General features: G+C 37.4%; 1 protein-coding gene across 1 annotated transcript; it reads right to left on the bottom strand.

The window, feature by feature from the left end:
- Window positions 1–33,213: 33,213 nt before the first annotated feature.
- On the bottom strand, window positions 33,214–50,454 carry ANXA1 (annexin A1). Its single transcript, XM_084755454.1, has 13 exons — window positions 50,316–50,454; window positions 44,984–45,063; window positions 44,785–44,893; window positions 44,044–44,138; window positions 43,153–43,266; window positions 42,310–42,400; window positions 40,428–40,507; window positions 39,763–39,819; window positions 38,460–38,553; window positions 37,438–37,533; window positions 36,374–36,432; window positions 34,441–34,563; window positions 33,214–33,561 (listed from the first exon to the last, which is right to left on the bottom strand). The coding sequence occupies exons 2-13, from the start codon at window positions 45,047–45,049 to the stop codon at window positions 33,505–33,507; spliced, it is 1,041 nt and encodes a 346-aa protein (XP_084611580.1). The 5' UTR covers window positions 45,050–45,063; window positions 50,316–50,454; the 3' UTR covers window positions 33,214–33,504.
- Between the last annotated feature and the right edge of the window lie 21,635 nt (window positions 50,455–72,089).

Genomic DNA, 72,089 nt, shown 5'->3' with positions numbered 1-72,089 from the left:
GAAAAGGGAGAAGAATCCTCAACAAAAAGAAAACCTAAATGAGGAAATGTGGGGACAAAAGGGAATGAATGGTAAGCCAAGGAGACTGTTCAGGAGAAAGACAGTGAAAATATGAGCCAGATAATTTGCTTACTAATAAGAAACATCACTGTAAGGATATTGTATCTTGTAAACAGTCTTTGAAGTGGCTGTTTCATAGTCAATTTGGGAGTAATCTTATAAACTATATATATATATATATATATATATATATATATATATATATATATATATATATATATAAAATCTAAAGTGTTAAGTGGATGATTATATAAACTGAAGAGTATATATGTCAAAAGGTGCACAGGAGTTTAGGATGATTTGTTTTGCTGAAATATTAAAACCTCACCACATTTTCTTTACTTTTTAATATTTTTCTTGGATATTCTTACTACCTTCCACGCTGTAATGGTTTTAATTTTCATTGACCGGATTAATGAATGCGTAGGCATTTGTGAGGCACATCTTCTTGTTTGTTCCCAAAGGCATTTACAGAGAAGAGAAACTGAATGCAGGTGGCACCGTCCCACAGGCTAGGGCCAAGTATTAAAAAGGCAGGGGTGCAGGAAAGAAATTTGCTCATCAAAAATTTCCATTCTCTGTTTCCTGATATACTCAAAGGTGAACAAGCAACCTGATACACCTGCCACCATGCCCTCTCTGCCTTGATGGACTACACCTTCAACCATGAGCATAACAACTTTGCCTTCATGAAATTGCTTCTTGTCAGGTATTGCTTGGAGCAATTAGAAAAGTAACCATGTACACACAGTTTTACAACAGTTCGTTAAAAGTTTTACATTAGGAAGTATAGCAAGAGGGCACAGAAGGCAGAGCCTGATGACTAGTTCAATCCCTGGAATTGTCCTCTGACCTCCACACATAGGCCATGGCAAAGAGCACCCCACCTCACACATATCATACACACATGAGGCAATATTATCACACATAAGGCATATCATAAAATTTGTTAGCTAATATTTCTTGATTTGATTTTCACTCATTTTTATATTTTCCTATAAGTAGCTTAGCATCTTAGGACCACATTTTTAAATAAAGTGTGTGTGTGTGTGTGTGTGTGTGTGTGTGTGTGTGTATGTGTTCATTCAATGGAAAATCAAAACAATCTTTATTTTAGGGATCAAATGAAAGAAGAACAAATAATCAGTCATTATTCTTAAGCAATATTGCTTTTGGTGATTAATGACAATAATAACAATACTTAAAGTATATATAAAGATATATCTTTTGAAGACTCACCATAAGAGCTTAATTACTCGGGTAAAGAGACAGACATCAGAATAAAACTACTGCTGCAAACCATTTAGAATTTGTTGTTTTATTTCTAGGGCTGTTTTCCCTGTGTACATTCTGAGATGACTAAACCTTCCTAACCACACAGACAAAACCATTACTGCTTGTAGTGTCACACTGTCCTAATATTTTATTGCTGCCACCCATTAGGCATTTGTGCTGTACAAAATCATCAGTGTTAACGCCATTACCTACCTAAAGTATTGACAAAAGTCATAAATATTATGCTGTATCAAAAACTGTAGGTGTTTGCTGGCTGCAGTGGCGCATGCCTATAATCCCGTCACTTAGGCAAGCAGAGGCAGATGGTTCTCTGTGAGTTCAGAGTCAGCCTAGTGTACAAAGCAAGCCCAGAAAAGGCAAGGTTACACAGAGAAACCATGTCTCAGAAACAAACAAATGAAAAAAAAACACAAAACACCCCAAAAAAAAACCAAAGGTCTCCTATTCTTTACTGTTGTTACATATATGTGGGCATAGTGTAGTTATGTTATCTCAGAAAATTAAGAAGAAGACATTTAAAATAATAAATAAAATTTAAATTAACAATTGAAGAAAATCTGGGGTAGCCTGATTATACCTCGTACTCTTTGGTAATTATTATCCTGTCTCTCAGGTGGGCAGTTTCACACCAATGGTGAGTGCACTTTCATTGGCTGCTATCAAAATTTCCAATGATAAGTTTCTAAAGCTAGGTAAGCTTGTTCAATCAAAGGTAGTGCTAATCACAGAGTGTGATTTCTGATTAACAAAGGAAACCTTTCAGCCTCTCAAAATAGAGACTTCAAAATATATACACAGATTTTGAAGTGCTAAATAGAGTCAGTGTTCAGAGTTCCTTGTATTTTAAAAACTTTCCAAATTTCTGAGGATCGTGTAAAATTATTGGCATACTTCACCTAGGTAGGCCTAAAAAAAAAAAGCAAAACCAAAACAGTATAAATATAAAAAGTTATATCCTCATATGTCACATAATGTCCCAGGCTTCCTGCTCACTGGAACAAACCACACAGTTAGGGGAAGAGGACAGCGTGAGTATTTGGGAAATACTTCTGAACCGTTGTGTCTGATTCATTGTAAACCTCACAAGCCTTTATTCTGGCTTTCATTAAACGGATCATTTTGTTAGAAACATGGACCAAAAAATATTTTTTAGTCCTTGTATCTTCAGTGTAATGTGTTTACTAAATACACTGTAGAGTAACTGCTGGTTTTTTAAACCAGGTATTCTGTGTGTGTGTGTGTGTGTGTGTGTGTGTGTGTGTGTGTGTGTGTGGTTTTTTTTTTTTTTCAAATTATGAGTTTTAAGGTCCTAGCATTCATGAGTTCCCGCATCTCAGGAGCCGATAAAGACGCAGACCAGAACTCCTACCTGCTTTCTCTGAAGTGTCCCTACATTTATGATTTATTTCCTCCCCTATTCCTGGGTGATTTTGTTGTGAACTGCTTAGAGACAAGAGAGGATGGCATCGTTTGCAGCGTTTAGAGAAGAGAGGACAGACTATCAGTACCAAGCACAGAAGAAAAAAAAAAATGACACAACAGTCTAAATGTTCCATACTCGAGGAACTTTCCTGGACCGGAATAAAAATGTGGGGCTACTTTGACAAAAGGTCTGTATTGACCCACTAAAAAACTGCCATGACAGCCCATAAAATAATTAACCCTAAATGCCTAGAAATATGTCTGCCAGGAATACTTACCACTGCTTCATTTTAAATTCCAAATTTGCAGTCGCTGTCAACCCAAGTGTCTTTCTCTCCAGTCAGTACTACTTAGCACACATGCCAAGTGTTAAGCTACTTTCTGTTTATATACTGTGACTGTGTCACGAGCATCTTGGTACAGTTAAGAACAAATCTGACCTTCATCTATTTCAAGTGAAATCCACATTATCTCGTAATTACTAACCCTCGCATCATTAATAATGCTAAATGTTACCCGTAAGATTGTAATGTAGAATGTAGGCACCAATCTCCGAAGAAACCCTTTGAAATCTCTATCTTTCTCTGCCCCTGCTAATGGATTTAAGATGATTAAATTGCAAAAGGCAGGACTGCAAGGTGATGTTTTGACAAAATGAGCTTGGTTGTTTGGAAGCAGCCCCGAAGCAGTCACTCTGAATCGGGGCCTTGTGCGGTTTCTCTGTAAAGCAGATAGAACTTCATGATATATTTAAATCCTTTTCCGCAAACATTTCCCTGATTTGTTGCCAAGCCATCACTGAATTTAGTAATCCAGACAGATTACCAGAGGGGGCCTATTTTTAGGGTCCGTCTGTTGCTGTGGCAGTTGCAGCTGATCGGATTATGGCTCCATCCTACCCATGTAGAATGCATTGATGCTTCAAGAGGAACCTCACTCCGCTCCTGTAATTACAATGTCAGGCTCTGAGCTGGATATTTCTCTCTGAATTTATTTTGTAGCTCTGTTGTGGCCAATCCATTATTAACTCCTGAGACGGTGTTTTTGCCACTCAAAGGAGCTCATATTCTCTCTCTCTCTCTCTCTCTCTCTCTCTCTCTCTCTCTCTCTCTCTCTCTCTCTCTCTCTCTCTCTCTCTCTCTCTCTTTCTCTCTCTCTCTCTCTCATATGTGTGTTGGAGGAGGGTATGTATAGTAAATGCATGCTGTGGGTCACAGAGGACATATATAATTTTTTTCTTATTCAAAGAGCAGAAAAATGAGATACCCAGCCCCGCAGCCACGGCTGCCTTCTATAAATGACAATACCTCCATCTAGTGGTCACATGGTGACATTCTACTTTTCCATCAGATGAACAAAGTGGTAAGTTAGTACATTTGCCTCAGGAGACACTTTGTGTTTTATCTTTACAATAAAATGTATTCCTAAGAAGAATGACACTTCAACAAGTGACACTGGATACTGTCCATATTTTTGTATCTAAAAAGAAAAAGGAAAAAGGAAACTCGACATTAGTATTAGAGGAAAGTTTATTCTTCCTGAGGCTATGCGCACAAAATTTATCTTTTAAAATAATCTTATAAGCCTTACAAGGCAAGCAGTTAGAAAATACCGTAAAATAACAAACAGAATTAAGGTACAAGTTTTGTATTTGGTTGAGAAGAAAATTACCCCACAAATCTCATATCTTCTATTAAATGATCTGTCATCAACTTCCAAGTTATTATATCCAAATAAAATAATATATATTTTACACATATAAACAAATAATCTACATTTTACTAGAAGAAACAAGGACTAAAGCAGATTGCTGGGAAATCTTTAATAATTTATTACAACCATAGTCTCCAAGCTATTGTGGTATGGTGACAGCAATTTAAAACTCTCTTACAAATATTCTTGATTACATTATTACTATGTGTTAATGTAAATTCAAGATTGTTTTATTTATTGTTCCAATTAAACAGCTTGTAGTAGCAAGTGTATTTACATGAATAGAGCAAATGTCATCAGGTAACAAGTAAGCGACCTAGTGCACATCTTAACACCAGGGGACAGTATTGTAATGCTTCAGCACATTCCATTCAGATCCCTTTTCTGTGTGTGTGCGCGTGAGCTTTGAGCACAGGAATACAGCTTTGTTAGTTCCTTCGGAGGAATGCTGATTGGTCAGTGCAAAATGAAATATGTATAAAGTCTTCTCTGAGACTAATATAGAATGTTTACACACACACACACACACACACACACACACACACACACACACACACACACCACCTTGTAGAGTACCTAAGAATTATAATGTATTTGATAAACGTTTTGTCTTTCTAATGGCAAAGTTCAATGACTTTTCATTTCTCTCCACTTTCTTCCCTTTTTATTTCCTGTTTGGTTCCTTTTGTAACTGGCCTGACCGAAATGACTTCATTCAAGAGAGACACATTTGCTATCAGACATACAGAACAATGAACCCCAGACACAGCAATTTCCCCAATAACCTCTACTCAGAACAAAAACTTCTAGACCAGCCAGGGCAAAACCCTTTTCTGTCCAAAGCAGGAAAGAGACTTGTAACTTATCCAAGTCTACTTAGATATAAATATCACTGCCTTGCTATTTAAATTTTGCTTCAGAACCCCAAAGATCAACTATAGGATGTCATCGGATCTTTGTCCCTCTTTTCAATGTGGACACATTAACAAACTCTCTCTCTCTCTCTCTCTCTCTCTCTCTCTCTCTCTCTCTCTCTCTCTCTCTGTCTCTCTCTCACCCTCTCCCTCTCCTTCTCCCTCTCTCTCCTTTTAATCATTATTTTGGCTCTTCTTTTAGTATTATCAAGGGCAAATACTTTAATATGGCTTTTGGGGATGCAACTGTCACCCTAATTTCTATAATACTTTTTCTCTTCATTTTTCCCTGTTTGACAGCTTTTCTTCTTTTCTCTGTTTTTTTTTTCCTTTGTTACATCTTTTTTTCCAATGCTTCCTTTGGCTTTATCTTTGGCTTCCTTTCTTGAAAAGCAAGGTGGCAAACAAGCCACTGGGAAAATGTCCTAGTTTCTACCACAGACAGAATTCTGCCAGAAAAAGGGCAAGCTTGGATACAGGCAGAGTAGATGGCCAAACTCTGCCAAGATAGAGTAAGCAAGTCTTCAATAGTTCCTGCCTCACAAATATGTCTGATATATTAGGCCAGAAGGCTGAAGAAGATGCTCCAACATAATAGAGAGTTTTGAGTGACTACTCAGGTAGAAAACTGGCTCTTTCATCTTCTCATTTAGAAAGCTACTAACCTGCATTCCTGGCATACTCAGGTAATTGATTTTATTCCTTCTCAAGTCTCTGATGGGACTGAAGACCACATAGTTTCGTTTTACACTTAAGCTTAGATGTTTAGGGGTTAAGATGTTTTTGGGTCTAGACAGATGTTTTAATTTGATAATGATGAGATAGAATAGATATTGATTTACAATCAGAATTTTAGACACACCAAGATAAGAACAATATTTTCTTCAAAGCTGCCAAATACAAATAGCCAAAACACTAAGAATGTAACTTTTATATAATTCCTGATTGTATCATGGTTCTTCTTGCTGTAGATAGTTTATTGTATATATGAGGAACAATATAAATGTATACATAAAAATAAAAAAATATTTAAAAAACAAAAAGTAACACTAGTAATATTAAAACCAACAGCAACAAACAACAAAAATGAATGGCAATTATAAGACTTGGATTTGCTGTCCACTCAAAAACAAAAGATCTCATCTTAAAAGGAACAAGAGATCATTTATTTTGGGACCATTTTGAATAACAATAGCCTAGGAACACAGATTTAGGTCACCCCAAATTCCACCTTCCAGAATGAAAGCAATCCCATGAAGTTTGATACCTTTATGGAAGAAAGAAAGTCATAAATCAGAGCAAGTTGAATACATGTAAGTGAATGCATCAGAGAGGCGGTTACAAATAGGGGAGCAGTTTGTGTAGGTTTAAGATGCCATCTGCCAACATTCTTAGCATTTATGTTGGCAGAAGCCAGGCTGGTAAGCTAATAAAGCCCAAGGTTTTTGTTTGTCTGTCTGTCTGTTTGTTTGTTTGTTTGTTAATCTATTAGGCCCAATATGTTAGTTCTGGCACAGCACAGTGCTGATTCTAGAAGTTCAAGCTAGCCAAAGATAAGGTAATTAGTATCTTAACATTCCAGTCTCACCACAGTACTGCAATTCTAATCAGCCAACCAAGTCTCTGCAGCCATGGCTTCTTTTCAGGGGTTTTCACTCCCAGCTTATACTGAGATTATCTTTTACTTGTTTTCATCTTTCTCTCATCTTTCTCACATCAACATTAATATGTTCAGGTGAACTTTTCAATGTGTTAGCTTACAGTGAATTTTGAACACATATATGTAAAGGATGAGACTGAAATAAGATCATAAATATAATCTCATACATTTACATTCTAGAATAAAAGACAGGATGTGAACAGTTCATCTTGGTTTATGATCTCAAGAGCTTCAGTCTATCATGGAATGGAATGAATAGCAACAGGCAGCTATGTGGTGGCAGAAACATGTGTCTGATACCCATCATCCTCTCAAAGGTAAATAGATCATGCAGCAGAGACAAAACTAGAGGTATATACAGCACACTCTATCAATCCAAGACCTACACAAGTGACCCACTTCCTCCATCAAGACAATGCTTCCTTCATGGTCCACAATGGCAAAGCAGCACCACCGGCTGGAAACCAAGTGAACAAAAAAATTAAATAAATAAAAATAAACAGCTTATGGAGTAATATTGCACATTCAAGCTACAACAGGATGCATTTTTTAAAAAAGCTGACCTGGTATATAAGTTGCATATGCTGATTGATATGTGACTATGTGGTACTTAAGTGTGTATATACACATCTACAGAATACAGAAACTGCATTCTGGCATCTTCTGTAAGGTGTAAAGAAATCAATTTCAAACTGACTTGGGTAATTCCAGCCTGCTGGCTAGTTTTCATAATGCTGTAAGGTACTGTGCAGGCTGATGGATAGAACAGATATTGATGAGCCTATATAGCCCTGGACCATGCCTGATACAATACTAGCCTGCTAGGCAAGATGTGTCCACTCCTATGATAGTGGCAAATACTGTTATGGAATAGCTAACTCCTTTTTGATTAGATTTAGGCCTGGTCCTCAGGACAGAATTTCATGTCTGGTACTGTAATTCTGATCAAAAGATCAGGGCTAGGAAGGTCATATTTCCTAGTATACAATTTGCTATTGTTGTTTTACCAAACAATCATGCTTTCAAAATACCTTCTAAATGCATAAGTTTATATGCATAGATTTGAACTGCTCCCAACCTTGGTCAGAGAAGATTCTTTTTGCAATGGTCAAACAATACAGTCATCAAAGAAGGTGCTAATAAGTGAGTAGTCAGGGATACATTTGACATCTTTAACAAACCTCACGGCTCCCATCCGTCCCCCCCCCCTTGTAAAAGCTCAATGAATATTGCCAAAGAGGAAGTGAAAAGAATGTAAGAGAAGGAATATGGATAGAAATGCTATAAAATGTTGTCTCCTGGACTCAACATGCTATTGAAGTTATGAATTCAGAGCAACTGTGGCTATGTCAGAAGACCTACACAAGATCAAAATTCTACATAGCCTAAACTTAAGATAGATGAGGATGCACTCCAAGCCCAGCATCTTACTATAGAACTATTGGCAATTCATAGCAGCAGTTAGAGGAAGGAGAATTGTCCCCTTTGAGGAAATGGACACTGGTAGGTTCCCATGCTTCAGCACATGCCCACACACACGCATATATGGAAAGCACTTATTTGATTTAGTGGACTATTTAAAAAATTAAGAAGACATAAAGTTGTAAAGGGAGTATGTTAAAAGGATAGAGTAGGAATTGGAGAAGGGAAATGGAGGTAGATATGGGCATATTCATTTGTATACATGTGTAAAATTATGAAAGAGTAAAATAATTTATAAAAAATAAAAACTCGAGAATGTGTTCCTAAGCTAAATAAGTACATATACAAAAAAGAATCCAGTGTCTTGCTGATCTGAGGTGTTGTTGAATTCGATTTGCATTGCACTTCTATTATATTGTAGTTTTTCTTACTCATTGTGGTCTTTCTATTTATACTTCCCTTAGTTTATTTCATAAATTATAAAGATATTAGACTTTAGCCATCTTAATAATATACATTAGAGGGAGATCCAAGCTGGCAGTGTCAGTCACACAATGTGTATGTTCAACAGGATAGCAGTGACTGCACAGCAACCAATGGACCAAATTTTGGCCACCAAAACACCAGTGCTGGTGTTTCCCAAGTGATAGCAGATGGCACAGGTGGGTTCAGCCTTGGGTCACCCTGCTAATCCTCCTGCCATATATAATGAAAACACTAAATGTACAGAACAAAGACAAAATATTAAAAGTGCCAAGGAAGAAAGGCTAAGTACCATACAATGCCAAACCTATCAGAATCATACCCAATGTCTCATCAGAGACCATAAAAGCCAGAAGGGCCTGGGCAGAGTTCTTGCAAATCCTAAAAGATCATAGATCCCAGTACAGACTACTATACCTAGCAAAACTTTCAATAACCATAGATGAAGAAAACAAGTAACTCCATAACAAAAACAAATTTAGACAGTACCTATCCATAAATCCGGCCCTACAGAAGGTACTGAAAGAAAAACTCCATCCCAATGAGACTAACTATATCCAGGAAAACACGGAAGCTAGATAACTTTACTTCAGCAATAAAAAATTAGAGACGCACACAAACACACTACCCCAACCAACACCAAAATAAAAGGATATAACAGTTACTTGTCATTAATCTCTCTCAACATCAATGGATTCAACTCTCCAACAAAAAGATTAAGACTAACAGAATGAATCCAACATTCTACTGCATACAAGAAAAACACCTCAGCCATAAATATAGACATTACTTGGGAGTGAAAATGACTTCCAAGCAATGGACACAAGAAGCAAGCTGGTATAGCCATTGTAATATCTAATAAAGTAGAACTTCAACCAAAATTAATCAAAAGAGATGAGGAAGGACACTTTATACTCATCAAAGAAAACTCAACCAGGATAACAACATAATTCTGAACATCTATGCATCAAATACAAGGGTACCCACACTTGTAAAGGAAACATTAATAAAGCTTAAATGTCACACTAATCCCTACACATTAAAAGGGGGAGATTTCAGCACACCACTCTCACCAAAGGATAGGTCAATGAAACAGAAATTAAACTGAGAAATAATGACACTAACAGGTGTCATGAACCAAATAGACATAACAGATATCTACAGAGCTTTTCACCCAAACATAAAAGATTATATCTTCTCAGCTCCTTGTGAAACCTTCTCCCAAACTGACCATATAGTAGGTCACTAATCAAACCTCAACAGATACAAAAAGATTGAAATAATACCTTGTATCCTACCAGACCACCATGGGTTAAAACTAGACCTCAACAACAACAGAAATTTTAAAAAGCCTACACACACACACATGGAAACTGAAGAACTCTTTACTCAATGACAACTGGGTCAGGGAAGAAATAAAGAAAGAATTAAAAACTTCCTAAAACTCAATGAAAATGAAGGTACAACATACCCAAACTTATGGGACACAATGAAAGTAGTGCTAAGAGAAAAGTTCTACCACTAAACGTCATCATAAAGAGGCTAGAAACATCTGATAAGAACAAATGTCACACCTGAAATACCAAGAAAGAAATAAGCAGACACACCCAAGAGGAGTAGGTGGCTGGAAATAATCAAACTCAGAGCTGAAATAAATAAATTAGCAGGCTACCAAGAAGGGATTTGATACCCTATGAGCATATAAAGGGGGAGGAAGTCCCCCTCAGTCACAGTCATAGGGGAGGGGAGTAAGGGAAAAATGGGAGAAATGGAGGAATGGGAAGATACAAGGGATGGGATAACCATTGAGATGTAATATGAATAAATTAATAAAATAAAATTTTAAAAAATAAAAATAAATAAATAAAAATAAGAAAGAAAGAGAACAATTCAAAGAATCAACAAAACCAAGAGCTCATTCTTTGAGAAAATCACAAGATAGACAAACCCTTAGCCAAACTAACTGAAAGGCAGAGAGACAGACACTATCTATATCCACAAAATCAGAAATGAAAAAGGAGACATAACAACAAACACTGAGGAAATCCAAAGAATCATCAGGTCTTACTTCAAAAGTCTGTATGATACAAAAATTGAAAATCTAAATGAAGTGGACAATTTTCTTAATAGAGTCCATTCCACTTACCAAAGTTGACTCTTGATCAGGAAAACAAATTAAATAGTCCTATATCCTCTAAGGGACTAGAAGCAGTCATCAAAAGTCTCTCAACCAAAAAATGTTCAGGTCCAGATGATTTCAGCACAGAATTCTACCATACCTTCAAGGATGAACTAATACCAGTACTTTTTAAACTAGTGTACAAAATAGAAATGGAAAGAATATTACCAAACTCATTCTATGAGACCACAGTCACCTTGATACCTAAACCACACAAAGACCCAACAAAGAAAGATATTCAGACCAAATTTCTCTTATGAACAATAATGAAAAATGCTAAATAAAAGATTTGAAAACTGAATCCAAGAACACCTCAAAAATATCATTCACTATGACCAGGCATGCAGATGTGGTTCAGTATGTAGAAATTCATCAATGTAATCCCCCATATAAACAAACAGAAAGGAAAAAAACACATGATCATCTCATTAAATGCTGAAAAAGCATTTGACAAAATCCAACACCTGTTCTTGTTTAAAGTCTTAAAGAGATCATGGATACAAGGCACATATCTCAACAAAATAAAGGCTATGTTCAGCAAGCTAGTAGACAACATCAAATTAAATGGAGAGAAACTCAAGGAAATACCACTAAAATCAGGGGCTAGACAAGGCTGCCCACTCTCTCCATATTGCTTCAACATAGTACTTAAAGTTCTAGCTAAAGCAATAAGACAAAGAAAGGAGATCAAGGGGATCCACATCAGAAAGGAAGAAGTAAAATTATCCCTATTCACATATGATACGATAGTGTACATATCTGGAACCCTAAATTCTACCAGAGAACTCCTGCATCTGATAAACACCTTCAGCAAAGTGGCTGAATTCAAGATTAATTTTAAAAAATCAGTAGACCTCCTGTATACAAATGACAAACGCGATGAGAAGGAACTTAGGGAAAATATACCCTTCATAATAAGCGCAAATAATATAAAGTATCTTTGTGTAACTCTAATCAAAGAAATGAAAGACTTGTATGAAAAAAAAACCATCAAATCTCTAAAGAAAGAAATTGAAGAAGATATTAAAAGAAAGCTACAAGAAGAACATCATGACAGGCAGAACTGGATCTAGGCAGGTGTCTGCTCAAAATACTGCACCAATAAAGGACAATGCATGCAGTAAACATCAAACCTTTACTCAGACCTAGCCAATGGACAGGAGATTATCCACAGCTGTGTCGAGAGCAGGGACTGACTCTAACATGAACTCTGGTGCCCCATATTTAACCACCTCCCCCTTGGTGGGGAGGCCTGGTGGCACTCAGAGAAACAATAGGCAGGCTAACAAGATGAGACTTGATAGGCTGTCATCATATGGTAGGGAGGAGGTCCTCTTCTGTCACAGACCTAGGCAAGGGGTATAAGGTGAAAGAGGGAGGGAGGGAGGAAAGGGAGTATACAAGTAAGAGGATAACAATTGAGATGTAATAAAATTAATAAAATGTTCTTATTAAGATAGAAAAAGAGATCAGGAACCCCAAGAAGGAACCTTATTTCTATAGCATTATATATAATAACTCTGGATGGATTTCCTCATATTTTGGATAGCAGTATTCATTACTATTAAATTGAGAATGGAAGGGCAGGAGATAGCCTTTGGTCATTTAAAACTGGTTGGCAAAAATAGATAAAAAGGTTGAGTTGGAAAATTATTAGGCTCTGTGGAGTTGAAAGATTATGGAAATTATTAGAAGTTAGAGTTCAGTAGTAAAAAGAAAGGGAATGGGAACTAGAGAAAGGGAGGAGATGGAAAAATAAACAATAGGGTGGCTTGTACATGAGAAGAAGAGTATATTGGGCTGGAGAGATGGTTCAGAGGTTAAGAGCCCTGGCTGCTCTTCCAAAGGTCCTGAGTTCAATTCCCAGCAACCACATGGTGGCTCATAACCATCTATAATTGAGATCTGGTGCCCTCTTCTGTTACGCAAGCATTTATGCAGGCAGAACACTATATACATATCAAAATCTTTTTAAAAAAGAAGAAAAAGAGTATAGCAAAATTGTACAGAAATATTCAGAATAGTCATAAGACACAATCATCTAACATAAAAACTAAAGACCATTAAGATATATCATACAGGAGTCATGATAGCTGAAAATAAAATCAGAAGTAAAGAGAAAGTGAAATGAAAATACTACAGCTTATCATACCAGTCAGTATTTCTTTTAGTGGAAGGAGTTTGAATTTCGTCCTGACACATGATGATTCCTGTAATGAACTATATTCATAGGGCAGGTGCAGGTTGCAAGCCTAGTTCGGACTTGTAAGAACAGACACATGGGTTTATAGCATTCCAGTGAGGGTAGAGCAGATCACTCTTGGCCTAACATTTGGGACAGATGTTTTTAGAATAACCGTGCACTTTGCCATTATACATCGTGACCTCCCTTACTGAGGCAAGGACGGGAAACTCCAAGATGTCCTGAAGACTCATTTTTAGTATCATAGCCATATGTAAATTTCTCACTCACGGTCTAAGCTGATTCTATATCTCTCTGGCTATGTGTATCTATCCCTCGGCCATATCTTTGTCAAACCAAATATATTTGCTTACAAAATCATAGCAAACATGATTAACATTTGGAAAGTAATATTGACAAAGTGTACTATTGTATCTACAAACCCACTGCAATGGGAATCTTGAAGTGCCTAATTCAAAACCAATGAGAATTAATATGAGAGTGCCGTTTTGCTTGGTATACATTAATTTTTCAGTTTGAGATTTCCTCCTTCCTTTTATATATCAGAGGTAACTACAACACATTCTAAAAGTTGGATGCTCACCATATCTTGGCTTAATTTTACAACATTTTAAAAAATATTTTAGGCCATTGCAAACCTATTAGAATGTTATTACTCTAGACCAATGGCTGCCATCAGTAGCTTGTTTCATTAGTATATTCTCTTCTCTCCCGGCACTTCTTATAGTTTATGATAATTCAAATTAAATTGTTAATTTGTTTAACTAATTAACTAATGTATCTTCTCAGTTCATATCCCAGAACTATTTCTTAAGACTGAACCAAAAGAATAAAACATAACTGCTAGAAGATCATTAATTATTGTGGAAAAATATATTGAGTTTGGATATTTCTTGTTTTGGAACAATCATGGATTTATCCACCTAAGAAATTTGTTTCCATTTACTAATATACTGAAGAAATGTTTATTTAATAATTTTATACACTATATACTGTATTCTTGGTATAAGAAATTTTGGGTATGTCTTCCTCCCTATTTTAAAATTAATATAGTAGTTCCAGTTTTTCAAAACCTTACAAGACTTCCCAGTTACTAGAGGTGAAAAGTCTGAAAGCCAGAGTTGAAACATCTCTGAGTGGCTTCATGCAGCCCTCTTAGCAGTGAGGAAGCTCAGGTAACCTCTCCCTTGTTCTTCAGGAACTTTTTCTATCTTTCTTTTTAAAAATTGTTTATTTAAATAATTTATTCAGATTACATCCTGATTGTTTTTAATAGTGTTGTTGAATCTTTAAGAGCATCTTCAAAGTTGTAACTGTGATGTGAAAAAAAAGTTTTGATTTCTATCAGTGGCTTAAAGGCTATTATTTTCAACCTGTATTCAATCTACCTTTTTTCTTTTACTACTATGTCAAATACCTCATTCATAATGTTTAGTATTTCTTATTCACCATAGCAATAGCATAGATTGTAGGCACAAGGAGTTAAATAGCAACTAATAAATAATATCCCAATTATTTAAAATGAATAACATTGTTATATTTGAGTTGTATGTTCTCTGAAACATCTTAAAAATATAGGTCTACTCTCACAATTTCTCTTTTAACATATGAGGTGCTAATTCTCTTGAGTATTATGTAGTCAAGTAAGTAAAAGTATGCCTCCACAATTGAAAATTAAGACCAAAATGTGTGCAGAATGGATACAAGTAGCCATCTGTACAATAGGACGTTTGTGAATACATGCCTGAAGAACTGTGGATTTTTATCTAGTCACAGCTTGCAGCTCTCAGGAGAGCTCAGGTCCAGACTCTGGGGCCTGGGCTTCCATCCTCCATGGGACACTGGATGACCAGAGGCCAGACCCGCCCATGGTACAAGCTGTGCAGACTGCTCTCACCCAGTGTTCCCCAGCTCCCATGGTCTGTGACTCCCAGTAGCATCCATAGTCTCCTCCCTGAAGATCAGACACCACACATCTTCAGTGCCATTATCTTGGAATGAATCCAATCCATGATCTCTTGAGAATGGACTCCAATGAAAACTTTCTGATTATTAGTGTCTAATACAAACAAACAAAAAACCCCACAGATCATACAAGTTGTAAATCTAGGCAGCTGCTCAAAAGAGGAGATGGGAGAAGACTAGGAAAAACATATACCAATTGAGTTAATCTGGAAGAAAGTTCAGAAATGTGATAGACAAACAGTTACAGGGCAGCAAGGGAGTGTTAGAGAAAAAGTAAGCAAGGCCAAAAGTACCAGAAGTACCAGAAGCAGCATTTTTTAGGCTTTGAACAGGAAGATAAACAAACAAACACAGAGAAGGAAGAGAAGAAAAGAAGAGGAAGAGTGTAGAGGAATTTTAATCCAACAACATAGCTGCTCTGGCAAGGAATCATCACATAAGACCTTCTAGGTCTGTGTGATCTGATTGGAATGACACACCTTTAATCCCTCTGGAATACAGACATGCCCATAGTACACACCTTTAATCCCAAACAATGAAAGTAAAGATAGTTTTTGAAGAAAGCACGCATGTTTACAAGTGAGGTCTAATTGATGGGCAGACAAAGTGACAAATCAGAGAAAGATTTAACAAAATGATTCATAGATAGGATACACCCAACTGTCAGGAGAGCAGACTGGAAAAGAGTAACTACTTAACAGTAGAATTAAGACAGTAGAGTAGGGTACAGGAGAAAAGGAGAGGGAGACAATCCAGTAGAGTATGGTATAGAATTCAGGAAAGAAAGAAGTAGAGTTTAGTACAGTAGAGAGTTCAGGAGAGAAAACAGTGCAGTAGGGTTGAGTTCAGTACAGGACAAGACAATACAGTACAGGCAGTTCTGTGTAGTTCAGTTGAGTGCTGTTGGGTTCAGCTGAGTTGGTGCAGTTCAGTGCAGTTAAGTTTGTGGAGTTCGCAAAAAGAGAAATTCAGAAGCCAAGAAAAACCAGGTCAAATCAGCTGGCTTGAAAAGGAGTTTTGAGCCAAAAGAGCTGACCTCAATTAGGCAGCAAGCAGTAAGCCTCCAAGACAATTACTTCTGGCAAATGAAAACTAATTATAGAGCAGGAAGGACAGAAGGAGCAGAAGGAGAAGGAGGAAAAAAAGAGGAAGAAGAAGAAGAAGAAGAAGAAGAAGAAGAAGAAGAAGAAGAAGAAGAAGAAGAAGAAGAAGAAGAAATACAAAGTTACACCTGTCTGAAGCATGACTCAAAATGGCAGTCCAACTCAACCAAACTCCATAGTGATTTGTCACAACTGTGCTGAGAGGGTGAAAATTCTGAGAAGTGCATTATCTCATTAAGGATTAATTATACTTCCTGTTGCATTAACACATTTTAAGGTGAACCTACCTTTCTATGGATGGCTCTTTCTTTCTGAGCTGTAGTTCCTTAACCAGATCATTGGTCTTCCCAACAGGAAATCAGTTTTTATACTGAGTTTTTTTATACTGAGTTTTGACAGGTGCTGTGTCAACATCTTGTAACTATTTTACTATCCCAGTTCTTCTATTCTCCTCTTCCCAAGTCATTAAAGTTAAAAGGGTCATTTTATCTAAATAGTACAATATTTATACACTAGGAATATTCAACAATTGTGATGTATGTGTGCAGTCAAATCTATTCTTGGTATGGAATTGGCAGTTGCTCCAGGCACTCTTGACATGTAAATTGAAAGTTGGACTACTAAGTTCTTTCAGTCCATTGGGGTAAAAGAGAGTAAGAGTACTACAAAATATGTACTTCAACTGAAAGACTGTGATGGGGAAAAAAGGTGTTATTGTATTTGTCTAAAGGAATCCAAGTTAACATAATATATCAGAGAGAAATCACTGCAGCACTATGCACAACAGCTAAGCTATGGAACCAACTGAAGTGTTTTCCAGTAAAGGAATAGATAAAGGAAGCTTGGTATATCTCAAATCTCAGCACCACATAACCTATGCATGGTATGAACACCTGCCATCCCAATGTTAAGGGAGTGTTGGCAGGAAAGTCTGGAGCTCTATACCATCCTTGGCCTGTATAGCAAGTTCAAGGACATAGTCTGCTATGTAAAACTTTGTCTCAGAAGATGAAAAAGTGTAAGAGGAGGGGAAGAAAGAGGAGAAGGAGCATAAGGGAAGAAAAGATGTGATACATACATTTTTATTTAGCCATAATGAACAACATTATGTATTTACAAAAAAAAATGGATGCAACTGAAGATTACCATATAGAGTGAATTAGGTCAGACTAAAGTAGACTAATATCACATGTTTCCCCTTATTTGTGGACCCTAACTTTTATATAGGTTTAAAATCTGGTATGTATGTATGTATATATGTATCTATCTATCTATCTATCTATCTATCTATCTATCTATCTATGTATCACATACATCTGTCTCTGTTTCTCTCTGTGTGTCTCTCTGTCTCTGTCTGTCTGTCTGTCTGTCTGTCTGTCTCTCTCTCTCTCTCTCTCTCTCTCTCTCTCTCTCTCTCTCTCTCTCTCTGTGTGTGTGTGTGTGTGTGTGTGTGTGTGTGTGTGTGTGTGTATAACAGAATAGAAAATGGGAAATGTTGAAATTAAGGGGTCTAAAATAAATGTACTTGAAAATTTTATGTTCTAGACTAGGTTTATAATTTTTATGTAAGTCTTAAATTCTTCAGAATAAGAATAATTTACAAATATATTGTGTGGAACATTATACTAAGAATAATTCCTGGCATTAAAATCTTCATAAGTGGCCAGTTGTTAAGAGCACTAGCTACACTCTCAGAAGACCTGGTTTCACTTACCAGCACATGGGGCACACACCCTTCTAGAACTCAGACACTTTCTTCCAACCTCTGTGGGCACGAGGCATGCATTTAATGAGCAAACATACATGCAGGCAAAACTTCTAGACTCATACAAATAAAAACAGTAAGTATGTTTAGACTTTCATAAACATCAAATATTAAACTAGAATTTTCAGTAAACAATGGGGCTGAATTTCACGGGGTATGGTAAACTAATTCAACGAGGTAAACTTTAAAATGATACTTGCAAATGTTTTGTGTAGAAAACTGGAAATTTTTCATCTAGGCATCTTCGATTTTCAAGAAATTGTAGTAAACGTATTCAAACAGGTATTACAAACTAGAAAAAAGAAAAGACACCAGTCACATAAATGTGGAATAGAAAAATTAGAATATGCAGGGCAATTTAAATCATGAAGATGAAAAAAAAGGTGAACACTGCGTTCTTTATGGTTTTCACCAAAGAAACCAGTAAAACCAGACTGTGAGAGACACGAAATATGGGACTTCAAATTGCAGAATTCAGTTAAAGATGAAGCTAGAATTTCTGACCCTGAAACTTTGAGCTGGCTACGCTATACCACCTTGCATTCAGCCTTGGAGACAAAACACAAGAGGCAGCAAAGTCCTTGTCCAGGGGCTTTATCAAGTTTGTATCTTGATGGAATCTGTAGTTAAGCACCTAAAGATTTCCTGTTGAAAGAAGTAAATCCTCAACCCAAAATAACAATATCAGAGATTCTTTCATGAGAACTGCAAATAATTTAAAACTACAGTCCACATTTAAATATGCAAATGAAATTATAAGAGAAACTCAAAATTATCAGATGTTTGTAGATCTGGTAGAGACTGATATTCTGACTTCATTTTTTACAGTCAAAGCCTTAGCATATCTTTACTATATTTAAGTAACAGAAACAGATCTATAGGATTTTAGGGGGAAATGGTGAGTTCTAAACTTTTCAAGATTACGAATATTTGAGATGCATTAACCAATGTGGAAAAAACAAACTAGAAAAAGTAATAAATGAATCAAAAGAATTCCATATAGATGATGGGAAATTTTATATTATACTTATTCCTGTCTTGGTTTATCATGTCTATACCTTCTCAAAGAAGTTACCATAACAAATGTCTATATTTCTAGATGTTGTGGTTTGTTTTATAATCTATTTCTAAAGAATGGACCAAATAAATCAAGTATATTTTCTTTTATCTTCACAAAGTTGAGAAGAATAATTATTTTCAATATAAAGAAAATACATAGTGTTTAGGGCAGATGTTTAAAATACAAAGATCCCTGGAAATAAGCAAAGGGAATAAGATCCTAACAGGCATATTTCTTCATTTGCATTTCCATTTTCATCGCTTTTTCTAAATTTCTTCTCTTAGTACCAAACATATATACTCAATTTGATGTTAACACTGTTGGGCACTTAAGAGGCTGCCTTTAGTTGTAAACCTGTTTTGGACAATCTGTAGTGAATGCAAGAGGCAGTGGGCACAGTACTCCTAACATCAAGCAGGAAATATCCCCCGGAGGACTGAGATGCTCTCTGCCAAAGTACTTTTCAAAATTGCTGACTTCCAGGTGGAGCTAATAATAGTTCTTACTGACACTCTATCTGTTGAGACCCAGAATGTTTACTTTGCTTGTGGACATTACCAGTTCAATTTTTGGCATGGATGCCATTCTTGCTGCCTTTCTGTTGGTTCCTGGCATGATAATCTATATAAGCTGTGACCAGGCATGTCTATCTCTCACAGAGTTATTCTTTTCAACAGTTTCTAAAGACACTTTCAGATCAGAGAACCCAGGAAAGAAGAAAAACAAAACAGAGTCTTGGGATATGTAGGCTCAGCATGGGGCTGGAGATGCCTGTAATTTGATGAGGAGGTTACTGATGCTTGTGCAAGGTCATTTCAGCAGAATATCAAAGAGAAAGCAAGGAGAAGAAGAAAAAGCCAAGAACTGTACTCTTAAAGGAATTTTGAAAAAGGTGATAAGATTGATGTGGTTTCTAAAAACCACATGAGTATGTTTACATCTTACAATGTAAAACTTAAATAGTTAAAATTTTGGATAACAGTTTATTAATAATTTCTTTCAAATAAAATAGAAATATGTAAAAAAAAACATTATTTCCTATTTCGGTAGTGCATATATAAACATACAAAAGAATTTGCTGTGCAAGCTTGGCAGTCTGAGCTCAAACCCCAGACCATGCAGTGGAAGGAAGAGAATTGACTTTCTTTTTTTTTTTTTTTTTTTTTTTGAGAATTGACTTTCATAAGTTGTCCTCTGGCCTCCACAACCTATGACTCACGCTCATTCATACATCATACCTACACAAAAACACAATACCAATAGATATAATTTTTTTATTTTTAATACATATTTTCTCCATAGTTTATTTTTTATCATATTTTCATAATGAGCTTATACTTTCATGAATGCTTTGTTAATATGTCTTGGGATGGATTGTAAACTCTAGAAAGATATAGAACAGTTTTTCTAGTTTTATTGAGTATGATTCTTTACACTACTTGCAGCTAGGGGAAATTTTACAGTATTACCACTAGATGGTGGTAAAGATCAAAAGATAGGTAAACCCAGAGGCAAGTATTCCACCAAAAGCAATCATTTTGAAATAAATCATAAATGTTTCCATCTGAAACCAATATAAATATCACATTTCCATATTATATATCTAGAAAATATATAAACATAAGTACTGTCCTAGGATTAGTGTTTAAATTTTAATTAGCTGGAAAAATAATGGAAATCTTAATGTTGAGGTGCTAAAGTGCAAAACCTAATGATCCACCTCCTTATGTGACATTTGTGTTCTCATAAACTCCATAGGAAAAAAAAACCTCTAAACTTTTATCACAGAGAAAGAACCATGCCTAAAACACCATAGCTTAATTCTGGGCTTTTTGTGGGCACAAGATGGCTAAAAAGCAAAAGGGGGAGGGAATTTCTTCACTTAATATTTTATCCTTTTTCTCTCTAGCACTTTCATTTTCCTGGAACATATGGATAATAAACAATACTGAGATGTTAAGTAATATTTATAATATAAAATCTATAAGTATACTTAGTATTATGTTTGGGATATTTTAAACAATGCCCAGTTGCTCACTTTTGTTTCAGCACTTATTCTGGGAAAGTCAGTGTTGCTCCCAAATGCTTGTGATAACCTAGCAAACTTTAGGTACTATCTCTGCATTTTAAACAACTCCACATATATTGACTAGAGCTTTGAGATCCCGTAGCACTTTAGTGAATATTTTTACCAACAGGAAAGAATCATGGAACTGGGACAATTTACCAAACTGTTCTCAATCAGGTTTTGATGCCTTATCTAGCTATATATTAACTTAATGCTTAAAACTTTGTTTTTTAATTTTTATTTTATTTGAGCCAGGAATGTTAATGAAAGCCTTTAATCCCAGCACTCAGGATGCAACGGTCCAAAGGTCTCTGTGAGTTTGAGGTCAGCCTGGTCTACAGAGAAAGTTCCAGGACAGCCAGGCCTATTATACAAAGAAACCCTGTGTCAAAAAAAAAAAATATGTGCAAGAATGTACAGATAGTTACATGCAACATGTGTAGTTCATTTCCCGTGGAGGCCAGAAGAGGGCATTAGAATCACTGGAATTGGAGTTAGAGATCATTGTGAGCTGCCATGTGGGATCCAGAAACCAAACCGAGGTGTTCTTCAAGAGCAACACATGCTCTTAACTTCATAGCCATCTTTCCAACCACCTACTTAAAATAAGAATTGTTCTTAGCTTACTGTGGTATCTGATGCTGTGGACACATACTAGGCTAGAAACTTGCTAATTGTTCATATTTTTTGAACTTGGAAAAACTTTAAATCTAAGATAGGAAAAAGCGATACATATTATAGATAGATAGATAGATAGATAGATAGATAGATAGATAGATAGATAGATGGATGGATGGATGGATGGATAGGTAGGTAGGTAGGTAGATAGATAGATAGATAGATAGATAGATAGATAGATAGATAGATAGATAGATAGATAGAGATAAAGATCAATAATGGTCTGGGAAATGCCGTAATCCATTAAATCAGAATAGGAAAAGAAGAAACAATGTGAGACTTGACTTCGTCTGGAATCTACTAATCCTCAAGCAGCTGGGCACACTCGTGAAGGATTTTCTAGGTTGGGACATTTGAGGTGAGAAGTCCCACCTTAGTGTCAGCCACAGACTGACAGAAAAGAGCATGGAAAACGGAAGCCTCTGCTTCTTGCCCGCCGGCCCTCACTCTCACTAGCCAGTTCATCTACCCTGTTCCTGAGGCATGACTGCTTCAGTGGTGCTAGAACCTAACATAGACCAGCATCCAGCAGTGGGCTAGGACTTCGCTGGGACTTTAGCCTCCAATTGGGATTGTCAGGTCCTTGGCTTTTCCTTCAGGAGACAGCCATTGTTGGACTACTTAGACCACAGCCTGTAAGCCACAGCAATAAAGTCCCTTTTTACTATAGATATACTATCAGTTCTGCCCTCAGAATTCAGAACAATACACTGAGCTAGCTTTCTCATATATTCTAGCCGTAGGCTGATCTGAGCTGACCAATTCTTCAGCTGAGGTTCCTTCTCCAAAAGTTTGTATTAACTTGACAAAACTAACCAGCACATGGGCAGAACGATGTTTTCTCTGACTTCTATTTATTATCCCAGTATAAATCATGCAGTATTTTCCTCTCCTCCCTCCTTTCCTTTCTTTTTTCCCTCTCTTTCTTCTTTCCCCTTTCCCTTCATTGTACTGTACCTCATCTTTCCTTGCTGCTCCTTCCTCCCTGATGCTCTTTTTTTCTTTACTCTCAGTTGAAAATAAGCGTAACCTTTGGCTCTCCTATGAATGTGTAGATAAGTTTGGTGCACCCTTTTTTGATAATTTCTTTAACTTTAATAGACTTAGAAAGACTAAAGTAGAGCTCAAAATTCAGGCACTTTAAAGAAACATATGTAAATGTTAAGCATCCCACATGCATGGTATGATGGTATTTAAAAATTGAAGAGTCCAGACATTCGAAATCAATTAGCTGGCTTGTGTTCTGCCAACACAAATGTTCCAGTGGTCACGATCTCCATGAAAATGCTACCACAGTCATTGTTTCCAGAGAGAGAAAGAACCTAAAATTGTATTTCCATTGCACTGCCCCAGCCTTTTCCCAGATGGATAGTTTGGTTAATGAGTCAGCCTGGGGCTATGCCTGAGTTTATATAAACTTTTCTTTGGGGCCCCAAGCACATGCAATTCTCTCTCTCTCTCTCTCTCTCTCTCTCTCTCTCTCTCTCTCTCTCTCTCTCTCTCTCTCTCTCTGTGTGTGTGTGTGTGTGTGTGTGTGTGTGTGTATGTGTATGGTGTGTGTGGTACGCACAATTACACAATTTAACCACACTGAAATCACTGCTAATTGCATAAAAGTTACATGTTTAAACCAAAATCTATGAGATTCGTATGGAATTTTCATCACAAAAATAAGAAACAAATGTTATACTCAGTACAACAAGAAAATAAGCTGATATGTAAGTGCTAAAGGCTGGAGAAATGGAATCCATGTGTTCATTCCAGCTCTTGAAGTGGGGTTCAGGGTTGTGCAGGAGGCACGTGCATGCTGGATATTATAGACTGCCTCTGTGTAATCTCTTCTATCTTCCACCAGGTGGACTCCTGCTTCTCTCAGTCTAACCTGTCCCAGGCCTTATAAACTCTTCCATTCACTCACATTGCTCGGTTCCTTGCCATCTGTCTTGTTGGCATGTCTGGACATAGCCAGCACCATCCATTCCTTCCCTAGTCTCATATCTAGTGACATATCTGCCTTCAACACCACTGGCAACAACAGTACCCAGCAATTTTTGTTATGTAGATACATCCAAACACTTTGTTACTCTTTCTTTCATTCATATTTATCATTCCCACTTCCTTCTGTTCTTTTAATGTCCTTCTTACTCGTACACTGACTCTATTTATATTCCAGTTTTAAAACTAGCACTATTGCATAGAAGCTAGGACTTCCTATTGTGACTCCTGGTGAGAGAAGTATAGGAGAGTAGGGAAATGGAAGGACCCAGAGCGTCCTGGAACCCTACAAGAAGACCATCAAGGCTGGCGGATCTGGCCACACAGGGTCCATTCAAACGACTGTACCAACCAAGGACTATGTATACAGTAAACCTAGAACCCATATTCAGATCTAGCCAATGGACAGCACATTCTTCATAGTTGTGTGGAGAGTGGGGACTGACTCTGACATGAACTCTGGTGCCCCTATTTGACCACACCCCCTTCATGGGGAGGCGTGGTGGCACCCAAAGGAAGGGTAAGCAGGCTACCAGGATAAAACATGACAAGCTGTGACCATCTGGTGGAGGAAGAGGTCCCCTACTGTCACAGACCTAGGGAAGGGGAATAGAGTAAAGAAGGGAGGGAGGAGGAACGGGAAGATACAAGTGAGGGATAATAATTCAGATGTAATCTGATTAAACTACTTAAATAATAAAAAATGAAAAACTGGCACAATTGAATTTGACAGTCTACAGAAATAAGAGCACAGGTGATATAAACCATAATATTTTACTAAATATAGAAACTTGCTTCATATTTATCTTCATAGTAATGGAAAGTGGTAAGAACTTTGTCATATTATAAGTTGTGTGTTGTATTATCATGTTAAAAGATATGATAATGTCCTCAGAATTTTGTAGAAAAGTGACATAGCTCCGGACAGTGACAGTTATATTCTCTAATATTTATTGAGGATTTTTTTGGACTCTGGATGCTGATATTTTCATTCATTTTTTTTTATTTATAGTCACCATTGTACTCACTTTGCATTAAAACACAGATAGTGAGAGATTGGGGTAGAGCCTCATCAATGAGAAGGGGGCTGCTGTGTGAATCAGGCATCCAGACTGAGTAAAGTACATTTGTGAAGACATTGACCTTAGAGTAGGTTTAGATCTAGAAAGTAGACAGGATGGTAAATTCTAGAAGACATATTGTTTTCATGCCAACACCAATGACAAGATTGGGAAAGGAGGATGTTCCTTTAGCTACTGAGTGAACTACCCAAACCTGCAGTGTTGTACCTGAAGAAGGGCCATTTCCATGTGACTGGCTGCATTTGCAGCTTCCACTGCACGATTGTTAGTTTTGTTTTTCGGACCCAGACTGTAGCAGGTACCCAGGACAGGATAAAATTGCCTTCTCCAACAATTCACCATTTTCAAGTCAGTTCAATCTGGAGCCAAGTTTGAGCATCTCAGCGTCTGTGTTATCTGCATCAACAAAGAGCTGACCAATTATATATTGGTTGACCTATCATTGCAAATTATTTGATTATTTCATAACAGATTTTTTTTCATTTTCTCTTAGCTGGTTTAATATAAGGTGTTCTTTTCATTTTCTTGTTGAGTGTCTGTCACTTTACCACTATTCTATGTAACGTTTACAGAATTCTAAATAGTTGTAAAGATATTGTTTTACTAATGGACACTGGAGCTTAGAAAAGGTAGTTACTAACTGTGAGCAGATGAGGAGGTTTAAATGAGAAACACCCCTCCCCCATGTGCATGCCCATAGGATCATATATTTGAATGCTTGGTCGCTAGCTATTGGAACTGTGCGGGAAGGACTGGCAAGCATAGACTTGTTGGAGGAGATTTGACCTTGTTCGAGGAGCTGCGTCCCTGGAACTGTACTTTGCCATTCTAAAAGGCCACTCTAGGCCCAGTCTCACTCTCTCTGTCACCTGCTTCTGGATCAGATGTAAGTTTTCGGCTACTGCCTCAGCACCATACCTGCCCTGCCTGCTTGGTCCCTGCCATGATGGTCATGGACTCCTCATCTGAAACTATGTGCAAGCCCCCAATTAAATTTTGTCTTTTATACATTGCCTTGGTCATGGTATCTCTTCACAGCAATAGAAAAGTAACTAAAACAGTAACTTAACTAAAAAGTAATAGAGATTTAACAGGAGCACCGTGCCAAGACCACTGCTGTGTGAACACATGTCTATTTACCCCAGATAGGACATTGATGACCCATCAAAGGATTGCACCCATGTATAGCTCAGTCAGCCAGTAAAAGTTCTGGGGTCACTTATAACGGCATTGGGTGACTCAAAGGGAGCCATATTATGAAGAAGCCACCATGGTGTGGTTGACCACTCTCAACAACTGAGCTCCTAGAGCTCCCTGATCAGGAAACATAACCAGGCAGACTGTATCTCCTGGTTAGCAGTTTTTCAATGTTTTCATACTGTTGAGGAGGGAATTTTTGACTCTTTTACGTTTCAAGTATTTCCTGAGCTTGTAAATATAGCTTACTTCCTGGTCTTGTCTGTTTTGGTTACTTGTTTGAGACTTGTGAGCATCCCTGCTTCCTTGCTCCAAGAGGGAATGTTTCAATTTGTAGGAAAAAAGCTGCTACACAGCTCCACCCTCAACAACTTTCCCCCATGTAATACTAAACTCTTAGCCAGTGTTTAAAGTCTCTTTTCTTCTACTTCTTTGCTAACAATATTCTGTGGTGGCTATAAAGGAATACACCATAATTAATCTTCAGGCACTTTTCATGTACCTCTGAGCTATAAGGTGTTATGTCTATAAATCAAACATAAAATCCTAACTCTGATACCAACTCTATAGTACCAAGATATGCTGGCTAAGATATGCCAATATGACACAAGTTGTAAGTGAGAATATAAAGCTAATTGTTTCTTTTGTTGGAGGATAAGTACATACAATATATTCAGTACTGAAAGAGTAAAATTTAATGTGACATTTCATAGCTTCCACTTCAATTGGCAGTTGTAACTATAAAAAAAATTATTTCATTGTACAGACTTTGGGTCTCATGAATTCTAGTTTGTTATGGCTTTATTTACTTGCAAGTGTTTTATAATAAAGTTTATACACTTTTAAAAAGATGCAATACAATAATATTTAGGCCGAATAAATGAAAAGCCTATGATGTAAGGAGGTGCAAACTGTTGTGCTGTCCGCTTTAATACAGCATAACTGAAACACTAGATCAATGCTGATGACAAAAATTTATTGCAATCAAGCTGCTGCTTATCAATCAGGGCCACAGAACAGACTTGGGCACCGAACTGTGACCCTGAAGGGACATTGTACAGCATATTGAAAGGATGGAACCATAAAGTGAGGGGGTGGGTAGGCTGTAGCATTGTCCAATCATATTTTGACATGAGAGGCTGAGCAAGTGAGTTCCATCAATCAGGATAGGAGGCGATTCCTGGGCCTGGGAACGTCAAGTTAGTTTGATCCTGCCAGCAAGATGGAGAATTTGTCCTTGAAATGACTGAGCCCAGGCAACTCTCTTCTTGCAAGTTGTCCTTGAGATGTCTGGATTCGGACAACTGTTTCCTTACAAGAGAAGCTATTCAGCTATTGGGAAGTACCCAGCTGCCTTATGGCCTAAGAATCTTGAACTTAGTTTCTCCCTATGACTAAGTGGTGGGACTTAGCAAAAGTTTCTTTTGCTTGTTTCCAACTCACATCAATAGTAGAGATTATAGGGCACTAGTGTAGGTAATATACACACAGTTCCAAGATCAGGCTGCCCTAAAATGAAACAGAACCAGGAGCTGGGAGGCAGAACCAGACTGTGGTGGACTTCCCATAGAAAATCCACCTCCCAACTCTGTGTGTGTGTGTGTGTGTGTGTGTGTGTGTGTGAGAGAGAGAGAGAGAGAGAGACAGACAGACAGACAGACAGACAGACAGACAGACACAGACAGACAGAGACAGAGAGACAGAGACAGAGAGAGAGACAGAGAGAGGGGGGTGGAACAAGTAATGACAATGATAATCAGATTTACATTCTGACAAAATGTACATTTAACATTTACAGTTTGTAGTTCATTAATATTTTATTTAACTATGTCATTGTAGCTAATGAAAAGTAATGTAGAGTGGGAAAGCTACATGCACATTATGGTGTTAGGAGTATAGATCAGCTAAACTATCCATTAACAATAGAAATGCTAATTTAAGTCCAAAATGCATCATTGACTTGACCTATATTCTAGTCATTGATTGTAATGAATTCTGATTATAATCATAACATTAGAGAATGTGTGCTCAGACAGGCAGTGAGAGATAGATGTAAATCCATGACAGTGATTGTTTGTTTATGGAAGTAAAGAAAACAAATGAGGGCATGGGTCCAAAGGTAACTGACATCAGCAAATCATACTGAAAGCCTGTGTGTTTGTGATGTGGGCTGAGGTAGGGGTTCAGAAAAATCTAAAAAGGAGGCTCCTGAAATAGCAATGGACTTAGCTAGTAGGTAGCTTATGCCAGGTAACAGCAGTCAGGGGCCTCTGGTCTGGGGGTAGGAAAGCTAAGTGTGTGTTGCCTTTCTGAAATCCTCTTGGAGACCTGTTTCTAGGAAGGCCTGTTCCCTACTAATTATTAAATTTGGATAGTGCACAGGGGGTTTGTGAGGTCATGGAGACATATTATTGGAGACAAAGGAGCTTATTAGAAGAGTTTATTGTTTGCCAGGGACAGAAAGACAGAGGTGCACCAGCAAGGTGAGGGCTTAGAGAAAAATACAGGACAGACAGCATAGTGGGGCCTCTTTTCTTTTCAAACTGATGAGGTCCACTCTTTTTGAGTAGCATAATTTCAGATATTTCTATTTCAGGCCCACCAGCACCATCATTTTAGGTTGTTGCTGATGTAAAAGAATCTCATACGAGGTCAGGTTGACCATAAGTCATATTGACCTTAAACTGTGTTTATGTTCAATGGGAAACTTTATGGCCTTGTTCCCAGTTGCCCTCCACTCCTAGGCACACTTTCAAGGTTAGCTAGAACTTCTTGTTAGCAAAATAACTTGAGTTAGAGCTGACTGCCCTGTTTCACCATCCGCCCCTTGTATGAGCTAATTGTGGTTTTCACTTTTAAATATGCAATATAACTTTCCCCTCAAGGACAAGGTTCAGATCCCGAATCATCTGCCTCCCTAAGCTCAGAAAACAAAGCTTTCCTTTTATGCTTCTCTTTGTGAAGTGAGTTTTCTCAGCTTGTACCCCAAACCCAACAAAATTTTATTTTATTTTGTTTATTTTTTTAATTTTTGAGAATTTCATATATGATTATATATTTACATCACTTACTCCACTTCAACTCTTCCTGTATCATCTCTATTCTCTCCCAAGTTTATGACCTCTACTTCTTTACTTATTGTTTAATTGTTATATATATGTATATATATATATACATATATATAATCAATGTTATTTTTATATAATATATACATTTATGGATGCGTATGTACATATGTGTATATACAACCTAGTGAATCTATTTAGTGTTGTTTATATGTGTGCCTGTGGGTATGTACATATGTGTGCATACAACATATTGAATCTATTAAGTAGTATGGGTGTGTGTGTCTGTGTGTGTGTAGGCTGACTACTTGGGATTGGACCATCTATCAGACAAACTATTCCTGGAAAGGAGAAATCCTCCCTGTCAGCAGCCTCTGATGGCCTGAAGATCTCTGTCTAGGAGTGGGACCTTCTGAAATTTCTTACATTCATGTAGGCATGTCAACTGAAGTTATCTTAATGAAGTTCTTATTTGGGAAACCATGTCATTGAGGTTTCATGATTATTGCTTCTATGTCACATATAAAAGACAAACTCCTGAAGCCAGCATCCTGGTACTGTGGCTCTTACATGCTTTCTCCTTCCTCTTTTGGAATTTTCCCTTGAGCCTTAGGTGTACAGTTGGTATTGTAGATGTATGATTTGGGACTAGAATCTCAAAGGTCACTTATTCTATGCATTTTGACAAATTGTGAATTTCGGTAACAGTCACTCAGTAGGCTGTAATTCCTTTTGACTCATAAGTTAATCTTATAAAATACTATGCATGGTTGTGGCTCTTTCAAACTTCTTTAGTGTTATTCCCTCTTCCTCCCTCTCCTTCTGTACTACACTCCCTCCCCTCCCCAGTTAAAGTTCTCCCAAAGTTTACACTTTCTACCTTCCTAACATCTGTTTTCTGTTTTCTAGAGCTTCTTCCTTCTTCTCTTTCTCTTACTCCACAATGTCTTTTTACTTTGGGATTTCTGTGTTTACTCCAGGTTATACACTCAAATACACTCAAATTTAACGATTAGGAACTTGGATTAAGAAATAAGAGAGAACATGCAACCTTTATCCTTTTGAGTTGGGACCCAGTGTATTTCCCTGTTCTAATCATTTATCTACAAATTCCATAAGGTCATTTTTGCTTACTTATGTCTTGTTACATTTTTGTTGCAGTGACTAAATACTATGACCAAGACATTTGATTTGAGGTTCACAATTGCAGAGGACTAGAGTCCTTGACCGTCAGGGCAGGGAGCAAGGCAGCAGGCAGGAAAATGTGGTACTGAAGCAATAGCTGCGAGCTCACAACCACAGACTAGGCAGAGAGAGATAACAGAAAAGGGAGTGGACTTTTGAAACTTCATAGCTCACTGCAGAGTAACTTTACTGTACTGTCTCCACCAACAACTCTCTCTCTCTCTCTCTCTCTCTCTCTCTCTCTCTCTCTCTCTCTCTCTCTCTCTCTCTCTCTCTCTCTCTCTCATCTCTGCACTGCTCCTAAGTAGCGTCTCTTTCCTGTCTGCTTTTATGAGAGTTGGGTATATTCTATTTCTGATTCATTCTGTCAGTTCTTCTCTGATTCATCACTTTGTCTGCCCCTGTCACTGTTTCAGATTAAAGGTGTGTACTAAAGGAGTGCCTGTATTCCATCCAGAGGGATTAAAGGTGTGTTACATCTATATTCTAGCCAGAGGTATTAAAGGTGTATATTCAAGATAGGGGGATTAATGGCATGCACTAAGGGCATGTCTGTACTACAAATGGATCACGCAAACCCAGGTCTTTGGATGTGAAGTCTTTACCAAATCAGCCATGTTGCTGGATTAAACTTCCTCCGCACCTGAGACTCACCTCCTACATACATCTAATTCTTTCAAAGTAAACCCTCAAACTAGGGACCAAGTGTTCAAACATGGTGGACTTTTCTCATTAAAAAACCACATCATCTGAATAGAGTGCCATTGTGTTTATGTACCACATTTTCACTATCCACCCATCAGCTGAAGGACATTTAAGTTGTTTTCATGTTCTACCTATTGTGAATAGAATAACCAGGAACACGTCTGAGCAAGTATCTGTAATAGGATATCAGTTCCTTTAAGTATATACCAATGAGAAGATTAGCTGAATTATATAATGAGTCTACTTTTAGCTTCTTCACACTGATTTTCATAGTTACTGGGCTAGTACCAATTTTACCTACAATGAATTATGGTCTCCTTTTCTGTTCATCCACACCAGCATTTGCTATCATTTTATGTTATTTTATTTTTGCCATTATTATTCAAGTAAGATTAAACACCAATGTAATTTTTATTTTGATTTGTTTTATTTCTTTTTAAAACAAAACATTCATTTGTTTTATGAAAATGCACTACATTCTTTTCATAATAGCACTACTAAATATAGTACAGCAAAACCTCTTATTACTGTGAGGAAAGTTTTATAAATCTTAGATGTCATGAACTGATATCATATAGTTTCAAAAAATAGTTCTAATTTTCTTTTCCCTTAATAGCTAATGATATCAAACATCTTTTAAAATATTTTATTGCCATTTTAATTTTTTTCTTTTTAACTCTCCATTCAGATCCGTATTCCATTTTTTTAACTGAGTCATTCTTAAATTCTTCACCTTTTGAGGGTGTTTCTTTGTTTTTTGTTGTTGTTTGTTTTGTTTTGTTTTGGTATAGTCTAAATATTAATCCTCTACCAGATGAACATCTGCCAAAAATTCCCTCCCACTGTATGATCTTCCCTTTCACTTGTTTTATTTACTATACAGAAGCATCTTAGCATTATGAAGTCCTACTTGTCAAAGATTGGCCCCTAATTCCTGAGCAAATAAAGTGCTGAGAAAGGCCTGTCTGCACCTATATCTTGTAGGGCATGGTCTGTCTTCTCTTGGAGCAGTCTCGGTGTTTGTTTCAGGTTTCACATTCCGTTCTTTGATGCATTTGGAGCTCACTCTTGCTCAGTGTGATAGATACAGATCTAATATCATTCATTTACATTTCGAAAGCCAGTTGTGCTTTTGTAACCACAACATTTGTTGTAAGCCAGCAACATTTGTAAAGATTCTATCTTTCCTACAGTATGTGTTTTTGTAACCTTTCTCAAGTATCAGGTAACTGTAACTGTGTGTTCTCAATAGTTTAGTTGTTCTATTTTGTACCATTGAGGTACATGTCTGTCTTTGTGCCAATGCAGTGATGTTTTTACCACCATAGCTCTGTAACATATCTTGAAATCTGGTATAATAATTCTTCCAGATTACTTTTTATTGCTTAGAATTGCTTTGGCTACTGGAACTCTTTCTTGCTACATATGTGTTTTAGGAGTATTTTTTTTTCTATTATAAAGAATGAAATGGAGATTTTGACTGGGTTTGCACTGAATTTGTAAATTGCTTTTGGTAGAATTGTTATTTTCATGATATTAATTTTACCAATCTATGAGGCTAGGAGTTATTTCTTCTTTCTAGTATCTTCCTCTCTTTAGAGATTAAAATTTTTTCATGTTGATGTCTTTTAGCTCAGTCATTAGGTTTATTTCTAGTCTTTCAGATGCTATTGAGAATTGGACTGCTTCCACAAGGTTTTTCTCAGCAGGTATAATATTGATATTCAGACAGGCCAGCCATTGATCTTTGTTAATTGATTTTTTATTCCGTTGATTTGATAAAACTATTGGTTATTTACAGAAGCTTTCTTGTAGAACTTCTGCAATTTGATGGATAAATTCATATTCAAAAAGGGAAAATTTACTTCTCTTTTTCTTTGCTAAACTAGGCCATTAGATTTTACACACACACACACACACACACACACACACACACACACATACACACACACACACAGAGAAAATCAAGCAAGGAGGGTCAATAACACACAAATTGTCTTATAAAATTGTTTTATTTTAGTCTACATAATCTTCTTTCTCAGGAATGTAGCCAAAATGACTTGCATACAGGGATTTATAATTCAGGATAAACATAATTAATAAAAACAAGTATTTCTTTATTGTACAGAGGTATGATGTAAAAACTTACTTATAGGCTATGTTACTCAAGGCAGGTAACTAGACTTATCTGCTCAGGCAACCCTCCTACTTAAGCCTATGTGGTAGAAGGAAAACAGGAGCTGAGAGATGTTCTTATCAGAATGCGTCAGAGAAGCAGGGACATCTAGTTTCCACCACACAGAGCCACCAGGATTTTTTCATAGTCTCCTTTGGTTTCATCCTATTGGTTCAGAAAAAGAGTATATTTGACATGATGCAAAATCACAATGAATACAAGATATTTTAATTGTAGAAGAAGCATGGGTTTTTTTTTAGAGTCAGCTACAAAGCAGGTCTACACTACAGTGTGCAGTATAGCTGTGGTTAAAAAGAAATCTAAATGAAATGTCTACTCTGGAGACAGAGGAGACTCATCAGCATCAAAGAATCTGAACAAAATCTACTCTAAACTAATTGTTGTATATTAGAACAAGTATTTCTAAATATTAATATATTATGTAATTATCTGAAGTACTATATAATTTGATACCCTACAAAAGAAAATATCTGAATCATTCAAAAGAAAGAGTGAGAACTATGGCCCTGTAATTTCTCACTTGAACTTTATATATTTTAATTGTCAAGTAAAAACGATGTGAATTCAAATTATTATACAGGATCAGCTTCTTGACTTTTGTTATTTTCCAACACTAATAATATGAGTTGAACATATATTTTGAATATTTTACACAGGAAAAATATTTAGTGAAAGTAAGACACTAAAACTAATTTTAGTACTAAATTTTTATTCCTTCAACATAACTACAAAATAAATCATAATGTATATCAATATTACGGGGAACTTTGAAATAGTCCAAGTTTATTTATGCACTGAAGACTGGACATTTCTTTGTGCTTCAAAAAATGCACTTAGTTCTTTGGTTGACTAGATTTAGTTATGAGAAGTTTAGTTTATTTAAGAATTGGTCACACTAAGAAGCTGAACTAGTCTTATCTATGCAATGTATAGCTGTAACACGTCACATCATCTCTGCTATTGGAAAATGATTCATAAAGAACTTTGCTTTACGAAGGTACCATTATGGAAAGCACAACATACCAGGATGGCTTGGCAAAGAGAGATTCCATACTTCTTCTGGTAATATACTTTGATTTCATTCATGTCAATTTCTGAACGGGAGACCATAATCCTGATCAGTGTCTTATGGCGAGTTCCAGCACCCTGTGCAGACAGACCACGATTTCATTACACATAGAAAACCTCTCCCTGAAAATATTCACTTCTACACACTATGCATAGAGAAATCACCCCTGTGTGCTCTTCTCTTCTCCCACTATCTCCCTCAGTGTATATATCTTTCTCTCTAAACACACACACACACACACACACACAGAGAGAGAGAGAGAGAGAGAGAGAGAGAGAGAGAGAGAGAGACAGACAGACAGACAGACAGACAGACAGACAGACAAAGACAAGGACAGAGAGATAGAGACAGACAGAGGGAGGATAGAAGAGACAGACAGGCAGACAGGCAGAAAGACAGAGAGCAGTGGTAATGGAGGAAGAAACCGGGAGATATATTATTAGAAGGTATAGAGTCTCTGCTGTCTAATTGGCTTTCCACCATCTAGTCTTTGCTGTATCTGAACTATTCAATAACAGCAAAGTGTTCTGTTCATCGAAATTATAAATCTAACCTATCTATTTATAACATCTCAGTGGTCTCTCATGTCTCTTACAATGAGTCATTTATCCAAGAGGGCATACAACGTCCTGCATAACTCTATACCCATGTCAACTGTCAAGCTAATCGTACCTACTGTCTTGAAAGGATCGATGCTACTTTCAATTCCAAGCATATGATGTTTTTCTTTCTTAAGCTACCCCTATTTTATGCCCCTTTCAATCTCACCTACTTACTCTTACTTAAACCTCAAGTCTTTAAGGTTTTTTTAAAAATAATATTTCATTAAATAATTTATTCCTTACATTTTCTCTGTGTGTTCACTCATGGGCATAGGCCGATGATGCACATGGCACAGTATTTATATGGAGGTCAGAGGGCAACTCTCAGGAGCTGGTTCTGTCCTTCTACCATTTGGGTCTCAGGGATTGAATTTGGGTCTCAGACATAATGGCAAGTGCTTTTATCTGCTCGGTTATTCCATTGACCCAAATTTAATGTTTTAGATTAGATCAGAAAAGGCTATGCTGACTTCTGAAGTTTGGCGCATATGTCCTTATTTCATACCCAGACATTTGTCATTATGCATCTCAATATTACACAAAAAACAGTGGACATGGAGGGTGGGTGAAAATAATTAGAATTCAACTAGGCCTGTTGTGCCTGCCTGAACTGATAAAGATGAGAAACATGTCTATCTTTTCGCAGAAGCTTCTTAATATTATTCAAATTGTCGGATCTTTCCACCACTCTCTCTTTCTCTTAAGGCTTCCTTGTGTATGGGTTACAAAGGAAAGATGGCTTCCTAACTGCTGTCTTGAGATCACAAAATTTAAGTGCTGGGGCAAACTCCTGCATGGCAGCCTCCTTGCTAGATAATGGAAAAGTGAAATGGTTACAGAATCTCAAATGCATCTCAATACCATCTTCTAATTCTCTAATCACAGACTGATATTTTCAAAGGTCACTATTAGTCTATGGCATGAAAAACAGCATAATTAGGAAGATAAAAGAAAGCTAAGAAGCTCACAGCCTTTGTTGAGGTAGGTTATTAAAGTAGCACATAAAAGGGGAAAATGTACCATTTTTCTCTTGGTGACTCTGATTTTAAGTAAATTATAAATCACCTACAAACTTTTTGCTAGCTCACCTCATAATCACATTTACATACATCCTTTTTAAAATGCACCAAATCCAACACGTTTATGCTAATGCAGTACCATATTTGACTTTAAATTGTCTTTAAAGAAAATGCATGTAATGTAATTTTTAAGCAACATTAGACTCTCTGCTTTTCTATCTACAGATAGTTTCTCCTCTAAGTAAAGCCTGTAAGTAGAAGGGTACCTTCATGGCTTCATAAAGTTTCTCAGCAAAGAAAGCAGGAGTGCTGGTGGCACACTTCACTGTAAAGAGATGCAAATTTCAGATGAAGTATTCATCACAAGATGAAGAAGCATATTAAAGGAAAAGGAAATAATTTTGAGAAATGAGTTTTATCCTTCTGCCTAATGTAGGACGTTTGGCTTATTAGAAGATAGCATCATTTTCCTCAAGGTGGTTTTCAACATTCTTTCTCCTGCCAAGATTCAGTAGTGACTGTCACCTAAATACACTCTCCTCTCTGTGGGTATCGGAAAACCAGGGTAAAGGTCAGGAGGTTAAGTGCTTGAGTAGTGCTGTATGTGAACACTTGTCAAAGGAACACAGCTGCAGACTTTCAGTATAAAGCAGCTGCCCAAACAAAATACTAGCACACATCTGTCAGGGCCTTTCTTTATCTTGCTGTTCAAAGTGGGATCTGTGGACAGCAGGACTGATATCCAACAGAGCTTCTTGGGCATTCGGAATCATAGCCCACAGAAACAGAGTATGTCTGTGGGAGACATGTAAAAGGTTTGAATTTTTATAAATTAACCCAGACCGATGAAATTAGATTATCTAGGACTTGCTCAAGATGGTACTAGTGGTAACATCAGAAACTGAATATGTTTCTCTTGATGAGCATTGGCTGTGGCCCAGGAGGTATGCCTGTTTGGCGTATTACCTTATAAACAGGTGCTCAAAATGTATTCTGTATCTCCAAATCTTGAAGAACATCTGTTGCATTAAAAAGGCCTTCCTAAACCAGGTATGGGTGGTGCGCAACTTTAATCCCAGTACTTGGGAGGCAAAGACAGGAGGATCTCTGTGAGCTTGAGACCAGCCTGGTCTATAAAGCAAATTATAGAATAGTCATGGCTGTTATGCCTTCCTTTTTTATCATCAGCCTTATATATTGTCTCAGTCTGAACATAGATACATAGATGTATTACCTCCCTAGGATTGTTTTCCTTATATTATTTTCATATAGGGCTTTAGTGAGAGGCAAAAGTTCAGGTTAGAGCTCCGTCTATGCAACTTGTACACACCAATGGCTGTGAGGCACTTCTCAATGTCACCCTTCATTTCCAGGTCCAGAACTTTGTCCATGTCATGTTCACTGTACTTTCTGTAGTTCTGAAACACTGAATGGGAAATTGACGTTTACGTTAGCGCAAAACATCCTGTCTTCTAATAAACTTTAGCAAAATCAGGGTAGCTGACTCAAGGCTCTCCTTGGGAACATTGAACTCAGTGACATTTTTAAAGGCTGTTTACATGGGCTCTGCATGATGTCTCTACTTCATTTTCTTTTTTTTTTAAGATTTATTTATTTATAACATACACAGAGTTTTGCCTACATGTATGCCTGCACACTGGAAGAGAGCACCAGATCACATCATAGATGGTTGTGAGCCACCATGTGGTTGCTGGGAATTGAACTCAGGACCTCTGTAAGAGCAGACAGTGCTCTTAACCTCTGAGCCATCTCTCCAGCCCCCTCTACTTCATTTTCATATTGCAAGTGACAACAATTATTGGGAATACCAGGTGATTAAATACTGTACCACGTTCTACAGCAGTTTTATTAGTCCTTTCCATTCTAATCCTAGTACAGCAAATTTACTACCGTTAGTACAGGAACTTGGGTTGGTATACAAACGGTAATGAACTATGTGCTGTTCTTACGCTTTGCCTGCCATTCCAAAGATTCAGACCCTAGGCTATGCATTCTTTCCTCCATTTAGATGCTCTGGATACTTTTGTTTGTTTTGTTTCCACTTGTTATGTTTTATTTATGTCTCCAGTCATGACAACTCCAACACTTACACAGAGTAGAAATAGTGACAATAAGTGATGTCCCCCCACTCCAAAGTCATTACATGTGCTATCTGTAGTGTGAACGGTGGCAGATCATAGCTGACCAATAGTCATACAGTGAAAAGTGCTCAGCGTCGCTGTACCCATTTGCTATGGAAAGACCACTTTCTTTCCTTCCTCTCACTTGCCTTCCAAAAACATTTGATTTTTTTTTTGTAAACATATTCCAGAGAAACAAATGTCTTGTTACCTTTGCGAAGATGAGAATAGCTTCTAGTGGTCAGGATTGTTGTGAACACGTTCACATCTGTCCCCTTTCTCCTTTCTCCAGCTTCATACAAAGCCTGTCAAGAAATGAATAAGTAAACATGCGACCATGGGCTAAAATGACAAACACAGAAATGTTAAACTTAAGAACAGTTATATAGACAATTATGCTCTACTTAATACAATCAGAATAGGCAGCACTGAGGCTGTCCCTTATTGACAGTGAGGACAATAAAGTCAGGAGTATCTCTGAAGGTGATGACATGACACACTGAGGATATGTTGTCAGGATATATGTTTGCTAAGTCAAGTGCTTTAAAATTATTATCTATATTAAAACAACTCAAGGATTTCATTAAAACAGATTCATTTTTTCCTAATCTTTTTTACTCAAATAAATTATTAGCAAATAATAGCAATAAATCAAAAATTTAACTACTACATAGCTCTTGCATTTCCCTCTGTATACACACATGTATTTGCTACAGAAAGATATTCCATTTTGATACTATAGTTTCTGTCATCAAATTTCAACTCTGAAATGTGAAAGCTATATAATCTTAGGAAATAATTTAAATGCAATTATTCCTCTTTTGCAAATGAAAATAATAATTCCAGTCTTTTTGTTACAAGTATGTTGTATTAACTCTAAAGTATTAATTTCTATCACAGTCCTGACCCATACTGATTATACAGTCACTGTAAATATGCATCTAGGACCTCTAACAATCTGGAGATGGAAAGATATTCACAAAGATAAATAAGAGTAATTTTTATTACAGGCAATTATGCGATTTTATATGTTTGCACAATTTCTATTAAAACAAAATGTTCAATGTGTTTCTTGATTTCACCTTACTCAGTAATAATTTCCTTACCCAGCTGAGCATAATGCTGACTGGTTCTAGTCCCAGCAATTGAGAGGCTCAGAAAAGAGGATGTCAAATTGGTAGCAACTTACACGGCCAACCAAGAGGTTGGGCTAACAGGGAGTTATGTCCTGACACTATAAAATCAAAACTTAGAATGGGTCTCAACCCAAAACTTATTCAGAAGGGCAGACAGATTCTCACTGTTCTTTTGGTCATCTCCAGCTTTCTGAATAATAAGATAAATTGGAAACAAAAAAAGACTATATTTTTCATTCCTGGGCTGTAAGAGTATGTGTCTAATCAAATGAACATTGAGGAGCTGTTGGTTTCTCAGAGGATGTGAGATCTACTTCCATACAGAGAGTAAAAAGGTAGGAAGACTTCCTTCGCAGAGATTGTCTCAGCCTTGCTTACCCTGGCATCGGTATCAACCAAATCCTGATTCACACTGAAATCCTCACAACGGTCACCCTGAAAAATACCCCAACATCTTGTAAGATTTTCTGTAGGATGTTATCACAAGATACACTTAATTCTCTTAAAATCAGACAATAACATTTGAGGAAAAAAGAGTGAAAAGAGCATCTATCCTTTCTGCCAAGGATGCAATGAGCAGCATAAGCAAGACAAAGCAAAACAAGTTAATGGATGTGCTTCCTAAAACACCTGAACCCATGGAAGCAGACAATGCATTAATGATGACCAGAGATAGAAGGATGAGGAACAAAGGATTGGAGGATGCTGGCAGAAGGGCACATTCTCTGACAAACAAGAGTACATTGTGGTATTAAGAAGCATAATCCATAGCATAGTAGATATTTTTTTTAATGACCAGAAAATAAACCTCAAATGTCTCCCCTGAAAATGTGGTGGGAAGTTAAAATACAAAGACAATATTTTATATTATTAATTATGTATCAAAATATCACATAGTTCCCTCAAATACACACAAGTGTGATTCACCAATTAAGGAGTGTTAATTTTAAGATGAAGAGTTTCTCATTCCTAGAAATAGTCACAACTCTTAAGATTTTATTAGTTATAATGGCAAAGAGATTTCCAGAGTATTTAATCTATACCTTGGCAAGAGAAAGCAAGGCCTTCCGAAAGTCTCCAGAGGTATCTGAAGTGATGTCTTTGGCCAGATCTCTTTTCAGCTCTAAGAGACAAGAAATATAACTCTTTAAGTAAATTAAAAAATAATGATGCAAATAATAAACTAACAATATCTTACATGTCTGCATTAGTTTATAGGTTAAAAGGTTGAATGTCTCATATTACATATTTTAAAATATTTTATGTAAATGGAGAAACTAGAGTAGCTGTAATATTAATACTGTAAAATATTTCCTATAGATCAATGGAAGAAAAATGAAACAATACTGTGTATGAAAACTTAGTCATAAATATTTGCTGACAAGAATGAATTGCTTAAACATATTTTACCAAATCATACTGAAATACAATATGTGAAAATTGAATCATTTGAGTGAATAAGACAGTATTTAAAGGGAAAAAAGTGGTACTTGCTTGAATATTGGTTATTTATTTACCTTAAAATTATAAAGATTTTATATATATTATATGTTCAATGACAAGTACATATGCATTTATTTAAAACTCATGTCTACACATATCCATTAATTATGAAATTTAGTTCTTTTTTATTATTTAATGTTTTTAATATACATTTATATTATTACAAATATAAACAATAAACTATCTATAGCAAGAAGAACCACAAAACAACCAGGAATTATATAAATTTTTGGCAGTGGGTGTTTGCAAGACAATCAGACAGAAAGATTTGTACTTGACAGCTTGAAAAAAACATCTTTCTTATCTTGGTGCATCTGAAATTCTGAATGTAAGTCAATATCTATCATATCTCATCATTATCAACTTAAAACATCTATCTAGACCTAAAAACATCTTAACCCCTAAACAATTAAGCTAATTGTAAAACTAAACTAACTATCTGGTCTTCAACCCTCTCAGAGACTTGAGAAGGAATAATATTAATTATCTGAATAGACAGGAAGTACAGGTTAGCAGCTTCCCAAATCTATAAGGAAATAGGTACAGCACCTTAAGATACTGAATGTTCAAGGTTACAGGGAAATGTGAATATCTACCTTTATAAACTTTGTTTTGTCAAACACATTAATAATTATATCTTGAATTATTGTTACTGACAAATGGATCTAAGAAAAGCAATTTTTGGAATAAGAATAGCAGAAAATGTGGTTGAGAACTTCCTTACTTTGACTCATACACTAAATGAGCAATGTTGTTGTCTCCTGGGTATTTGGCAAGACAATCAGACAGAACAATTTTGTACAGGGCCACATATTAGTTTAACAAAGCAAAAAAAGCCAACAGCTCAGAGGAACTAGAAAATCACCAGAGATGTGCAGCCATGCCCTGTGCAGGGAAGAATGAGTTGTGTGACTAAAGGCCTCACTGTAACCACCCATAGCCTTTCATTGCCTCTAATCTATCTAACCAGAGAGACAGAGGAATTGAATCATTTATGCTTTCAATGGTAAAATGAAGGATCTCAACACAGGATCAGAAAGATGAATGAAAAGTATTCTGGTCAAAAATATTTATCCTAATTATTTAGTCTTTTGAAAATAAAAGTCACCAGGTGGAATCAAACATAGAAATGTTTTTAGAAAGCTCTTTAAATCCAATGCTCTGGATTCAGTTTTCTTTATAACAGTTTGTGTTCATGAGCCCTAGAAGACACGTCCTACTGAGGTGCACACTGCAGGAGCTTGGAGCATGTGTTGCCCTGGCATCTCTCCCTGCATCCTGGGGATATACACCGACCAGGAATGGATCATCTTAGAATGTGGGCTTTCAAAATCTCACACAGTTACCACCCACAGCTGGCTTTCAGAAAGTATTCCTATTTGATTTCCTGTTTGGCCAGGACACGCAGATACTGGAACTGACCTTCTTGGTAGACTCTGTTAATTTCTCTGATTTCTGCATTCTTTCTTGTTGCCAAAATCTCAATGAGAGTGTCTTCATCTGTTCCAAGTCCCTGAATTTAAAGAAAAGAAAAATACATTGCTTTTGTCCATACAAAGTTTGCTGTAATTTGTCATTTAGTTTTGTCCATATTTTTTAAAAAAAAAAAACCTTAAAATACTATTCTAAAACAAAGTAAGTTTATGGTCAGTATTTTGGATGAAAGTAAAAAAATATAGATATTTGACTTATGCATTTAAATTGTATGAAGAACGTTAGTTCCAATATTTATTTTTCATGTATCTACTGATTGACTCATTAAACTATTAACTTGCTCATTCCCTGAATTCTGACTGATCAACAATCATGTCCTAGATAAAGAAGTCTCAGCCACACTAATGCACAGATTTGTTCTGCACGGTTTTTTTTTTAAACGAAAGAAGTTTTTCATTAAAAGAGCCATTTAAGCAGCTATGGAGAAGGCTCAGCTGTTAAAAGCACTTGTTCATGCTGAGGGCCCAGATTCAATTTCTATTATCCACATATGTCCAGAATCATCCATAACTCCAATACTAGAGGATCAAATACTTTCTTCTGACTGCTGAGAGTACCAGGCACAAGGGGGATATACAGACATACATACATTTATGCTAAACACTCATACAAATAAAACTTGTAAACTTTTTACAAGTTTTAAACTTTTTAAAACCTTAAAACTTTTTAAAACCTTAAAAACTACTGGTGTATGTGTGTGTGCACACGCGTGCGCGTGCATGTGTGTGTGTGCGCGCACGTGAGTGTGTGAGTGTGTGTGTGAATCATTACCTTCATGGCAGCACGTAGTTCATCTGCATCAAACTGTGCTGGAGTCTTTAGCAGAGCCAAAACAACCTCCTCCAGGTGGCCTGTCAGGGCTTTTCTCAAGGTTTCATCCAAGGACTGGCAAAACAGAAGGATTAGAGTGAGTTCCCAACAGTCTTGTACCTAGTGACAAGCCTTGCTGCAGCCATCCTTTGTAGAGCCTTCTTTCCATGCAGAAAACACACTGGATATTTAGGACATCATTTCAATCTTTTAGTTTACAGAAATTAGATGAAATGTACTGCATCCAATATTAACTTCCCAAAGGACTGTGTTCTCAGTCTTCCTTAAAGGATAGGAATCACCAAGCTCACAATGCAAGCTGTTATATGCTTTTCATTGGGTTAGTAAACACTATCATCAAAAAGATGGTGCCTTCCAAATTTCTTATTGCTCCCAGTTAAAAATAAAATATCCATACTTGCCATGAGAGATACAAAGTTCACTTCTGACATAGAGTTGCATAAAATATTTAGATTTCTTCACAAAGCAGCTCATTTTAGTTTTAGTGACATAGCAAGAAAAAAAATACACTCCAATAACAACAAAGTCTTTGTTCCTCAACAATAATTGACATCTGTTTACCTCCAACATAAAACATCACCTCTGAAAAGCTTTATGGCAAGATGGCCAGTGTATGAACTGAGTAAATTTGCTACAAAGTGATCCTGTTGCAGCAAAGGAGACAAACACTGTGACTCCCACCTTGGGAGCAATGGGGTAACAGAGTTTGAGAGAGAGAGAGAGAGAGAGAGAGAGAGAGAGAGAGAGAGAGAGAGAGAGAGAGAGAGATGAGAAGCACACTGTTATGCAAATATGAACAACCCAAATGTCTGAGTTCGTCACTCTGCCCACCTTTCCAGTCTCCTGCAAGTATGCTGCCTTGATCTGCTGGCGCTGAGCGTTGGTTCTCTTGGTAAGGATGTCAATGATGGTCGCTTCATCCACCCCTGAAAATAAACCATCTGAGGCTTTAACATGGAGTTTCTTCATCAGTAGCAACTGACATAAGAGGATTCATTATCTAGATGGTGCTGACAGTACATTCATAGCAAATCTGAGACAGAGACCTACAGCCGCTTAGAACGCCATAACACTTATCAAGCTGAAGAACGTAAGGGGACATCCCATTTATTTGAATGGAAAATGAACAGCCAGTTAATCATTTCTTGACATTGGTATTCCAGATGTATATTGAAACCCTCATTGTAATCACAGACGCTGATTTAAGCATTAATTTCTACTAAAAATGGGGTGGTTTTCATTTTTTTAATATTTTTTATTTTAGCATTTATTTTTGATAGCAACAGAGATGCCATCGCTAACCAAATTTCCTAAGTACTGAAAGGAAAGACACCTTCCTCTTTTGGAGTCTACCCACAGAGTCTAACCACACGGCGTATATAAGCCTCAAGTGGAAATCCTCCTCTCTTAGCCTCTCTAAATTATGATATTATAGGTACAAGCCATTCCAGCTCAGTAAATCTTTTTATCTTCCCCAGTAAAAGACTGCATCACTTAGGCCTGTTTCCCAATAACCGTACAAGTTGTTTCTGTGAAATATTCAGAAGGAGACTTTTATAGAGACACACTCACCTTTAACCATGATCGCTTTGTGCAAGGCAGCAACATCCGAGGACGGATTGAAGGAAGGGTAGGGGCTCACGGCTGACCCAGGGCCGCCTTTGTATGACTTTACAGCTTGCTGTTTGTGAGACAAAAATTAACCATCATTCATTCATTCATGCTGGTATCTGTTTTAACATGGTAACTGCTACATATTTTGATTACTTACAACATAATCCTGTTCTTGATTGTCCATAAAACGGGCCTGCTTGAGGAATTCTGATACCATTGCCATTTTTAAAGAAGTATCTGGAAAGAAAATGGATAGGTGCTTTTATATAACAAAATCAATACCCACAAACATCACCCTTTACACTCAAGTCCCTGCAATAGACAGCATATGTGTTCATATTTGCTGTTGATTATTCTTTGGAACATTATAAAATTTGAGGTGTTGATTTTTTTTTTTAAAGACTGCTCCTACTACTAAAAAGAAATGCACAGCCTCTACTCAGAAATGGAGTCATTTTCTTGGTCTTTCCAGTCCATCCTTCCAAGGCTTAGAGAATTGTAGCATGTAAGTATAGGGTCCGAGGAGAGCTGTCCTGGATCCTGTCCCTGATCTAACTTTACAGACCACCCAGCTGATGCTAAGCACAAAGGGTGCGGAAGCTTTGATAGATATGTCACCCTTTGCCTTGGGGAATCTAGAGCTGGCCTGTGTTCTCTGGCTGTGAAAGCACAACGGCTGGTGAAACTTAGGGGGGGGAAGTGCTAGTTCAGAAGAGGCTTTCTTGAAATGAGCCAAAACAAATCTGGCAAAAAGCTTCAGAGAAAAAAAAATAGAGGGAAGCCCACCATATAATGTTTTTTCTCAATACTGCAGCTTCTTTCTTTCTTTCTTCCTTCCTTCCTTTCTTCCTTCCTTCTTTTCTTCCTTCCTTTCTTCATTTTCATTGCTTGGTATAACATTATTTTAATAGGTAAAATAGATAACTATCTTCACATTTCTTCACCTTTGAGCTGTTTAAATATTATTGTACACTCACACATAAATAGAAAATGATTGTTTTATATGTTGTTTTAGTTGCTGTTCTAACAAGAAGCACTTGGGTGATGCTTAGAGATGCATAATTTTTTGGCAACTATCTTAAAGGCTGTCTCTTAAGTTGCCTGCATAGCCTCGTAATGATTGTATTTAATGGGACAAGAGATTTTTAGAGCTTAAAGTATGTTAACAATCACTCTATTTTCTCTACACACACCAAATGTTGCCAATGTTTCCTTTTGTCCGAATCTGCATTTTTAGGAGCTATGTTCAGCGTCTACACGGATCTGTCTCTGATGCCCTCTGAATTCTCTCCCACATCAAAGCTGCTCCCTAAGGTGAATTCATGATATGCAATCATGCCTGATATTGTATTTCCCACTATAGTCGAATCTGGTGCAATTGCTGTTGCCACACAGTATTTCACATTTTGCCTGCCAAGTTGGCACACCTACAGCTTCATAGCTATTCCCGGAAAGTTTCAGCATTCAGAGTTGCTATCTTGACCACCACACCCAAGTCCTAGTAAAATAAAGGTCTTATAGCGAGTGATCAAATCTTTTACTTGAAAAAGAAAAAAAATCAGTAATTTCATTTTTTTCAGTTAAGTCAGAAAAAAAATTGTTCAAACAAGAGGATAGTATAATATCAAAAGGAATTATGATAATTCAATCTGATCATAGGACATTTATGAAAGTATTTGCTTTTATGGTTTTAATGTTATTGAAAATAACTGTATAGTATATGACTTTCTTTTTGAAAACCAAGAAGGCTTAATGAAATAATGATGAATATGCTAATTATATTTCACAAGAGAAGAAGAAGCAGTAGGTTGAGCAATTTACTTGACAAAAGTGTCCCTAGAGAGCACAGCTTTGAGCCTACATCTTCTGAGCATCCTTATTCTAGCCTCATGTATGTACATAACCCAGAAGGATGGGTCAGAAAAGCAAAGCAGCCAGAACAGAATAGTCTTCATGAATGTTAACAGAATAAAATGGCTCTTAGACTCAGCTTCTAGCTCTTAGCAAAGCTTGAGGACTGTACTAGGATGTAAGCTGTTCTGAAGAAAATTTATTTCATGACAGCCCGCTAAGTGCCAAAGATAATACCCTTCATTAACAGGATGGCTTCCATATAAAGCACTTCTCAGATGCACAGAAAGAACAGCAGGCCGACTCATGGCTGATCTCTGTCTGCTCAGCACTTAGATTCTTTGAGGAGACAAATGTAATTACATGGAAGACTGTGTTTCCTCCATCTTATTTGTTTTTACTCTGATGTTGTTTTATTCCAACACATATTTCAATTAGCTAGCAATGAGTTTTCAATGAAAGTTAATCCCCAGGGTTAAAAGGCGCTAATTCAATGACAGTACACATTGGAGTTGACGCTATTTCACTTTGTTTTTTTTTTACTTGACAGTCTCTTTTGTGAATATGTGGTGCCTATTAATTTTGACTTATATGTAAAGTAGGGGACTTTTGAGAATTGGCCTTTTGTGTGTGTGTGTGTGTGTGTGTGTGTGTGTGTGTGTGTGTGTGTATAGTCATCTTCATTTTTCTATCTTTCTGAGTGTCATGGAAGGCAACTTCCAGAAGCTGTGTGGAAAGCAGCTGAATTTCCTGGTTTACCAAATCTTCCTGGTTTCAATATTGTTTCTGTATTAACTTCAAAGCACAAAGTGAAGAAATCCTTGTTGAGTAACTTACTTGTTAACACAGGAAAATGTCCCCAGAGAACACAGCTATGTGGCTTATGTCCTGGTTACATGCCAGGACTATCCGTTTCACAATGATAGTAGCAGCAATCACTAGCCATTTCTTGATAAAAAATAACTTTGTCACGCCATCATTATTTTTGGAGAGGGTGTGCTTTTCTGACAGACATACTTTGAGTGGTGTCTTTAGCCATACTATAAATGTGTGCTTTCTGACTGCAAAATACCATATATTTATTTAAGTTAGTGAAGAAAGAGAGGAGAACAAGATCAGCACTACATGGAATCCACTTGAGATTCAGATTCATGGACAGAGAATCCGTGGAGATGCAATAGGTTTCACGGCAGCCCGAGGATATTTATTTTCACGTGTTTTTGCTGTCTGTGCAGTTGTTCCTTGACTACAGGTTTTGTGTTTCCCACAACTGCCCACATGGAAAAGATAATTAGGCTGTTCAATGGCCACATGAGAAGATAATTAGAATATACAATGACATCACTTTAAAGAGCTATTTAACCAAGGGTAGCTCCTGGAAACTTTGCTTCAGGCTTCTGAGCAGGGAGTTTCTGTTGCCTGGAGAGCTCTGACCTCATCTTTTGCCTGCCTCACTGCTATTTGTTGACGACTAAGCATTGAGGAGTCATCACGTCTCCATGATGCCTTCACTGGTGGTACTCAGCTCTGCACTGACGGACCTTTGAAAGCATCTTGTCTCTACCCATCCAATAGCCTCAAGCCATTATGCATTATCCTTTCATGCTGGCATCTATATGGCCTGCATTCTTCCCTGAAGTCACAGCCCGTTCATTGGGCATCTCCAGTATCTCATGAAGTACCTGAAATTCCGTATATCCATAAGTACTGTGAATTATTAAATAAACAATTAAGAATTTTTAAATGAATAGCATTTAAGGAAAGAGCTACAGAAATTTAGGCAACAAATTTGACCCACAATGGTAGTATTTTTAGATAGAAAATCATAGTATCATGGGCTTTCTTTTGAGTTTCTTTAACCGGAAATCTGACTTCATAAAAACATGAACTCTCTTCAGACAGTTCTCATTTATAAAATGAGAGTGTTAAAATAAATGGTCTCTGATATCCATTGTAGCTCTGAAGCACCTAGCGTACATTTTACCTTGAGTACAAAGAAGAGAGAATTAGCCCAAAGGAAAGAGGTATTAGATAGTTTGGATATTTGATCTTTCTGATAAATGTGTGCATATTTGAAGGAAAAGGACATACTCTACTTGAGAATTGTTTATGGTTCATCTCTAAAGGTCAGTAAACTTTTTTATTTTGTTCTGACTTTAAAAATGTGGCTACACAGAGAAACATTGTCTCGAAAAAAAAGTAACAAATAGCTCAAGAGGAAACGAAGTCTGGTCCAGCTGATGTTCTCTTCAGATATCAATCCCGCAGATGTTTTTGATTGAGAAGGGATTTAATAAGCATCTAACTTTAACTGCTTCCTTAAGAGTGTTGAAAAAAAAAAAGTGTGTTGCTACAGTCTTGTCAGCATCAATCTCATATCAGGTATCTAGGAGGTATGTGTGTGTGTTTCTGGCCTTTGGTTACCATGTAACGTCTGTGGAAGAGGCCATTTCTGAATCAGGAAACCAGCATTTTACCACACATGAATCAGCTAAAACAGGCCTTATCTGCAGCTAGCAAAACACATTCCTTTTTTTAGGATTAGGGGGCCTTGATTCCTCAGGGTTCACTTGATTGTAGGCATCGATGTCGAGAAAAAGCTCATCTTTCTTAATTGGCTCTTAGAAACTTAGAAGCTAAGGCATTTCATCAACATTTTCAAGTGCCCTAAGAGAAACATCCTCAAAGGAACATTTGTAATAAACCAAGTGTGTAGTTAGGAATCGCCTGTTACTGCTTTTGCAATTTGATCCAACGCTGTGCAACTTTAGATTTGCTTTTCTGTTTTTCTGGGGGAGTTTATGTCCTTCATTTATGTGTCCCTGAGATGCCTCTAAGCAGAGGCGTTTCTATAGGGCCCCTCAGGCATTTTGTGAGATGATTTCTCTGACATCACCGGGGAAAAATTTGCTTTCCCCTTAGATTTCCAAATGCGCACCAGAAAAGCCTGTCTATGACACAGAGATTATAGGGAGGAAATGTGGCCACGCCCTGTTTAATTGAAACAAGCAATAAGCGGACTATCTTAAACTATGAGCAAACATAACATTCACTCAAAACGTTAATTAAAAAGGGCATGGAGACCACTCTGAGGCTGATGTTCATTTAGTTTCATTAAAGGAAAATATTTTAGCTATGAAAGCCTTCTATTTTGGAACAGTTCTTCATAGTTTGAAACTTCTGGTTTCCCTAGGACCCCACCTGCCCACCACTCCAACACTGTACTCACATAAAACACACAGCTCTTTAGAAAGCACACTTTTTGAAAGAGAGGAGGAAAGAAAATCCTCATTCTAAGGCTGCCTGAGCGGGGGCCCACACTTTCTTCGCCCCCCCCCCCCCAGGCAATTCAACAACAGGGCAAAAGAGTAAACTTGTCAGAGTTTGAGAACTACATTTATTAGTTAAGAAAGGCAAAACTTGATAATTTGTGATGTCTATAAGATAAATGCACAGCATAATTTTACAGCAAGATTTTCTAAGACAGATTGAATACAACTAGCCCTAAATCCTATAGTTGAATTCAGCAGTCAACAACATTTCTCTATGAAATCCCAGGCAAACCATACAAGGAGTTCTCACCGGTTCTGTAGTTTTCACCCCAAGCAGAACTCTGTAAAACCGAAGCTAAGCCTTACCTCTTTATTTTCTTGTCTTCCCACGAAGTGAAGTGAAGCTCTGCTCAGGCAGTTTCAGTCTGGCCGTGGAGGGCTGGACTCCTGATTTTATAGGATATGAGCAGAGGCCACACCTAGCAACCAGAAGTTAGTAACTGGCTGTCTTCTGTTTGAAGAACTGGCTCAGCCCTGCTCAAAACTAAGGAGAAACAAGTCTTGCAAAACTACTCCAGGAACCAACTCAGCTACAGGAAGGAAAAGGAAGAAAGGAAGGTGGATTTTCTTTCTCTCAGTTCTTCTCTCTCTCTCTCTCTCTCTCTCTCTCTCTCTCTCTCTCTCTCTTTCTGTGTGTGTGTGTGTGTGTGTGTGTGTGTGTGTGTGTGTGTGTGTTTTCCCTCCCTGTAGAGTTTCAGCTATGTTGAGCTCCCTGCCCTAACCTAAGGAACTTACTGGAATGCCTTTAAAAGCTAAGCACATTATAGAATAAAAAGCACATTAACCACAAAACTAAAAAAGAAAAAGTGTGGGGGGGGGAGGGTGTTGAGATTGATTTAAGCCATAACACTTATTACTATGTTACTTGCGGGACTTACCTTATTTATTTGAGTTTGCACCATTTTTCTATAGAAGGTGTATCACTAAAGCTGCACTTATTCTCAAGGATCTGTAGGCAATTGAAATACAGCTTAATTGTATGTTTTAAAATTATGCTGTAATGAGTACTTCTGTGACATATCTCCAGCAATACGCCTGCCTTCCAGAGAAGCCTTTGGGAGAAACATAACAAAGAAATAGGAAAGATGTAAAGCTCCAGATTGCTTCAATATTTTCAATAGTCAATGTTAAAAAAATATAATGACATTTTAGCAAAAATGTTGGTGTGGCAGGAGGGCATATTTTTTTAAGTTTTGAGTAGATTCAAACTACATAATGGAGCATACACAGAGGCCTAGTTGAGCAATAAGGAAAGTCCTAGAACTGTGAACTGTAAGGATCAGTGGACTAAGCCACTGTCACCCAGCGGGTGCCATAGGAAGCTTCCCGCCTGATGTAAAGACGGGATGATTTTCCAGGAACTTCAGCGTGACTCATTTGGCTCTTTTTTTTTTTTTTTAAGTAATTTACTCAGATTACCTCTCATTGTTATCCCCTCACTTGTATCTTCCCATTCCCGCCCCCTCCCTCCCTCTTTCATCCTATTCCCCTCCCCTAGGTCTGTGACAGAAGGGGACCTCCTCCCCCACCATATGATCACAGCCTATCAGGTCTCATCCTGGTAGCCTGCATACTCTTCTTCTGAGTGCCACCAGGTTTCCCCACCAAAGGGAAGTGGTCAAATAGGGGCCACCAGAGTTCGTGTCAGAGTCAGTCCCTGCTCTCCACACAACTGTGGAGAATGTGCTGTCCGTTGGCTAGATCTGGATAGGGGTTCTAGGTTTCCTGCATGCATTGTCCTTGCTTGCTTCTTAACAGCATCTTACACAGTGGTATCTGCTGCCTCCTCTGAACTTTGCACACTAAGATTTTGCTTGCATTGTACTTTATATTTTGTCCTTCTTTCCCTCTTTTCCTCACATTTATTTCTGGTAATTATTTATTTCGTGTTTATACAAATCAATGAATAGTTACTAGATGGTAGCTCATCAGTAGAGTGCTCACCATACAAGCATGATGACCTCAGTTTGATCCCCCAGAAGCTAAATTTAAAAACCTGTCATATGGCATGAATGGAATCCTACTAGTGGGGACACAGAGAGAAAAGGATCCCAGAGGCTTATGAACCAGTTTGGTCTAATTGCTGAATTCCAAGCTGAGCAAGAGACCCTGTCTCAAAACACAAAGTAGCCGACACCTGAGGCTGACCTTGACCACTCACCACCATAAATGTTCACACACACACACACACACACACACACACACACACACACACACACATCAGTAGACCAAAATTGTAGCTCAAAGCTATAATCTTAGAAATGGAGAGACTAAAGCAAGAAAAGTCCTGTAATTTCAAGCTCATCCTGAGTTACACAGTAACTAATAGTCTAACTTGAACTATAGTGAAAAGTCTTTGCCAAAAAAACAAAACAAATTAGAAAATAAAAGTTCAATGGAGATACTATCTTAAGGTAAGCAATATTTATGACATATTGAATGCTCAATGCCAAGTACAAAGAAGCCAATGTGACTTTAAGGTAAACACTTAAGAAAAATCAATTGAAATTTTTGGCACATACTTCATATATGTGTTAAAAATAAAAATCAACTAATTTAATACTAATTAATATGATTGACATAATGGAAAATTGATCCTGACAGATGTAAACTAGCTTTTCAGCATCATATTTATGTTGTCAACTGAGAAGGGAAAAGATAATTATATAAACTCAAGGTAATTTCCATTTTTTATCTATTTTTATTTATACTAACTTTGGTAACATAAATGTTGGAGCATTCGTGCACATTGATAGCCTTATGAAATGAAAACATCCTTGTAATTAAAATAAAATTAACAGTGTAGAAGAGATACTTACTCTTCTTTAGTTTGGCTTTTGTTTCCTACGACAGAAGCCGAGGTGAAATGCTTTATACATTTGAGTTTGTGCTGCAGTAAGACACTCATAATAGCAAAGCTGAACAGAGTGCTTATTATGGTAAAAATCAAGGGGAAACTATGTTTAAAACAATACTTTCCAAAGTAGTTTCCAGCTACAGTGTGAAAGCAGGAAAAGGCTCAGATGTACAAGGGGGGGAAAGATGCGTATTGTGGAATGTGATATCCTGTGAACATTAGTGGAACTCTTGCGAGGACACAGCCCTTCCCTGGTGCTTTCCAGTGGGCTTCTGAACGTAGGCGAACATAAGAAGCATGTTCGCATGGACAGCGAAGGGACAGCCAGGACCTAAACCGTCCATGGGAGTCAGGCTCCACCCCAACCCAAAGCTGTGACTCACCGGGCTTGCAGTTGCCTGAAGGCGGTGATTCATTAACCTCACCTACTCTCTAATAGTAGAACACAAAATATGGGAAGCAAAGGCAAGGGGAGATTTACGGGCAGCCCACGTAGGTTACCTTTTCACAGTGTGTTCGTTTCATTTCCTCTAACCTAAAATCTGTCAAGGAAACAAAGTTGTGAGTGAAAAACCGGCTTTACTGCCGGCAGGCCTTTCTGACAACTGTTGAGCTCTCTCTCAGCCTTGTGGCCTCTCCTTTGGAAGAAGGAGTACTTACAGATCCACAGCGAACTGAACCACCCAGATCCCAAACTCCCCACAGCCTCCTGTCATCCACTGTTGATAGCCAATGAAAATCATTGTTTTAGTTCCTAGCATTCCTAGGTCGCATACCTTTGAGAATCAACATTCCAAGTGGTTTTTTCCCTTGCCTTAGGCAAAAAGTTTCCTCCTACTTACTCTTTTCTCCTTCTTGTCCCTTACAGAATTAATTAGTGAAGCTGTTCTTAACACTGTGATTGTTCAGTTTTATCAATATTACACAAAATAAAGAACACTTTTTTAAAGCTAATAATAGGTCGTGAGTATTGCTAAGACCTTGGTAGGGTCTTCCCTTTACTAGACTTCACGTGAGAGAGAAACAAACAAACCAAAACAAAACAAACAAACAAACAAAATCCAAGATTGCATGTGTGCAAACAAGTTAAAGAAATAAAACTTCATTTTAAAATAAATCTGAAGGAAGAAGAGTACTTTCAAAACTCTGTCAAATGGCCTTTTGATAAATTCTTTTCTTTTTCCACAGAAGAGAATGGATGAAAACTGCCTCCTCGTTCCCAGCAAAATGAACCAGGCTCTGATAATGCTGAAACTGGAAAAAAAAATTTTGACAACAGTTGGGTCATGAGTAGACAATGGGACTAAAAGGCTGAGATCCACAGAGAGTATCATATTTTAAAATCTAGATCAAAATGAATAATGGCTGCAGAATGACAAATGTTTAAAAACGCAAAACAAAATGAGACAAGTGAAATAAAAATCACCTTGTGCTGTGTTACACTGTAAAACGCTGTTTTATAATAGTGTGTGCTTTAAATCTATAAATTTATTCCAATTAAATGCTGTTTTTAAAAGTATTTGAAGCCCATACTTATAATCTTAGCATTTGAGAAATGAAGACAGAAGGCTCAGGGATTCAAGGTCATCATTAGCTACACAATGAGTTCGAGACCAGCCTGAACCTGAAATTGGTTAACAAAGTGGATTCACCTACAGCTATGTTCTTATTACAAAATCTAGAAAATGTAATTATATTGAATTTTGCATTTGTTCAAAAATTGAAATCTAAATTTTTCATCACCAGGGGATAAAACTGGCAAAGAATAAACTAGATATAGAATAAGCAATATGAATAATCTCTGAAGATATAAAATCATTTGAAAGCATCACATGGCAAAAACTTAAGTAGGCTATTATTGAAAAGAAAATGTAAAGTTTCACAACAATGTAGTCCAATGGTAAAGCACTTGCCTGGCATAAGTAAGGCTCTGGGTTCTATCCTTAATACACACAGAATTCTAAGAATAAAATTTTAGAGATTTCTGAATTGGGAGCATCATCAGTGTGATTGAGAAAGAGACTTACCAACTGTGGATACAAGCACACCCTGAAAAGAAAAAGAATGACAACAGAGTATGAGTATAACCTTTTCAACACATTTACATATTTGCTATCCTTAAAAAAGAAAAAGAAAGAAACAAAGAAAAACAAAATGTCTGGAGCCAAGAAGCATTTAGTATGGTCTGCTGTTGAGTAGAACATTAGTGTTCATTCTAGCTTTCTCTTAATTTGCCATTTTTTTTAAATTCAAAATTATATGTGATCAGGGAATGACCCATCCTACATCACTTTTCCATGCAGTATATTCATGAAAATGAAAGTGTCTGCATGACTGCTATGAAAATTATTGTTGTGTGCACATAATGTTTTCAATTTCCATTTCTTGGTGACTTCTGTTTAATAAGTAAATCCCAAGTTACTTAATGTGTTTTCCTTCATGGAATACTGGTAGCATTTAATTTCTATCTAATATAAACTATGCTGTGATAAATGTTCTGGATGTATATCTTTGGTACTTTTCCTGGGTAATGGGTTATGTAAATATACTTTCAATTCTACTCAATGTTACCAAGGAGTTTCGAAAAGCTATTTTAACAAGTTATGCATCCAATCAACAATAAATGAGAAATCTGGCGATTTATTAGACTTTTCTTTTTCACATTAGATATTCTGCTGTTTTGAAACTGATATTGTAAAAGTTGCCTTTCTCCAATAACTAATAATACCAAGCACTCTTTTACACAGGAACATATATCAAATACATATGTCGTTGACACACACGATTGGCCATATTCTTTTTATAAATTGACAGTTCAAGTTTTCAGTGATTTTTCTTATAGATTGTGTTGTTGGTGTTATAGATTGAACCATATTCTGAATGGTTCAATCAACGTTCACAAGCCGGTAGCACCTTGAACATTAGCAATGAGATTGGCAGTTACTCTTCTTGACACTAAGGCTATTGTGTGGCTGTGGTAAGTTCTGGCTTTGAGTGTAGATACTGCTTACAGAAACATATCCATTTTGTCACTTCTCCGTGTAACAGGGGTGATGTAGGCCCAGGCCCATAGGACAGACAGATAAAGCAAGTTATCTTGGGAACGTTTGAACCTAATCATGTACCTTCCATCCTTTGTTGGCCAGTACAATCCAATGTCTCAGGCCTGAGCAGGAATCTCACTGAAAAGCTATCATTAGCAACTTAGAGCATTTTCAAACAAGATTAGTTTGTTTTATTATTTTGTTGTGGGATTTTTTTGTAGGGCCTACCTAGCATTTGTTGTGATATAAAGCCAGACAATAAAACAATAATAATAGAAGAAACTCATTTCTATTGAAATTGTTACTGTCCTTAGTTTATGATATTTAATGTAAATTTTAATTTCATTCACATTTTAAATTTAAATTTCTCTTGTCTTAATAACATAATTCAAATTGACAGTAAAGAAAAGTAACTAACACATTTGTACTAAGGTCTTGTCTCCCAATCGTTATATATATTTCCTTTTCTAGATAAAAATAAAAATAAAAACAATAGCAGAGACTATAAAATCTCTACAACAGGTTGGTGTCTTTTATGGGGAAGCTTAGGAGATGCCAGTAAATGATTTGATGGTTTGGTTACTAGAAACTACAACCAGGACCATGATAGAAGGTATAATTTTTAAAATGTCTTTTAATTCACAAATGTGTTATTCTACTAACCTCCTGTACAATTTGAATTTGTCACATGCAGTGTTGGGATACATTTCATTCTGATAAATCCACAGGAAATTTAGAGGGAGAAAAGTAAGATGTGTGTTAAGATCAAGAGGTGAAATTCAGCTTTTTGGTTCCAAAGAGCGGAACTATTATTTGATTCAAGGTTGTAGAATTACAACTTTCTTTATGTAACTTATGTTCCATAGAGTCTGTCTGTTAATTCTTCTGTAACATTTAATAATCTGTTCCTTTAATGTTTTTCTAGTGAATATTTCAGTTCACTTGTGGCAGAATCTTTGATTAAAAATGAACGAATACATGAACTCAAAGCAGACAGTATTTGTTTGATCAACAGTTTTCTAATTAAAAACATTTCAGCTAGCATATTTAATGTCCCCAAATGATGAGCATCGCTGAGACATGTGCTCAGATGTGCAGCATGTGCTTCCTGCCCACAGCGCTCTCCTGTGTTCGCTTCCTGCCCACGCTCTCTCACTTCCTCCTCCAAACAGTCCATTTTATACTTTCAGCCCTCCATGGATACATTTTAAAAATATCTCTGCACAGACATAAAAGGTCTTTCTGAGTGTGGCTTACTCCCCTTCACACAATGATCTCGAATCCCAACCGCTTCCCTGTTCATTCCATTTCTGCCTTGGCTGGAGTTTTCATCCATTGTGGGAAGGATGCACAGGGACACATCCCTCTGGATGGTGGGCTGGCATGCCTTACAAACTTAGAAACCTAGCAATGGTAATCATTGCTTTTCTTAAATGAGTACGAAAATATGTAAACTCTACACACAGGGACATTAGCAGTTCATTCATAATTAAAAGAACAACCCACAAGATGTTCTTTAGAGATGAATAAATAAAAAATTAGATTATGTTCACACGGAGAACACTGCTCAAAGATAAAATGAATGCCAAGTCAGACACTGATCCCAGCACCTGAGAAGCTGAGGTAAGACTGTTGCTTTGAGGTTGAGGCTGGCCTGGGCTACATAGCATGATCATGTCAAACCAAGAAAAGACACAAATTAATCTATCTTAAGTACACATTGTATTGGAAGAATGTCAATATGAAAGACATGCTTGTATAGGATACAGAATTTCAACAGTGTGGCTTCTGCAAAAAATAAATTATAAAAGGAAAAGATTAGGCTGTGAAGGGCTAGGTTCCTATTGGGGAAATAAAACTAGTATGTGTAAAACTGTGATGGCTTATTACACATCAGACATTTGGCAAAACAAAGAACATGAAAAGTGTGTCTTTACCAAAGTGGGGCTGATAGCTAATGCTAATGTACTAACACTGCTTTACAAATATAGCAAATGCACTGCCACATTAATGCAATGCCTCCTCTATAAGAGGCAAGGTCATGCCCATGAATGGAGCACATGAGAATTCTTTGCACTTTCTGCTCAAGTTTTCTAGAAACCTGAGTTTTCGTCCAAAAACTGGAGTCTACTAAAGACAAAATGCAATGGTATATACCTGTAGGTAGGCAGATCTCAGTGAGTGGAGGCCAGACGGGGCTACAAAGTGAGTACAGGACAGCTAAGGCTACACAGAGAAACCCTGTCTCAAAAAACAAAATAAAACAAAAAAAGATGCATTCGTGCTATACAATTCTCAATGTAATAATTAAAAGTCATTTTAAAGTCCGAAGCTTAAAAAGTTACACATATCTTTTATAAGATACACTGTTAGCTCCACTGGTTCATGCTATAAAAAGAGGTGAGGGTCCAAGGTTAGGGAATAATGTGTATTAAAAAGATAAAAAGTAATTTGAAATATTTAAACCAAAATGATTTTTATAATAAACTGCATCCCACATTAATCCATACCATAACATGGATCAAAGTGGATTTAAGATTAAAATAAAAGCATGTAATATGAACATTATATATTATCAAGCAGCATAATTTCTGGGTGGAAAAATTTTTTAAATGGAAATCTCTTTTGGAAATATGCAAATAAACAAAAGTAGTAGGTTTCTTCAAACTGCCAACAATTTTTCATGCACTCCCTAGGGATAATAAAGACAACATTCCAAGATCTCTTCAGTAATGATAACAACTAAAATAGCAAATCAAAGAGCAAATATAAATCAAATATAAACATTCAGAAATGCAAATTTAAATGGCAAAGTAATAAAACGTATTAAACTTTACAGTCGTGAAGGAAATGCTAGCCAAAGGAATGATTGCAGCCTGGGGGCTGGAAAGCTCGCTCAGCAGCTAAGGGTCCTGGCAGAGGATGAGGCTTGCTTCCCAGCTCCCGTGTCAGGAGTATGTCCCTCCAGTTCCAGAGGACTGTACGTCTTCTGGCATCCACTGGCACCTGCAGGTACAGGCATACACTCAGGTACATGAGCAAGCACATACAAATAAATACATATTTTAAAAAGGAAGTGAGACAAAAAGAATTAACAAAATAATCCAAGCCTTTCTGTGCAATATTTATTGGCAAGACTTAGTTAAGGGTTCTCTTAAAATGGGAGATGGAGCCTCCATACCAAAGGCGTGGATGTATTCATTCTGTAGCACTGAAGAAAAATGTTCTATACATCTCCTGTGTTTGTTTACTATTGGCAACATCTATAAAATAAAAGTGACAGAAGGTGGTTGAGAGCCATAGGTGGTTAAAAAAAAAAAAAAAGCAATACTGGAAAAGCCACCTTAGTGTCATGAGGACTCATACAGCATTCTGAGAGTGTGAACCAGTGCTCAGTTCTACCTTCTGTGAGGCTCATTAACCGACTAGAAGGTCACTGGGTACAGAGAGTGTGGAATGTTGTGAACCCAGAGCCAAATTACCATAGGCCAGATTTTGAGCCCTCTTAATAGTCACTTCTTGCTCTCCTCTGTGCCTGAACTAAGCACTTTATGACCAGCCAAGGGCTAAGAGTCCTGCCAGGGGGCCCCTGAGGCCTACAGCAGAGACTGCCCTGCTTTGCTTTAACCTGCCTTCCAAAAGTTTGTAACAGTATAATTGGAAACTATCTTGATATATAACTTCCTTTGCCTCATAACTACAAGAACTTCATCAAAGTGCTTTCACTTTGGACCACAGAATTTGGGGCGACCTAAATCTGTGTTCTCCAGGCCGTGGTCACTCATAGTTCATTTCAGAATAAAGTGTCTTATCCCCTTTGAAGGGAGAATTGGGTGTTCTGCATCAACAAAAGGCAATAATCTGGTTACATTTTAAAAGGCTTCAAAATGAGCTATGGATTTAGTTGTAGGAACCAGGCCCAACTGGGCTGCCTGCCTGTCTTGCTGTTTCATGTCCTGTTTCTAGTAGCTTCCACGTCTGTGTTTATCTTGGTTAGCTAGTCATGTTTACTGCTCTGAGAACGCACCCCTCCCTTCCTCGAGACTTTTCCTCCTGTGTGCGATCACCTCTTGAGGGATTTCACCTGGGAGGAGGATTCCTGTTTTGCTGCCTATAAGAAGGCTCTTTGGAACTCTGGAGAAGAATAAGCCACTGCCGCGGCTGCTGCAGCGGCTGCTGCTTTCTTAGCACGAAGGAACCGCTGTGTTAGTGTGTGTGTGTGTGTGTGTGTGTGTGTGTGTGTGTGTGTATGAGTTAAATCCGCAGTCCCTCGCCCTCAACTCAGTACTGCGTTGGCGCAGGCGCCACATTTAGTCATTGAGATGGTAGTTCGGAAAACACAGTGAAGAATGGATTTTGAGAAATGCAAATGAACTGACCATGTGCAGCTATATGTTTGCATTATAAGTTCATTTCTGTGGCTTTGATAAAGTATCCTGACAAAAGTAATGTAGGGAAGAAATTACAATTCCAGTTTACAGTCCAGGATGGTAGGAAAGTCAACACCAAGATGGTAGCGAATTTCAACTGTTAATCACAATAATCACATCCATAGTCAAAGTACAATGAGAAGTGCAAACATACAAGCCTGCTTGCTTGCTCCCAGCCAGCTTTCTCATATCTTATACTGTTTAAACCCTTTCGCCAAGGAAAGAAGCCACCAGCAATAAGCTTGGTTACTTACATCAATTAACGATCAAGAAAATCTGCCATAGACATAGCTACAAGCCAGTCTGGTTTACACCATTCTTCATTAGTACTCACCTCCCAAGAGATTCTACGTTGTGTGTGGTTAACAGGTAAAAGTAGCTAGCACAGAGATGGGATGACGGGGCCCAGAGAAACCTCCTCCTTACAGATCTGAGAATAAACAAACCCTGCAAGTTATGGGCTGTGTAGAGCTGCTGATAAATGCTTCCTTAGCATTTAGGGAGGCAATGACAGGTCTGAATGCCTCCGCTGGGAAGCAGTTACCTTGACAGAATGTTTGCAGAACGTAGGTACAGATCCCCAACATGTCCACTAATGTGTGCCTCCAGAAACGTGCAGGCCTACAGCTGTTTGCTGCCGAAAGAAGTTTTTACATGCATTTAGAGGGAAGAGGTTGTTTCTTTGTTTTTATGAAGAGCAAATGGGGAAATAACCCTTTGATTGATCTCTTATCTTTTGGTATCTTTAAAAAAAATAATGTTTATTATTGAATGCCTTTCGTAAGATATGGCTATCTCTGATTTGACAAGTTTCTTAAAGCAATTTCGTGTTTACGTTGAAAGATAGGCCCTAATTTAATGAAAACAAGCTGAGTTGAATTTTACATTCGATAATACACTACCTTTTTTGTAACAAATGAGGGCAAGAAGCTTTAACTGGTTTTAAAAAATTAAAAAACTCAGAAGATCTCATACTGTCATCACAGTGCTCCAGAAATGTTAGAGATAACTTCTGTGTGACTAACTAGCATGGTAAATCCATTCTCTTAACTTTTCAGGTGTTATTTTTTTTTAATCCATCCGTACAAATATGAAAGGGCTTGAGTCTGCCAGCAATGAGCATCAAAATATAACATGGGAAAAAGAAGGACTTATATTCTCTTCATAAATATGATCATCGTTAAGCTCAAACCCAAACATGCAAATTCTAACATTTTCCCTAAATCTGATACATAAACAGGAATCTTTTTGGAGAGGCTTAAAATAAGCAAAATGTGAAAAAAGGAACAATTCTAAATTCCACCTGCAATAGCCAGGGTCAAAACAGTACTGGGAAATTCAAATTGAGCTGGTGGGTTTACAGGATGCCATCCTGAGAATTAAAAAGTCTTAGGCTCCAGGGGAGCCCTCCTCCCCATCTGAGCTTTACTTGCCTCCTGCTTCAGGTTTTACATTTAACAGGTGGTGGCAGGTGCTCCCAATATGCACATTGGAGTTTAATTTCCATCTGGGTGAACAAGAAGTCAGCTGCCTAGGGCCAAGGCTTTATTTGCTGTGGACACAGGAAGGTTTGCTCAGAGGGAACTGAGAGTAAAGAGAATGAAGGCTTAACAGGGTAAAGAGGGAACACGGAAAGCTCCCTGGGATTAGAAACGATGGGTTAGGCAAATATTCTTTACAGCATTTGATATTTGCAATATAGAAATGAAATTCAGATCAGGAAAAAAAAAAACCCTTCATGTACTTCTTAAACCTCAAGGTCTCCTGAACTTTCTTGAAACTGAAACATCTAAGTTATGTTTATATGTAGTTTGAGTGTGCCAAGCTTAATGTAATATAAGATTTATTAAAAAAAAAAAAACCTCTATAGAAAATAGGTTTTTTTTCCTTTGAAAAAGAAGTACTTTGTTGTAAAGAGTTATTATATAGTGAGGGGTACACTCACATAAGTAAAGCTTTCTGAGAAAAATCAGGGAATAATCTATTTTGTGTGCGATCTTGCTTTACAGAGCTACAAAACTTGGATGTCTAACTACAGTTTGATGAGTCACAGCTTTAAAATTTGCCCAGAGGTAGGGAAGTGGGAGGGACATTTGTGGAGGATTGCATAGTTCTGTCTCAACCCGAAGGACAAAAAGAAAAATAGCACCATTAAAGAAAAACAAAACTGCATATACTTGAACTGAAGTAGGAACTCCTACACACACACACACACACACACACACACACACACACACACACACACACACATTTTTCAAATTTCTCATTTCTCCTTAAGATAAGGTCACATTTTCCCCAAGGGAGTTCACTCCAAATTCTTTAAATACTTCGATCCTGAAGAAGCTGCTGTGTCTTCCAGCTATTGAGACGCAGTGACGCTGTTTACTTACGGCTGCCTGTCCTGTCCTAAAGAGACTAAAAAATGACTGTAAAATGATTACTAGGGTAGGGCTCTACCTGGCTTGAGTCTTTCTCTGCTGGGTCCCTTTTCCTATTTCAGGACTTACCTAAAAGTCCAGTCCTCTATAGACTACTTGCCAATCTACAGGAGGATGTTTTTCCTGAAAGCAGACAGCTTATTGGATCTTGGACACAGAATCATTACCTAGAACTCTCAGTACATCTTTTGTCTTTCTTCTCCACTAGATTTAATCTGTTTAGAACTCATTCCTATTCATACCCAAATTTTCAATTTTCAAAGGGAATTTATAACATTTAGACTTTTGTAAGCACGCAAATCCAATAACCCTGTCCTTTGTCATAGGATGAAGGTGCTGGCTTGTCCAGGAAATGCCTACGGAAAGAAAGCCTTCTCTAGACCACATGGTGAGTTCTAGGCAAGACAGTGCTACATAATGAGACTCTATCATAAAATAAGGAAAATCAAAATATTATCAATATAGCATAGGACAATAAAAGTCAAATTGAGGACTGATACCTTGTCCTACAAGAACAATAGATTAGAAGCATAGAGAAGGCTCAGAAGATAAATTCCTGAAGTCCAGAAGTAGTAGCTTTCGGTAACATTGTATCAGCGGCCAGACACTCACACTCTACATGATAGGCTACAATGACATGGATAGGAAGAAGCAGCCACTACTATATTTTGAGCTCTCACTATGGACTGATTAATGATAAAGAGCTAATGAGGAAGGTAGATAAGTGATTTCAAGAGAGATGGAGATCTTAGCAACGAGACCTCAGCAACTTCCTATGAGGAAATGAGGCCTCATTACAACCGGAAGCTAACAGTTTTAGCAGCTCACACCTCTCTGTAATGTGAAGATAGGATTGCATTATAACACCTTAGGGAAAATGTTCTAGAACGTTACTTGGTATCGTCTATGACTCAAGGTTTAGATGAGCTCCCAGGCAAGTTTAAGACCAGAAATTAGAATGTTGTTAGAAATTTCTTTATTTCCTTCTTCCTCTGTATTTAGGAGACCAGCAATTGTCTTCACAATAGACAGTATGGCAGCCAGGATTCCTATTCTTGCATCTCACAGTGACACCTCTCGTGCTTGAAGAAATAAAAATAAAATCCCAAAGAAGTTTTTGGTTGGTAGTGTATAGATAATAACCGGTAACTGAAACAAAACCTGTACCCAAATGTGCCATGGTCTGAACTCACAGGAAGGAAACTGGTTGGTCTGGCCTTAAAGAAGATAGGGTTCTTTGTAATGCAGAGAAATATATTACTTAGCACAGCTACTTGCGAAGTTGTTATGGGTGTAAATCTCATGGAAAGAACAATATAAAACTATCCCTAAAACAAGCAGTACATAGATGAATGCTTATTAAACACAAAAAGACATGTCTCTCTCTTAGAATGAGTTCATTTGACAGGATGTCAGTAGTAAGAAATAATCAGACAGCACTCTCTGGTCTACCATCCACTAATGGGAAGCAGATGATAGTTTCTGAAAGGAAACCTTTCATGACTGCAGGAGCTGAAACTGAGCAGTCCCGCAATGCAATCTAAATCCCATGACTGAGCAACAGATACGGAAAATGTTTATCTGTGCTTTTCAATGGAGTTTTGGTTTCTGTAGTCAAGCATTCTCCTGGCTCTTTATTTCTATCTGAAAATTAAATCCCTTGCTGTCAGTGATCTGATGATAACAATGAAGAATGTCTTTCTAGTTTAATAACCTGCTGTGGACATGTTATTTAAACAACAACCTTAGCAGTGACTAATGGGGTTTAGAATGATCTCATTCAAAGTAAAAATAAATAACTCTGGGTATACTTACAAGACAAAGCTGACTGGGGATGGCAGGCTAGGTGAGGAACCAGGTGATCAAAGACAAAGGCACCACTGTTCCTTCTTGTCTGGGTAGATACATTCCTGAATAGATACTTACTTGGGGTCAGTGCAAAGCTATTTGAAATCAAATAAGTGAAGATTGAGTACCCTAGCAACTTGACTTATCTTTCCTTTTTTCCTCAATGCTCTGGCTACATCTCCCACCAATCAACAATTCTTCTGTACCCATGGTTCTGAAACTCTAAAGCAAAGCTTTACATGCCTTCCACCCACATGGACAGATGGCAAGGGAAAGACGTGTTAGTGTTTGTATTTGGTCGACTAGCTGCATTCTTTGTGGTCTGACACAGAAACTCAGAAGATTCCCTCACCCTCTAGCATGTGTGCACACACACCAAGATCCCTCCGGCAAGGATGGACTTCTCTAAAAAGGGCAAATGGAGACTAAGAAAGGCCAGCTCCTTCCCGTAAATGTCAGGCTATGGACAACTCTCATACTCCGTGTGACCCACTCTTCTCCACAATGGCATATTTTACCCTATGTGACAAGGTTTGGTCACGTATGTTATAAAACTGAATTGGCTCTGTCTTGTTGTAAACATATAGAAGTGAATGTATGTGTATGCATTTGATATTCACCCCACACTAAGGTTTTTAGGCAGTAATGCCTCAGATTTCTTAGTGTGAGTCCATGAAGTTTATCAACATTTAATTGAATGCATTTTAAGCATGCTGGAATATAGGCATCTCATTAAATCTTCATGACAGGACATGGCTGTCCCATATGCTATTTTCACTGACTCTTGCATGGGTTTTTAGTTGCCACTTTGCTGAGCAATATTGTATCAATAACTCAAAGAATGAAAAGGCAAGTCTTGATTCAGAAAGTAAGTCTAATAATGGCATATATTCAAACAAAATAGAATTGAAATTGTACTTCTTAAAATAAGAATTATTTACTAATTATTCACTAAATTTATAAGAGAGAACAAACAAGGAATACTTAGAATTATTTTCTTATTTGAATAACATGTGTGCAGCTAGAATATATGCTTATTTGGTGGTATAAAGTGTTCTTGTGCCAAGAATTCTGTCACCCCGGTTGTGAACATTTTCTTTCATTACCTGGAAATATATCTTCTGACCATGTGAATCTTGAGCTGCTGCTCTTTAGTTATACTCAGGACAGAGTCACAGCTGATATCCTAGCATTTTCTCTTCAAACATGTCACGGTAATGTCTTGTAAATTGATGCTAAAGAAAAATAAAATTCACTCTGAATTATCAGCCAGAAGTTAGGCACCCAATCTGTTTTATGCACTCTTGCTTACGAAGTTTCTAGTTTATTTCATCCTCACAATTATACGAATCAGGAAAGATGGGGCATAGAGCAGAACTGCCAAGCCCATCTCAAAGGTTAAGCGAAGTCAATGACTAGCAAACAAGAAGGCCATGAGGGGCATCCAGTTCTACTTTTGACCACAGCACTTTCTACCATGTTGCTGACCTTAGCTGAGGTGCTTGAAGGCACATTATACTGAAACCTGCTATGTGTGGGACAAAGAAGCCCAAATAAGAGGACTTCAATGACTATGAACTTACACACAATAACCTTCTAACACTGGAAAATGACTCATGAACACTCCTCTACCTACAAACCCATTCTCACAGTCCCTGTAACCACAGGCATGCACTTTGATCCCCTCTCTAAGAGGGCGTGAAAAATCTTAACTCTGCTTCTAAGTCATTCAGTTTCCTTTACAGTTCTTGACAAGCCAGCTCTACTGGATTAAGCGTTCACAATGTGTTCATGATTGTCAAACATTTATTTTTTTTTCTTCTGAAATTTCTTCTTCTTCATCTAATTTTTCATGCCTGAATGTTGAAACAAAGCAACAGGAATGGTGAACTAACAACAGCGTGTTCTTTTCTGTGTTCTTACAATGAAACATAATAGATTCCCAAGCTTCCAGCACACCTACTTTTTCCCATTGAAGGAAACTTCTAGGTCGAGACCATCCATAGCCTCTGTCATTTTAAATGTAACTTTGTTTGAGTTAATTTCTGAAGCTCTTTCATTCCTTTTACTCTTCAGTTCTTAGGTAAACTATTGTTGGTCATTATTTCTACGGTTGTAATTCATTGATGCCACCAATTCTGAGTAAATGATTTGCTTCCAATTTCCTTAGAGTTCTTCAGAAAAACAAATCCACTGAGTATATAGAAAATGTCCTCTGTGTTTGTGTGTTCAATTACTTTTAAAACTCCAGACAACAGTAATACATAGTCACTGCTGCTAACAGCAGACGTAATATTAATGTCATTATCTCATCTTAAAAACAGACCAACCAGAAAAATGCTGAAGAGAGAGATTATAGTCAACCTAAATCTCATTTGTTAGAGCAGAATCAAATGTAATAACTTCTAAAAAGAGACTTTGCCATTCTGTGATTAAAATATATTTAAATAATTAATGACAGAATTGATTGGAATTAGTGTCCCGACCCGCAGGACAATCAACTGGGGCCCTCGGACCCCTGAGGAGAGAATGGGGCACAAGAGACTCAAAGAACGGACAAGTCAAAGAGTTTGATCAACCTGACCAAATTTTATTTTTTCACAAGCAATTATATATCATTGAAGCAGGAGGCTGAGTGGGATAATCTGGGTGGTTGATTTTCACAAGATATCAGGAAGTCAGGAAGTTTGGCCCCTGTGGTACTGGGGCTGGGTGGAATTGTTAGGCATCTGAAACCACAAGATGTTATCTATAGACTTTGTTTCGCTTGTCCTCTGAAGGCCTCTGTAATTCCAGGAATACTGAGAACAGCTGGAGAGTACCGTGAGGGGCGGGGAAGAGGTCGCAAGACAGTCTGCCCCAGGTCCACTCAATATATTATGCCAAGGTCTGAGATGCTTTGCCGGCTATGGGCTTGGCTCCCTACAAATTAGTGTTTGCTGAAATTTAGAAAATCCTTTGCTATGAAGTTCTTTTGTTATAACAAAGATAATACTAACATAGCATTGAGGCAGTACTGAGAATTCCAACTTAATTGTTTAAAATGAAATAAACTTAATTTTTAACTATCCTTAGATAATACTAGATTAAAAAAAAAATAGCTCCAAAGTTAATTTAAGAAGACTTTGCTTTTGAAACTACCAATTGTGTTTTAAAATTAGTAAGCACTGAGTTTCCCCCTAAGAAGTTAGTATAAGAAAGAAAAATGAGAGTAAAATCTTCTGTCTTCTTCATTTTCAAATGAGGTAAAAATTTATAATTCTGTGATAGATTCCTTTTTCTCCCTAGCTGTGGTCACTGGGTTATATCTCAGCAAAGTTCCAATTATTAATGGGAAAATGTTTCAGGAAATCAGTCTTGTGATACAATGCATGCACCCCAATTCCAGTGAGGTGACTGGTCTTTGAGTATATAGTGGAATTGCGTGGAAAGGTAGGGAGTTCCAGTCTGAAAGTCCATTCTAACATAGCTGTGTTATGGGCAGCTACCTCAGGTGTCATGAACACTAAGGACTGCTTTGGTAAGAAAGAGGCAGTACACCTTCTGGGCACAAAAGGTGCATCACGCTACCACTGGCTCATCAGGGTGTGTCTGTAAGCATCAGCAGAGTCAGATATATGTCACACATAAACTCAACAGCAGCATAGTTGTTGGCAGCTATGTTGAGTGACTTAAGAATATAATACCTTGAGTCGATGTGCTGTGTCCCAAGTGAATCACGAATGTTCCTCACAGAAACTATCTTACTGGCACTGTACTAAATTTATGAACTGTTCAAAGAGTTAAAAGCAAATAAGGTTTGTGCCTTACATACCCCTTTACTCTTCTACAGACAGGAGTGAGCTCATTAAGCAAGAAACTAACATTGCTTTAAGTCCAGCACAATAGGACACTGAACCAGGAAGTACTCTTAAGATTACCCTCCAATTCACAATATTAAAGAAAAGCCAAATGAAGTAAACCAGAAAGAATATGCACCAAAAGTCACAATTGATATTTTTCAGCACACATATACATAAATACATACTTATTTTTTATCATTTTGCATTTTGAATGATGAAAATAAAGTCCTTTGAGGAAGAGATTGGTGGGGGCATGTTCTTCACTCATTGATGGCTCTGAACTCATATCTGTGCTTTTTAAAGACATGTTCCAAAAGAAAAAGAAGGGTGACATATGATGTGATTCCTCTTCTAAGAGCTCAGCCCTTCATGAAGGTAGATCCAACTGTACCTTAAAAGTGAGTTATTTCTTACTCTTCTAAATTTTGGTCTAAACTATCCCCCAGTATTTTGAAAATACAAAACATTTTGTTGACAGAAGACTATACTTGGTATCTAGAAAGGATTGATTCTAGGGACCACTACAGATATCAACAGAGCATCCTCAGGTCCTGTATTTATGTTTGTCAAGCAGGCATAGGCCGCCTCCCCACAACACACATCGTCCCTTACATTAGTTATGTCATAGAACTTAAATGTTATGTGAATCAGTGTAATTCTCTAAATTTCTCAGGAAATATTAATAAAAAATAATTCTCTATGTGTTTAGTACAGATGCAATTTTCTTTTTATGAATGTTTTTAATTCACATTTGGTTGAACCTATGGATATTGAGGCTGGCTATAAAAAGGGCCAAACGATCTATGTTATAAAACTGGAAAGAAATGCCTGTCCTTATAAAAACAGACTGAAATAAAAACAAAAATATTTTTAAAAATTACCAAAGATACTGTAAGATCTAAAATATCAAGAAGTCAAACAAGGCAACAGCTTGGGATTCTGTAACTGAGGTGTGTTAACACTGGAAACTGCAAGAGCTACAGGGGCACATGACTGCTTCTTCTGAGTCTAAGCAGTCAAGGCATTTCCTGTGTGGTTACCATAGAAATAATTACACTAAGGACTTTGAGTTTCAGAGGCAGAGGTTCTTAAAGGAGAAGCACTGTTTTCTTTGTTTGCTCCCAGAGCCCTGAAATGACAAAGCAGATGAAAATTCAAAAACAGCAGTGAACATTTAATAAGGGTCCCCTCATCAACGCACGCTTGAGTGGGAAAGTGAAGTTAGTGGCTGTGTTCCAACATCCACGGAGTCACAAACGTTGGAGGAAACAGGAAGCCAGAGTCAGTCAAGGAGGGTTTGGCCTGGTTTTAATCAAGGAACAAGGAATAGGTACTTCTTTAAAGATATGATACAAATCTTCAAATTAACTTTTTTGTTTGAGAAGCCCAAAATTTTAAAGCCATCTTTTTTACTAACAATATATTCACTTTGATTACTTACATACAAGTTTCTATTCTGGAAAGTTCCATGTGTGCGATAATATAGAGGTTCACACTCACACATGTCCCATCTATCTTTACTCATGAGAATATCTTTACTCATTTTTATTTCTACAATAAATTCTGTTACCTGGTACACAATCTCCACAGTCTTTCAAGTCGCACTGGGCTAAGATATGCTGATAATCTTCTTATGAAGCATATGATCACATTTCCCATTTTAGTGTGGTGAGTCATGGAAGGGTCCTGGGATGGCAACAGTGTATTTTTAGACATTATAAAGAACTAGATGACAAAATTACTGCAAAAGAGGCTAAATTTTAAGAGTGTGTATTTTATTGCAGAGACTGTTTTTTCTTTTCACTTATCTGATGTTGATAACTTAATTTCCAGCCTGCTAAGCAAACAACTAACTTTATTATGTTTGTTTACACATGCCTGTTTATCATTCCATGTTATATCTTATATCTAATTAAGCTTATCTCAAGGATTTAAAGTGATCCAGCCAATTAAGGAGCTAATAAGTGAGTGTTGTAATGTTTACATTTCAATTATCAGTGATAAACACAGGTATGTCATGCTTAATAAATGGAAATATTAAAATAATAGGTGGAAAATTCTAACAAATGATCTGCTAGGCAGAGAACACCACGATAAATTCTGGGACATAAGACGTTAATCCTATTTGGAAAGGTCTAAGAAACTGACCGTTCTAGGTAGAAATTATAACAACCACTCAAAGCTTGGCAGTAGGTAGGCAGGAAAGCTATGAGGAAGAAGTGCAGTAAAGCAGAGTGGATATGCTGGGTATAACTTTAAGTTTTAAGTTAAATGTGAACTATGTGAAGTTTTATGGACCGAATACATGTATAGCCTTCTGGGGCCTTGACCCTTCCCACCCCGTGCGGTCCTGCTCCACTTTGCGGTAAGAGTGGCTGCAAATCCCTCCAGTTACTAACATCAGGCGGCAGCGTCACAGAATAGAATAACTTCAGCATGGCACTTGCTTCTCTGAGTCTTTTGAGCTCTTTCTCAAAACTCTGCCAAAGCATTTCTGTCATTTCTACTTAATTTAATGCGTAGCTTCCCATGCCCCAGCCCCAAGCTTGTCCTGAGCATCTACACCAAAATTTAAGCCAATCCTGTACCCTGGCGTGGGAGGTTTCACCTGTGAGATGAAGATAACCTTACTGACAAATTCTTATGAATCATATCCATCTTTTACCACCCTGAACCCTTCTCCTTCTAGCATTATCCAGGTCTACTTTCTGGTACCCATTCATCGTTCTCTAAGCTACAAACCAATTATGTCTTGGGGGGGGGGCTCCTTTGGTGAGTAATTCCATTTTTTTTTTTTTTTTTTTTTTTTTTACTTCTCTGATGTATGCCATGTCTTCATCCTAGTTACAGAACTAAAGGTTAGAAAGGAGAGGAACTGCGGTCGGTTATCACAGAGGATAAATATCATCTTCCAAGTCTTCCACCTGAGTTGAAGTGTTAGCCTAGTCATCACACCAGAGAAGGTTACTCTCCTACCAGAAAAGAATAACGCTCTCCTGTAGGCCTGGGTGTTCAGAAGAGGCCAGCAGGCTCACACTCTTAAGCCAACACACCCATCCTTCTCAGTCAGTCTTTGTGGCTCGCTTCTTCCCTTCTGGAACTCTGTTCTCTGAGCAACAAGGGCGGTTCTACTAATGAGCATTGAGCTCTTGTATACTTGCATGGGTTTTAGAATAAATTCTACCGTTCAATCTTGAGTCCAACTTGTCTTTCCACTGCAAAAACTACAGAAGCCTCTAAATGCTATCTTGAAGGCCTTCTCACTTTTACACCATGACCCAGCTGGTCAGTGACAAAGTTGCCCATGTGCCAATTTCCTTCCCCCGCAAAACGCAACATTTAGCAACAACCAAGCAGCTCACAATCCTTGTGGTTACAATCCTTCCCTCATGGCAGCCAGGCTTGGGACTCCACCACAAGGCCACTGTGTAGGGTGACATTGGTGTTGACTAGATAGGAGACAAGCCTCTGGGCAGATCTGCGAGAGGTTTTCTAGATGGGTTCCAAGAGACGGGAAGACTCAGCATTCCATGGCTGAACTACTGGACTGCATACAAAAGAGAGAAAAAAAAAAATAGTGCTGGGACTCTAGCCAGCCCAGGCTCGGCAAACAGGGCTCTG

Source organism: Acomys minous (assembly GCF_964271855.1).
Source record: "Acomys minous genome assembly, chromosome: 2".
NCBI classification, from domain to species: Eukaryota; Metazoa; Chordata; class Mammalia; order Rodentia; family Muridae; genus Acomys; species Acomys minous.
The sequence above is the reverse complement of the archived record's forward strand: the minus strand, read 5'-3'. Positions and strand labels throughout refer to the sequence as shown.

Excerpts from the sequence above, each read along its gene's own strand:
- ANXA1 (XM_084755454.1), bottom strand. The coding sequence starts at position 45,049 with ATGGCAATGGTATCAGAATTCCTCAAGCAGGCCCGTTTTATGGACAAT. Across the intron at positions 43,267-44,043 it reads ACTTGCAGGAGACTGGAAAG|TCCTTGGATGAAACCTTGAG; the intron begins GTGGGCAGAGTG and ends CTGTTTTGCCAG. Across the intron at positions 36,433-37,437 it reads GAAGTGCCTCACAGCCATTG|TGAAGTGTGCCACCAGCACT; the intron begins GTGTGTACAAGT and ends ATCTCTTTACAG.